A 58,792-nucleotide genomic window follows, 5' to 3' on the forward strand; every position below is an offset into this window, starting at 1 on the left:
AAAAAAAAAAAAAAAAAAAAAAAAAAAAAAAAAAAAAAAAAAAAAAAAAAAAAAACAGACAACTATGATAAATTTATATCTTATATAATATGAAAAGGTTTTCTCCTAACTTTGCATGACATTTGGCAGCGTATATTTTCGACACATGTTCCTATTTCTCAATTATTAAATTCTTTTAATTTATTTTTTTCAAAAGTACATATATTATTTTTCATATTCACTAAATTTAAATGATATTTCTGTACTACAAAATATATTGACATTTATGCAATATACTTTTAGTAATTATATATAAATATCATTTATCAATATTTTATATAATTACCATACCATTATAGTTTTGCAAATAAGAAAGAATTCAATATTAATATCATAAATTTGGAAAAAATAAATTTCCGATAACTAAAGATTTAAAATATTAATATCATATTTTTGGGAAAATATAATGTGATGGTTATTAAATTCTTTACTAATATTGACAAAAGAGTATAATATTTGTTTCACAGTTTTTGTGCCAAAAGATCAAATCAATTTATTCTAAAATAATTTCAACATATAAACCAATATGATATTTTATATTTCTTTAATAGTAATCATTAACACAATTTATTGCATATTAATTCTTTAAAATGTAACTCTCATGATGTTTGAAAAACTTTAAAAAAAAATCTTTCATCATATGAATATACTTTAATGTATTAATTGCAATACAATTAGTGTTTTACAAAAAAAAAAAAAAAAAAAAAAAAAAAAAAAAAAAAAAAAAAAAAAAAAATTTTTNATTCTTTGAAATGTAACTCCCATGATGTTTGAAAAAAAAAACTAAAAAACCTCTCATACTACTACAAATTTATCTATAAATAGCTAGAAAAAGTCTTCATCAAACATCATACTCTACCTCTCACATCATTTTCTAAATTTTGTAATATTTAACTTTTTCCTCTATGTGACATTTGTAGGTTTTGAAATAAATAAGTTGAGTCAAAATTTTGGAGCATATATAGCAGTGAACATGTGAAATGTGGTTATTTATTAGAAAGAGTTAAATCAAGAAGGTCTTAGGCACATAACACATTCTCACCTTGTAAATGTTAGTAAATGTTGTTTCGAATGCCTATTTTGTATATCAATGTTGTAATTTGTTTTTCTTTTGATCCATTTGATAAAATTTTAATATAAAATTTTTAGTTTTTGATCATAATTCATAAACCCTAATAGATTTTATATCCTAGGCATAATATTTATGCTACTTATTATCCATGCTATATTTTATACAAGTGTGTTTGTATGTATTACCCATAAAAATGAGTTTAAGCAAATATTAATTGTTTCGAATAATATTACTTTAAATTTGTTCCTTGACGTACAACTGTGTTTGTATGTATTTATTATCTTTGTTTTCGTTAACCATTTCCACAGTCCTTTATTTTATTTATAGGTTATGACTTCTCATGAGAAAGGTTTTGCGATGGTTTAGGTTTTAGGGTCGAGGAAGATTTGGACGTATAGGTGATATATAACTCATGATATGGGTTTCCAAACCCATGTGATTCTTCCAAATTCAGTTTTTACTTTCTTACACAATTTAATCTGTATTATTTCCTTAAAATATAATTAACATCTAATTTCTTTTCACAACATTATTGTTTGGATTATACTATGTATGCACTTTTTTCTTTTTCCTAGCCATGATCGACTGTTGATGATGTGATGATTGTGCTTACCCGCAAGCAGAGCAAGGCAATGGGATTTGACCATGTGTGCAAGTTTCATCAATACGCATTTAGCAAGACTCACCTCTACCACATGTTTATCAAGTCGAAAGATCCAAAGATCACCCTAAGCTAATCCCAGTTGCATTCTAGAGAGAGGGACATAGGGAACGAGAGAGATAAACAATATCTTGGAGAAGTAGAAAGATTTGAGTTATCTCTTCTTTCATTCATTTCATGATTTTTAGAAATAAAAACATAGAAGAAGGAAAAAAGAATATCTGGTGAACAATTATTTTATGTTCTCTTAAGTCATGCAGTTAACACTAAAAAAAGTAACTCGATAATATAATGGTATGTTATTAATCTTTTTCGTTGGTCATTTTGAGTATAAGACAACATATATAACAGAAAAGTATAACACAAAAAATAGCAAATTTTATTTGATATAATAGTATATCAGTATATATTAATAACATTTTATACTCAATTCTAGACTAAAATTCAGTTTGCATTTAGTATATCCAATAGATATAAAGTACGTGTCAAAAATATAAACAAATAACTTTCTTTTCCAAATCAAGAAACAGAAAGAATTCTACTTCTAGAACACAAAGGCATTTGAAGTCATTTGTATAATTCATTAAGATTAAACTATTTTATTGCTAAAATATTCAAATTATAATAATAAAAGTTTTAGGCATGTGTGAAGCATGCTGGTAATATATAAATATCAAAATTATTTATGCTACCTTTAGTTACCTAATTAATGAAATTAATTACACAAAGAATGAAGGTAGATCATGAGTTTCGGCTCAAGAAGAGGTTATTCGAGAAATTCAAGCTACTGCCTTGTCCTTCTTGGAGGTGTGTGGTTTTAGAAGATATTGATGTTTTATAGCTTATGTTAAAAGCAGACAAACTAACACATAATGTCCATGCTCAATGTTCTTTTTCCAACGTAAATAATGTTTGTACGTCTTGATTGTGCATCAAAACATGAAGAGCTCTATATATTATGGGATACAGACTAAATATTTTAAAGTAGTCTTTCATATTAACAAAAAAATTCAGTTTAATGCTTAACTAATCAATAATCATTCATTTTTAAGTGACCGAGAATACTTATTTAAAAACAAAACAAATAACAAACATAAGATAATTTATCAGAACAGAAAATATAAAAATTTAAATATTTTAATAAATTTAAGATATGTTAAAATTATTATAAACTTATCTCGCGTATCGCACGATTCTACTTCTAGTATATATATAAAGTTAACTATTCTCTCTTTTTTTTCTCCACATCAGCAGCATCCACCTAAACATTATTATATGTATTTTTCATAATAAATATTATTTTAAATATTTACTAATTGCATATTTATTACTTATAATTAATAATAGTTAAAAATAAATAAAAAAACAAATTTAGTAAAATGAATTAAATTTTAAAGTAGTAAAAACAATAATATAATTTTTTTAGTAAATAATAACTATATAAAAATGAATTAAGTAAAATAAATAAAAAATTAAAATAGTAAAAATAATACTATGAATTTTTTTTAGTAATATTGTTATTATTCAAAATTTTATCAAAAAAATGTTTAACGTCAAGTACATCTTCCCTTTTCGAGGGGACAACCCGGATTCGGATTCGTGGTCGAATCCTTCTTCACCATGAGGGACCTGATGCATCGCATCCTTGGTCGTGGGTTGGCCAACGAATACACCTCGGCCCTTTAGTATTTGTTGGGTTTTATCGTTGGTTTTATTTCGATCTTTTAGTTGCGTTTGTGTCAAGAAAGAGATTAACTCAAATCTTCTCCTTTTGCATCGTCGAGTCTTTTTTGTTATTTGACGTTATCGTCTTTGGCTTTGAAGTAGGGTTCATCATCGAGTCTTGTATACATCTTCGATTCAGCATAAATAAAAGAAAAACCAAAAACAAAGCTAGCTTTAGCTACCACCAAGAGCTTGTGTACAAGGCTTGAGAGGAGGACTCTCACAACTTGACTCGTTCGATACCTATCGTTACTCACAAGTCATCCCTTTCACTCCATCTCTTCCCCTGTTGCTTCCGCCTTTGTATCAAGTAGTCTTTAGATATCAAGCTATCAAACTAATAATAAGATAATCAAAGAGTATTCAGTGATAAGAAAACCAAAAATTAATGCAAATAATTTATAAAAATAGTTAAACCATTTGAATGTAAAAGATCTTAAACTATGTTTTATTAGCATGTACCTTCTGCAAAAGAATTGAATCAGACCTCATCGGGCCCATCTGCACCCTCAGCTTTCCATTATCATGTACCTCGCTGTTAGATTGATGGTTCTTGGAAGGCAACATATGTGAATTCAGGCTTGGGTTGGTGGTGCTGCAATGGTGAGGAGTATACCTTATTGTTGGGAGCAAAATGTCTTAGATGGATCCCATCCCCCCTTCATTCGGAGCTAGAAGCCTTGATGTAGGCCATGGAGAGTATTCTTTCTGAAGGGCTCTTTCGTCAGCGTTTTCAGTCGAGTCATGCTGAGCTAGTTGTGAAGGTGCAGTTCCCTGAAGATTGACCGGTGTTTTCCGATATGCTCGATGAGTTCTGTTTTCCGATCTGCTGGATGAGTTCATTTTTTCAAGGATTCATTTCCACTCTTTTCCCTATCTCGGATTCCACTTTTGTCAAGTATAAAAGTGGATTGCCTCGCTCGAACTTCGCGATCACTTATCTCTGAAACTTTCTTTGTAAACTCTTTTCCTCTAGCTTGGACAACCAACCGTAGGAATTCCTTTTAAATTAATGTTTGATTGACAAAAAAAATTAAATCAGATACGAGTTCTTCATTGATTTGTTGGCAAAATTTCTTAAGATGTGTTTTGGCTATGTTTGTAAGAAAAGGAAGACGACGGACATGATGAACACATAAAAAAAAGATGGGAATTGGATCCTTTTATAGAACCAAAATGTTAACCTAGGTGACAAAAATATGGAAACATACAAAACGACGTCGAATATATTTATTTACACGACGTCGATTGATATGTTTTAATGTTGTGTTGTTTTTTTTTTTTTTTTTTATGACAAACTGATTATTCTATTCATTCAAATAGAAGCCATACAAAGAGGAGGATATAAACTCCCAGAATTCAAGACATTACAAGCAGAGACTTTCCCCAAAGTCATAAACATAAACAAAGAGGTATAAAACATCAAGCAAAAATCCATGAGATCTGTGAAACCATGCTAAGAAGCAGCTTGAGACATGTGAGGTCATGGTTGCAAGATTGATCATCGTCGAGGGACTCTATAGATGGCAAGGAGATCACGGTCATAAGACTTTGTGACTCTGATAAAAGAACCAGGGCCAAGGAACTCATCGGAGCGAGGAGCACTAGCAAAAGCAATGCCATGGCAAGGATTCGAGGGGCTTCAGCCCTAGTGATGGTGGTGATGCTGATAGTGGTTTGCTTAAATACGTCAGATGAATACTTTGAAGTACAGGGCAAAAGACCATAGGGAAGCAAGGCTTCACAATCAGCACAAACAAGGGGAGAAAAGACCAAATTGAGCCATGAAGATATAACAAACCGTAGCAGGTGGGTTCTCTCTCATATGGCGCCCTTTGCCAAAGAGATCAAGAAATCCACACGAAGCATGTAGCCGGTTTGACAATGTTAGATGTGATTTAGGCTTGGTATGTTGGGTTGTTGTTAACACCAAAATGGTGCGGTTGATAGGATGTTGTTGAGAACTAGAAACGCTAGTTAGCATAGGGATAAAAGGGATTTGGTTCTTCCAGTTAACAAACAATGTCACAGCTTGAGCAAAGACCAGGGGTCTACTATACACTTTGTTACTACAAATCATTCTTGGTAAGTTTATTCTTAGATGCAGTGTCCAGACACCGAGTTCAACCAAAGAACCTAAGAAATGTTTACTAAATAACATAAGGATAGATAGAGTGGACCTGGGATTTTGGAGGTTAGGCAAGACCATTTGGGATACTAGCAATCCAAGTTCAAGTCCTGAACTCATCCGCAGAGATCCAATAGACTTTGGGGATGGCCAGGGGAGTTGACATGGGTCTGCCAAGCTCATAGTGTGACAGATCTTAGAGACGGGAGTCCAAAAACGGAGATAAGTCTCAACTCTGTAAGATTCCTCGTCAAACATCGACTCAGGTGTCATTGAGGAAGAGGAAACTTCAGGGGCGAAGTACAATCCGGATCAAGGAAAAGAGAAGCACAGAGACTTTGGTACCGTCGACGGTAAGGCTGGGCGAGAATAGGTGAGGATGGGGTTCACCGGATTCCAGATCTTTCTGTAGGGGCACAAGGTCAGGCCTTCGTCTAGATGTAGGATAGATGTCGAGGTTTGGCCGGAAAACAAAAGAAGAAAACAAAAGGAGAAAAAAGATTGTAGGATGAAACTAAAGGAATAAAAGAAGTAGTAAAGGAGCGGAGAGATTGAGAAATCCCGACGCCAGCGAGCCGAAGCTCTACCGGCGTCGGAGAAAGATGGTGATAGCGGCACCTCGATTATAGTGTCTGAGAGAGAAAATTAGGGCGAACTATTAATGTTGTGTTGTCTAGATTGACTAATTCTACAAAAATATATATGGATGACGTATACAAGTTACCTAAAACCAATCTTTTAGTCTAATATTATGATGTTGTCTGCGATATTTCAATATTTGCATTGTATAATGTAATCTTTGGTTCGTAAGAAGTTATCTAATTCACAAATTTTTTGTATCAGTAAATCTAGCGCCAATCAATCTATTTGTAATATTTTTTAAAAAAGTTGCAGCTTCTTTTGTAATAAAAATCCCAAAAAAGAAAATAATTATAAATCAAGAATTGATGTCAAACTTTGATTTTCAAAGTGGGTATTCTTGAAGTGTAAGGATCCTCACAACTTCGACTAGGCATATAATATTTATAAGAAACAATTTTAAATTCTATTATAAGTTATAGTTTCTTTCTCTCTTTTCTATATACATTCTATGTTTAGATGTCTCTAAAGAGCTAATATGCGTTGTATAAATTTTTATTATTGTAAGCATCTCCGATGATCTTCTATCTTTGCCTTTATAATGTAGGAACTCTATAATAGAGCTGAGTTTTACTCCAACCTACCTCTATTCTCACTTCTATAATAGAGATTGCTATTTTTTCTTCTATTTATAGAGGAACCCTATTTTTTTTTACAAAGGTTCCTCTATAAATAAAAGAAAAAATAGCAATCTCTATTTTAGAGGTTAAATAGAGGTAAGAATAGAGGTGGATTGGAGTAAAACTCACCTCTATTATAAAGTTTATCTGTTATAGAGGAAAAAATAGTGAAACCCATTAGAAATAGTTTTGAATAGAGAAAACCATTGGAGATGGTCTTGAAAAAATAAGGAAAACCACTGGAGATGGTCTGGAAAAAATAAGGAAAACCACAGGATAAAAACCAAAATTCTTGTTTATCGTTCATTCATTATCTCATTTAATGTCGAACTAGTAATATACAAAGACGCAACATAAGATTTGTCCGGTAAAATGACTTACACTAGATTCTGCAAAAAGACAAATCATTCACTTTTGTATACTGATCTAATGTCCCTTTTATCTTGTCTTAAGGTAAATTACTAAGTTTATTGGTTTCACTAACTGTATTCACAATTTTTTTTGTATAACTTATAGCTTCCCTTGTTAATAAAATCCCAGAATCAAACAAAATGAAGGAAGATAAAAGAATTACATTATTTCAAAGTGGGTGTTCTTTTAGCGTAAAGATCCTCCGACTAGGCATAAGATTTGGAGGGGAGAAAAAATAAAAATTCTATGATTAGATTTTGTTTTCACATGTCCCCAAGAGCCAATTTGCATTTTATATTGTTATAAGTTTGTATATGTCGTTTTTTTCTTGTTTATCAATCCACTTATCATCTTATTTAATGGCAATTGGTGTTAAGTGGAACTAATATACAAAGACGCAATCATGGGGTTTTATCCTGTAAAACAACTACACAAGATTCTGAAAAAAAAAAAAAAAAAAAAAAAAAAAAANAATCATTCACATTGAAACAATATACTCACCACTGAGAGATATTATATCAACCCCCAAACTGATGTAACACAAACAAAGGCCTCCCCTGTTGTCTCCCTCATAACTCATAAGCCATTGTCATGCATTTGATGCCTCTCTTCTCCTTTCTCCATTCTTCCTCTCAGTCTCTCACTCCAGTTCCTTGAGAAAGTCAATGTTGTCCAATATGATCTATCTCAACACACCAATCTCTTACCGATTTCCAACCATCAGGATCCAGACAAGCGGTGATCTTCGTGCTTATACCTGGTAAGGGACCAGGTTCCCTCGTGATTTTTCCCCCAAAGAGTTTTATAGCTTCTCACATGGTCAACAGCAAAACCAAAGTGACCAAAACCAGCGTCGACGTCATACTTGTCAACTCCATAATCTGTAAACAAACTTATATTGAAAAGGGCAAGCCAACCATCTTTATAAAAGAAGGGCAAGCAAGCCAACAACACTCAGGGTCTTGAGCATAAAAGCGGGAGTGAAACGAGACATATATGACTTACTACAAAGCCGAAAGGCGCAAACTCTTGTGTTCGTGAGAATTCAGATATATGGGCTCAATTTACAAATAGTACATCAGAATCCTTTGATTTTATCCTAATGAGCCTTAACGCAAATAAAAATTTAATAAACAAAAATTATATGAGAAGAACTTTTGTAGCAGAGATACTTGAGCATTTTGGTTAATAAATGAAAACACATAAAGCCATAATCATTTATGATGACAAAAATTGTAAGAAGCAAAGCCTTAGCAAATCAAACAAAGAGTTGTTATGCAAACTACACGACCAAACGCTGCATCTTGATACAGTTTATTTTTTCCTACAAATGTGATCATAACCTTCCAATGATCAACCAAAAAGGTGCAAAACCGAGACAATTTCATCAAACAGTAGCAGCAAGAGCACACACGAATTGATAATTGTCAGGGACTATAAGCACAGGAGCAAGCCACTCAACCTTGCCATAAATCTCTTCACTGTAGGGCCTTTCAAGTGTGATCACTGCACACCAAATCACCTTCTTATTATAGCTACAAGGCAAACCCACGTCCCAAAAAACAGCCATCTTTCCACCATAATCAGCCAATCTAACACTATAATAACCCCATCAATCAAACTCAGGCAGCCCTTCTGACCCCATCAACTCCATCCAGCTTCCAGTCTTAGTGTCATACAATACGATTCCATTTAAATCACAAAAAGAATAAAGTACATTATCTATCACGCAATAAGAGAACCATACCCATCCAAAATCCAAATCCTTCAACGTTTCTATCGCTTCCCATCTATCTATTTTTGGGTTGTAAGCCACATCGTCAATCCCAAACAAGATAGTGTCTTCAACCACTGCACTCTTGCATATACTTCTTCCACGACATCTATCTGCGATAGGGTTAGGGCTCCACACAGGCTCCCAAGTTAGGGTTTTTAGATCGAAAGCTTCCATCCAGTGAGAGGGGTCATCGGACTCTTCTTTGCATCCTCCTGCAACATATATCTTTTGATAACGTAAAACAGAGAAGTGAGAAATAAGAAACAGAGTATTTGAAACAGAGTACTTGATTGATAGATATCGGAAATAACAAATGAAACAACGTTCTCTTAGAAACGCAGTCTCATCATCCCACCTGCAAGAGCCTCGAGAGAGATCTCCAGCAAACGATGAGGAAGGGATAACCCAGAAAGTTCTAGAAAGTTTACAAGTTCAATCTTTGCATAAAAACAAATGAGGAGCTAACAAGTGCTCATATAGGATGCTAACGTAGGCTAACAACCCAGACAGACGCCCGACAAACACCGTTAATGCCCTCTTATTGCATTTCGTGACGTTGACATCCTTAAACCGTTATCTGCACATGCCGCCAACGTACACTTTTATTCCTTCTTCACGCGCCATACGCTCTGCATCTTATCTTTTTAGTCACGTGTGCGTATTCTCCCCAAATACTATATCAAAGCTCCCCCGTTGAAGAACCTTGCCCACAAGGTTCAAAAGCCGGGAACTTACGCTGCAAATCATAGAGAAACTCCCATGTAGCTTCATCCTCTGACTCGTTAGTCCATTGAACCAGTACCTTGGTAGCAGCTCTTCCTTGACGCTTGACCAGTTGACGATCCCATACCTTCACTGGTTCCTTGACAAGTACATCAGACACCACAGTGGGAAGTTGCGAAGTTATGAGAACACTACCTACCACTACCTTGAGTTGTGTCACATGAAAAACCGGGTGGATGAGAGAGCTGTCAGGTAATAAGAACTTGTAAGCAACTGGACCACAACGTTCCACAATCTTGTATGGTCCGTAGTACTTAGGTGCCAACTTCTGGTTAGACCGCAAGACCACTGATCCTTGACGATATGGTTGGAGCTTGACAAATACAGAATCACCAATCTCGAGGCTTCTTTCAGAACGATGCATATCCGCATACTGCTTCATCCGGTGTTGAGCACGTAAAAGATGGAACTTCAGAATTAATAGCATAGCCTCCCTTTCCTGCAGGCTACGAGCAACCACAGCTATTTTAGATTCTCCTGGTAGGTAAGGCAAATGAACCGGTGGAGCTTGACCGTATACCGCCTCATAAGGACTAAGCTGAGTGGCTGTGTGGAAATTCGTATTATAACAAAACTCTGCCAAAGGAAGCCAATTAGCCCATAAATGGGGACGGTCACTGCACATGCACCGCAAGTACGTCTCCAAGCAGCGATTGACCACCTCTGTCTGGCCATCAGTTTGTGGGTGGTAAGCGCTGGAGAACTTCAACTCCACACCCTGTAAAGAGAACAATTCCTGCCATAAAGTGCTAAGAAAGACAGTGTCTCTGTCACTTACAATGGACCTTGGACAGCCATGAAGCTTGAAAACAGTGTCCATAAACGCTTGCGCCACGGTCATTGCTGTGTAGGGATGAGCTAAAGCCATGAAATGGGCTGCTTTAGTCAACCTATCGACCACCACAAAGATAACAGTCTTACCATTGGAAGCAGGTAAGCCATCAATGAAGTCCATAGAGAGGTCGGTCCGTATAGTGTTTGGAATGGGCAGAGGTGGAAGCAACCCTGGATAAGCAGCGGTGTCGTACTTACACTGCTGACAAACTGCACAACTTCGTATGTACGCTTGAATATCCACTGCCATACCTTTCCAAAAGAACAACCCTTTCACCGTTTTGTAGGTCGCATCACGACCCGAATGTCCCCCTGTTCCTGAACAATGCATCCATTGTAATATTGTATTACACAGAGGCACAACCTTAGGCACCACAATCTTGTTTTTCCTTCTTAACACCGATTGAACCCAAGAGTAGTGTTTCTTCGCAGTATGGTTAACATGCAACTCTGCAATTAGCTTGCTCAACTCGGTATCGTGACTGTAGCTCGCCCAGTGGCGGACGCACGTTGACCGTGGGTGTGGCACGTGCCCCACTCTATTTTTTTATTTTCCTTGAATAAATAGTATAATATTTATTTATATACCCTCTAATTTAATTATTAATCTTATTAGTGCCCCATACTAAATATTTGTCTGTATCCGCCCCTGAGCTCGCATGAATGTCTTTTAAGAGATCACACTCCAACACAGACATTGCCATATGCAATACTTCTGCTCCCTCTACTCGAGACAACGCATCTGCATCCACATTATCTTTTCCTTGTCTATATTGAATCTCATAGTCAAATTCAAGGAGTTTAGGTAGCCATTGTTGCTGAATGAGCGTGTTCAAGCGTTGTTCCAACAGGTACTTTAAGCTGCGTTGATCGGTTTTAATCACAAAATGGTTAGGCAACAGGTAATGGCGCCATTTTTGCACTGCGAAGACCACATCAAGCAATTCCTTCTCATAGATGGAAAGGTTCAGTTGTCTTCCCTTCAAGTGGCGACTGATAAACGCCAGTGGGTGACCTTCCTGCATTAAAACAGCCCCTATTCCAGTTCTACATGCGTCGGTTTCCACCAAAAAGGACTTATCAAACATTGGGAGAGCTAGTACCGGAGCTTGGCACAAAGCATTCTAGAAGCCGGCAAAAGCTTTCGTGGCTTCTTCAGACCAAAGAAAAGAGTCTTTCTTGGTAAGAATGGTTAAGCATCTTGCTATAGTACCGAAGTTCTTGACGAAACGACGATAGTACCCAGCTAAGCCCAAAAACCCGCGCAACTGCTTCACATTGGAAGGAGTTGGCCAGTCTGCAACAGCGTTGACCTTGGCAGGGTCTGTAGATACCCCACCAGCAGCGATATAATGCCCCAAATACTCAACTCGATTTGTTGCAAACTCACACTTACTTCCTTAGCAAATAGCTTGTGTTGTCTCATTGTTTGGAAGACAAGTTGGAGATGACTTATGTGGTCGTCGTTGGTGGAACTATATACCAATATGTCATCAAAGAAAACAAGCACGAACTTGCGTAAAAACTCATTGAACACTGCATTTATCAAACTTTGAAATGTTGTTGGAGCATTGGTTAAGCCAAATGGCATCACCAAATACTCAAAGTGACCACTATGGGTCTTGAAGGCAGTTTTGTGGATATCTTCTGGTTCCATTCTTACTTGATGGTAACCAGCTCGCAAGTCTATCTTGGAGAAGATGGTTGATCCTCCCAATTCGTCCAACAAGTCTTCTATCAAAGGGATTGGGAACCGGTTCTTGATGGTGAGTCCATTCAGACCTCTGTAGTCTACACACAACTGCCAACTACCGTCTTTCTTCTTGACTAAGACCACCGGAGAGGAAAAGGGACTTGAGCTAACCCTGATTGTTCCTGCAGCTAGCAGTTCCTTCACTATCTTGTCTATTTCATCCTTCTGATAAGTAGCATACCGGTATGGACGCTGATTCACGGGGTCAGAACTTTCCTTGAGTGTAATCTTGTGATTATTCCCATTTGGAAAAGGAGGGAGTGTAGTAGGTTCCTCAAAAATATCCGAGTAGTCTTTCCTTAACTGCAAAATTGCAGAGTTTTCTGCATTTAGTCGCTGGCTCAGTTCCACTGCACATAACATGGCATCTTCCTGCTGCACAACTTGTTGAGCACAAATCATTGAAATTTGTACCGTGTCCTCCTGGTTTTTGTTGAATTTTGTTGCCTTTATTGTACGAACTGCCCCTTGTTTGATTCCGTGTAGTAGTATCTTATGATTCTTCCACCAGAATCCCATTTCTAACTTTTGTAAATTCCATGTAATGTCTCCTAATGGTGCCAACCATTGTACTCCCAGAACCATGTCACACCCACCCAAAGGAATCAACATAAAGTCGTGTTGAAGCAGAGTGCCTTGGAAGGACCACTGAAACTGCTTAACACGACCTTGCACTCCCAGTTTACTTCCATCTGCAACCGATACTCGAGTAATTCCGGCAGACTGCACATTAACTCCTAACATTTTTGCAGTACTAGGATCCATAAAGTTGTGAGTAGACCCTGAATCCAAAAGGATAAACAACACCTTTTTTTTATGAACTCCTCTGACTTTCATGGTCCTATAATCTGACACCCCTGATAGTGCACTGATAGACACCCGAGGAGTGTCTTTTTCTTCCTCCACCACAGTTTGACTGCTATCATCACTTCCTTCCTCTTCTTCGTCCTCTACTTCAATCATGAACACCTGTGATTTCTTATGTTTCAGATCATGATCAGGAGTGTACTTCTCATCACAGATGAAACACAATCCCTTAGCCCTTCTTTCACTCATTTCCTCCTGGGACAAAAATTTCCTGTTAGCCTGAGCTTGAAATCCTTGCTTAGGCGTGTCAGCTACGTTCTCCTTCTTGGTGACTGCCTGATTCTTCGAGGTTGAGCCGTTATAAGATGTCCTTGATTGGTATCCTCCTCTAGTGCTACCCTTGTAATGGGGGTGAGCTTTCTCATACAAGCGACCCAACACCAAACACTGCCTCACCGACTGAGGTTGAAACATGTGTATGTGCATTTGAGTATCCAACCTAAGGCCTGCCAAGTAAGCACTCACATGGTATTCTTCAGAGAGAGATACTCTAGTCTTAATCAATTCAAACTTCTGGTGATAATCTACTATCCCATCCGTCTCCTGCAACTTTTTCAGGGCTGCAATCGGATCATCCATCACATCTTCAAAACGTTCTTTTAACAAAAGCTTGTAAGAGCCCCAATCACTATAAACGCTCCTACCGAAGGGTGTTTGAACCACAGAGTGGTGCCATGTAGCAGCATGACTATCAAAATGCATTGAAGCCATCCTAACCTTAGACTCACAAGGTGTTCCATCCAACGAGAAAAAATCTTCTACCTTACCCAACCATTCTGTAACACGTTTACCATCAAAACGAGGAAAATCAACCTTACCAAGCCTTGTGACGCCGTGATAGTGACCAGTTACCCCAGATCCACCACTTCGTTGTTGATCAACATATCCTGCAGATCCACCACCTTGTTGATCAGAGTAACCAGAGGATGATCCAGGCGTTGCTGACACGGCCATCGAACCCTTTCCATTATTTTTCTGATCGTTGTTGTACACCGTTTGTTTCGGAATCATCTTAATCATGTCGAACATGTAAGCAATGTTCCGATCTATCTTCTTATTCTGTTCAACGATCGCCAACTCCAACGCCTCCGTACGGCTAAGGATCTGCACCATCTGAGCTTTATCCACCATCTCAGCTTCATAAATTTCCACCGATGAACCATCTTCCATCCTATTCGGCTGAGATCGAGTTCCAACCATCATTCCGAGGATAGCTTAGCTTTGATACCAATGATAACGTAAAATAGAGAAGTGAGAAATAAGAAACAGAGTATTCGAAACAGAGTACTTGATTGATAGATATCGGAAATAACAAATGAAACAATGTTCTCTTAGAAACGCAGTCTCATTATCCCACCTGCAAGAGCCTCGAGAGAGATCTCCAGCAAACGATGAGGAAGGGATAACCCAGAAAGTTCTAGAAAGTCTACAAGTTCAATCTTTGCATAAAAAACAAATGAGGAGCTAACAAGTGCTCATATAGGATGCTAACGTCGGCTAACAACCCAGACAAACGCCCGACAAACACCGTTAACGCCCTCTTATTGTATTTTGTGACGTTGACATCCTTAAACCGTTATCTGCACATGCCGCCAACGTACACTTTTATTCCTTCTTCACGCGCCATACGCTCTGCATCTTATCTTTTTAGTCACGTGCGCGTATTCTCCCCAAATACTATATCATCTTTCCACCAAAGACATTGGCAGCAGGGCGATAACGCTCCACCACCTGAATTAGGTTTTCGGGAGAGAGTGAACCAGTGAGGGTTAGGGTTAGAAGGGGAAAACTTTATGCACACGTAAAGACAAGTCTCGGTGCGGCCTAAAACTGAACGAGTCCCGTAAAGCTCAGGTGAAGCAAGGAGAGGTCATATGCTCTTGGAGACGAGATAGAGAGTCTGGTAGTCCAATCTCGAGACGCGTGCCAAGATACTTATTAGCAAATCATCGGGAAGCTGAGTCAATTGAGGCGTCGGAGGGAGTGAAGGTGAGTCCTTCACCGGTGACGACGACATTGGCGAAATCAAACTGTCGACGGCAGAGTACAAAGAGGAATTTAGGGTTTTTTTTTACTGCTAGACTGTTCTAGCGTAATGGTTTCTGCTTTAATTCTTATTGGGCCTCAAAAACATTAAAATCTGTAAAACTTGAAGAAAAAGAAAACACATTCTACATTAAATGACTTTATTAATAAATTAAATAAAATTGTTGAACGAAAATTAGAAATGTTTTAATTTTTTTTTAACGGCAAATCAATTTTATTATATTATTAAAATGTTACATGATACATTATACATCCATTCAAATACAACCATTGAACCAAATAAAGGAAATTGAATCAATTTCGATGAAGAAGTAGAAGTAACCCTGCTTTCCAAAAGAAAGCCTTACAGGTAACAGATGAAATCTGTAAAGTCTCCTCTTTATATACTCGTTAAGGGCTAACACCTTATAGATGAAACTCCCAGATGCTTTTTGCATAACTTTGATTAAACATAAACACTGATATGTTGCTTGAAGTGGATATTGATCATGTTTTCTGAGATGCCCTACCCTTCTCTGCCGGTTAGTTTCACACGTCACCTTACCTTTCATCGATGTGTTGTTCTTATATAGACTTGACTTTCCAGGATCTCATATTCGCCGACCAAAACACCAATATATTCCTTGAATTTTATGCTTTATATCTTCTTCACAAGAATATTGAAAATATTGGTTATCATGGAGAGTTGACAAAATCTTCACGGAGATCACGGGCTTTACCTGATTAAATCCGGAAGAAGAAATCACATTTACTTGCCAAGCAATAATCGGCTCCACTATCGGAGAAAAACGCCATAAACGATTTCGTTTCAGATCACCATAATAAAAGACTCTAATCGAAGTTGGTTGCATTTGACTAATTGTTGACGCCGTTGGAAACAAATTCAGTCTTGATTGACTCTGAATCTGATCAACCCAATTCATTGGTACAATCACCAACACAACCATCACCACGAAAAAAGAGAAAACAAACTGCAATTAGCCATCGTAGAACACATAAACCTATAATCAAATCAATCGATGTAACCATCTCTAGGAAAAGTGTTTCTGATTTCGGATCTGGCAACAGTTTTGAAAAAAATTGGTAACCGTTTGTCTCAATTGGGAAAACATCACAAACGTCGTTGTCATTCTGAAAAAAAAATTTAATCGGCAAATCCGATGTAATCCCATACTAGTTATTAGTAAATAAGAAAAAATAATAAAAAACTGGATAGGAACCACCGGCAAATGCCGGCTGCCGGGAAAACAAAAAGGAAAAGTGGTTTTGTTTGTTCGCTCGGATATCGCCTCGGGAGAGATGGGAGAGAGAATTCGTAAACAACTTTTTTATCTTTTCTTTTTCTGTAAATAACTTCACTTCACGTCTTTCGATCGAAATGTTTTAATTTTTATAAGTGCATAATCTATCATGAATTTTGGGATTCAGAAAAAGTTTGAGTTTTGTTATTGTTCAAAATTTTTAACCTATACCAAAATGATAGATAAATTAATTAACACAAATAGAGTAAATACACTACTGAATTACCCCATTGTGTTACTTGTGTATCAGAGAATGTTTATTAATAATTTGGAAATACGGATTAGAACCGATGCACGTGATTAGTTTGCACACAAAGGCTGGCGGGCCAAGAAGTTTCCAAAGCTTATCAAATTGATTATATTTTAATTAAACCTCTGCATCGTGCTGATCTCTTAATTTAAAAACCTCTTCTCTGCACAAAGTAAAACCAAAGCCACTCTTTATTAGTTCACTGTAATTTAATACATTATTGATCGATCACTAAATCCTCCGACAGAAAAGTTCAACTTCGTGGTGCCACAGACAAAACTCACAAGCAGAAGAAGTCTTCATGTCGTTATTGTCCTCATTGTATGGACGCCAACCACAGTTCCTTGCTAAGAACATCATGGTTTTACCATCGCACTTGCACTTCTCTCGAAGGTACGCTGTTTTGAGTCGTTCCATCACCGGGTTGGCATGATCCCAAACGAACTCTCTAATCTTTTCAATCTTGTATCGAAGTTCCAGCAGCTCATCTATCGTAGTTGACAACAACGGCTTTGTAACAGAAGACAAGATCTTGAAACCCTTTTGTTTTGTTTGGCCTCCAAGACAGATCAGAATCAGCCCATAGACATATTTAGCCTCTTTGTGTCCTTTTTCTGCAGCTTTAGCTAAATGTTTGAGTCCTTTGTGCTCACGGTTCTGTAGAAAGTAGTAGATGAATCCTTTGCGATACAAAGCTTCGGGGTTTCCATTCTTGCGACATCTTTTGAAAAAATTGGAGAACGTTTCATGGTCGCGATGCCATGGGAACAGAGGGGTTTCTTGGAGCGAAAGTCTGCGGAGAACATATCCATCATCGCAAATATGTCGAAACGGTTTCGAAACTAATCTGAGATTACGAACCTCTGACAAGGAAGAAGCTGCGATACATGACGAAATCTCTACGAGAAGATCTTCCGGTAAAGAATCGAGGCAAATTCTTGTTTTCCAAGATTTCTTTATAGACGAAGAAGACGAGGACAGAGAGGATGATACCATGTTGTTGTTGTTGTTGAGATTCTCAAGAGTACTGTTTCCAATTTGGCCAATTCCCTTTATATATATAGAGAGAGGGCTTGATTCGTTTTCCTTTTTTGATTAGGAGAGACAAAATTGTTCCTTTTCCTTATTAAAAAAGGAAACAAAAATAGATAGATAGATGACTAAAGAAAACAGGAATAAGCAATAGGCTTTAAGATCCTATTCTCAACCCGTCTAGGATTTTAAAACCCGATAGACTCAAGAAGATTGTATGTCCATCGAACAGGATCAAGAACTCACTTTAGCTGGGCGTTTTGGAGATCCTACAACCAAAAAAATAAGGGTTTCATTAGAATCAATAAAGACAATAAACCTAGGCGCGCGTTATAAAACTACTCCATTGTTTTGTCATGAGCAGATAAACAAAAATAGAATAATAACCCCATTGTAATTAAAGAACTTTCTATAGAGATCACAAGATATAGAATCAATCCTAAAATAGATTCTATATATATAATAGCAAGAGAGTCACATATGATGTAGATGATATCTAACAACTGACTAGGTTCAAATCAATACAATCAACTGACAGTCCTTCCCATATCTTCATACCAAAGTAGCATCAAGGACATACTTCACAATACAATCTTCAACTCCGTCTTCTAGACGATGTAAAGACAGAAATTAAACCAAGAGAAAAGTTTCAGCTTTTATTCACTGATTACACAAAAATAGACCCTGGCTTTCTCATCAAGTGCATGGACTACAAACTTTCCGACACGGTATCCAGACAATTACAGCCAACAAAACCAATATTTTAAAAAGAAACCAAAACTTGAAGATACAAACACGAACCAAAGTCTATGACAATCCACTTGCTATTGTATTTGTACCCGTGCACAGAAGGCAGCGTTACATGTTTGACTCCTTTCTGCTTTTGCTTGGCCTGTGAAGAGAAATACAAGAAAACCATTTGATCACTCTTTTAATGTTCCAAAATAACAAATTTCTTAAAACGAGTTCACAAAACAGCTATACTTTTTATCCATCACAAAATTGGCTATACCCAAATAAAATCAACACTACTCTCAACGATAGATATACCTCTTGTGAGAGATATATCTCTCTATCTCTGATTTCTGTTCAGGCTTATAAGCTAACCATCTTTCATGTGGACATAAATCATCAAATGTCCCTAGATCTGCATATTAATTAATAAGATTGAGATTAAATTACCAAACACATTTGCATAAGAAACATAAACAAAACGTTAAGCAAAATTTCAAACCTTGAAGCAAAAATTTTGGTTCTTTCTTCATAGCACTTGAGTTTCCAAAGAACAAGACCATTATCATACAATATGATTGGTTTAGTTCTACTTGCATCACATATACGCGTCTCTGTAAACAGAATTTGTCAGGTTAAAGACAACAACCATTTTTTTTGGGACAATATATTAACATATTGAGTCTTACTTTGAGATGTCATGCCTTTTGCTTCCATCATCTCGTCATGAGCTACTTTAGCATCAGCTCTTATTTGAGACATAATTAAGTTATGTTCCTCGATGGACAATGGAGCTCCATTTTACTCCATAATGGCTTTGGCAACATCATCTTGCATCTTCTGTTTGAGCTTCTTCTCCTATAAAGACAAAACGAGCTTCAGCACAACAAAGAGATTGATATATATATATATATATATATATATATAAATTCATCATCTTACAGATTTTAGAAAATACCTTTTCCTTTGCTGCTGCAAACTTTTCTTGAGCTTCTTTTTTCTGGTTTTCACACTCTTTAATTTGGCTTTTTATGTAATCTCTCATTACCCTGAGAAAATTACACACATGAGGTATCTCAAAACGAAACATATAAAAACTACAAGAAAAAATTGATTCACATACTTTGTGCTAAGTGATTCATCACATAAGAAATTTAGAAGCTTAAGCCTTCTCGATGCATCCATCTTCTCGTATTCAGTAACACCCGCTACAAAAGTTTCAGGAGGGAACTCATCACTCAAAACTTCTGACTGCGATAGGATCTCTCCAATAGCAGTGAACCAACTGCTGTCAGTTGCACTTAGAGTCAAGGTCCTGTAATATAAAATTCAAATGCATCAGAAACATGAGCAAGAAAACAAACTTACGTATACATTTATATAGACTCATACATCTCTCTATGATGTGATATTAAATCCAACAACTGGATCATCATCTGGCTAATAGAGCAGTATTGGTTTCTCCTTGTGTTACGCCCACATACAAAAAGCTCACGGACAACAGTTTCAGCTTGTCCTTCCTTCAAAGAAAGAGCCTATCACAAAAGTTAAAAGCGAATCAGACTAAGAGTAAATCATTACAGACCATACGTTGTTAAAAAGCTAAAGAGAGTAACTATATATCATACGTTTCCAAAGGCTGTGCAAAACTCGAAAAACTGGAATACATTTCCAGCTTCTTCAGTGGGTATATCAATGCCTGATACACAAGTCAAGCTTGTACCCTGAGGAACTACTGGAGCCTCAAAATGAATCTCCTCTTTAAGTTTTTCTCTGGGTTCGGCTCTCTTCCTCTTGCCCACCACTTTCTTCTCCTCCTTGGCAACATCTGTTTCATAAACGTTAAATCATTAGCCTCTTCTTTTATATTAGAAAACTAACAAAAAACACAATTCTAAAATTATAGTCTCACCTAATATTTCCACTTCTGTCCCTGGAACAGTTTCACTATTGCTACTACTACCTTCAATGGAAGCAGCAATCTACATAATTAAACCATGTTGATCAAGTAAGCGTAATTAAAGACAAAAGCTAAAGATCATTAAAAACAGGATTTGTATTTTAGTTACCAGTTTTGGCTTCCTCTGATAAGCAAACTTATCAGGCCCTTCAACTTCAAGAAGCTCAACGACTGAAGCCAACCCACAAGCTCTAGCTTTATGTACCAAAATCCCAGTGGGGTTTAGCCCTCGACTTACCCTGTAAAAATCCACACAAACCATTTTATTTCATTGATAATTATAAAGCTCTAATATATCTCAAAGAGACGTGTAATTTACCTGCACACACTGCAGATGCATATGCCTCTACATTGAGGACATACCCAATCGTCCAACTTTGCTACTTCTTCTGCATTCTCACCATACCTATGATTCAAATCATGAATAACACACATAATAATAAGATGTTATTATTGTGGAAAAAAAAAACAATGAAATAAAAAAAAAACGAACCTGTTTGATAAGCATTTGTAACAAAACTTATTGGGGCATAGCTTGTTAGTATTCATCTTCCTGGCCTTGCAAGGTGCGACGAAGTCCATAGTCTTCTGTCGACACTACACAAACACACAAATGAACCAACATTTTAAATCAAGAAAAAAAAAATTATTATTATCTAACCAAACAAAACTATAAGTCTCACCTGGTGACATGATTTGCCATTTTTCGAATCATAAACTCTTCTGCCAACGACTCTAACGCCAGGATTGCGATTACGTTTGTTCTCCATAACAACAGTAAAACTACGGTGAAAAAGAATCGAATTTTGGGGAATAATAGAGATTCTAAAGAACTAAACCGATGAATAATGGGTTAATTAGAGAGTAAATAAATCAATGGAGAATGAAACTAGAGAAGATGATAATGGAATCTATAAGGTCGTTCATGTTTTTTTTTTTATATAGATTCAAATTTTCAAAAAAAGAAGGAAATAATAAAAATATGTTCAAAAGTGTTTTTTTTTTATCATTAATAGGTGATTTCAGATATTCATCCTTTTATTTAACTATATTCTATTTTATGATAAAGCTCTCACTGGTTTAAATTTTGAAGTTATAGAAACAAAATATTTTATTTCTCTTTTTGGTGAAAAATAGTAAAATGGAGAATTTTTTTTATTTGACTTCTATCATAGGATGGTAGAATAATAAATTAAGAAATAATCTTTAGATTATGCAAATATTCATGTAACCAACTTTTTTTTGTCAAATCAATGTTAATACACTTGGATTCTAATTTCTAAAGATTTTTGAAGACTTCAACAAAATCTAATTTTTAAAAGTGAAAGATTGTTAAAGATTGATAAAGATTTTTGTTGATTAGTTTTCTAAAATCTTGTAAAGTGCTCCAAACAATCTCTATATTTTTGTGATACTTTCCATAACTTTATTCTGTAAAGAAAATGTCTAAAATCGTGAACCAATAACATAATAATTGAATTCATTAACAATCCTAGATTCTTTTATTTTAATTGAATAACACAAAACTTTTAATAACTTTATAAAAGTCTGAATCCAATAACCCAAATTTGTTATGATTTTAAATGACTTTTTACAAATCACAAACTAATAACACTAAACTTTAACAAAGTTCAACAAAATTTTGATTTAATAACAACATATTCTACATAACATTTAAAATCTTTAAAACTCTATTCAAATCTCAAACCAATAACCTCCACTTAATTGAATCTAAAAATCCCAAATTCTATACCAAATTATAGAATGTAGTCAAATAAAAGGAAAAAAATCGGAAAACACCTACTAATGACAAACACACTTTTGAATATATTTTTATTCCCCTTTTTGAATTTTGATTTTATTAGATAAAAAGAGGGAAAATACCTCTCAAATTCCATACTCACTTCAATTTTTTCATTCTCGTTTTCCTTAATTCGATTCTTAAAACATTCATCCTAAATTGTGTAGTTTACTTTCTAACCCAATATTCAAATCCTTGTTCTCTATTATTCCCCAAAGTTTGATATTTTCACTGTAGTTTACTTTTGTTTTAGGTTATATGAAAATTTTCATCAATTTTTAATATATTTTAATATATTTATCTAATAATAAATCTTTAAAATGAATTTCTCAGTAATAGTTTAAAAACTTTTATTAAACTTAAGTACATAAATTAATCATTTGTAATAAGCTAAAGTAAAAATAAATCTAAATAAAAATGTATTAGACTAAGAATTAATACAAATTATAAAAATATTTCTGTGGCCTAACACGGATTTTTATCTAGTTCATATATTAGATATATAAGAAGGACAACCCCTTATACGAGATTATACTCACTTGTACTCTCGAAGATTCTTAGCAGCAGAATACTTTTTCTAAGACTGAATTTTTTTTTGATGAAGGTATAGACCCGCAAATCAAACAAGTTACAGTCAATGTTTGATATCGTCGTTCATGAGGTCTATTCTCTCTTAAGCAGGTTTGAACAAGTAAAGTAGCGTTTGTATTCCAATTCCATCCTCGTCAAAGAAATTAGAACACAAATAGATTTGCGAAGTCGTAATTTTACTAATTAATTATCGATAATTGTATTATTCAATGGCTACAAGGAAATTATAACTCTTAAGTAGTGCTTGTTTTCCATACTTACAAGGAAATGAGGCGACCAGAAAAACGCAATAAACAAGTGCATGGCCATATAACTTTCCTGTTTGAGCGAAGCTACAATCGGGCTTCTACAGTCTTCAAGTTCGACTAAATTCAGTTTATCCAGTTTCACGTTTGTAAATCATATTAGATATGAACATCGGCTATGTTTTTGCTTTTAATATCATCATCATCAGTTCATTAAAACTTTAATTGCTCACTAATATACATACAAACATCAACAATCTCCTTAAACTTGTCAATGAACCTGCTCGTTCTTTTTTCCTTTAGAAGATGTATTGGGTTTAAGAAAACAATCCTCCTAAACCGGAACAGAACCCTCCTGGGATGATGAGTTTGCAGTTTAGCTGTGAAAGGGCGAAGAGTACGTCTATGCCAATTAATCCTCCAGAATATATATGTGAAAATCCACTTTGACGTAGAACTCTAACCATGCACTACTATAACAATATTAGGAAACTCCAAATAGAAACCGAATACGGAATACTAAAACAAATAAAAGATAAGGAAAATAGAATGAAAAACCACACAAGTAGGATGAGATCCAAGCACTTCTTCTTAATATCCTTTGAAGAAGCATCATGGTGAACTAATAGATGATCAAAAATAATCCAAATTAAGTCTGAAACTTGCACTGAAAAATATGACAACGTTCAACAAGATGTCATATAATGTGACACTAATTAAAATCCATTTTAAGAACTTGAAATTAACTCATAAAGGGAGAGACTAAACTTGGAAAAAAAGGAACAAGGAGACTGTCACGAAGAGGAGAACAAGACAAGATGTGATATGTAGAGTTTGGGGGTTGAAATAGGAGGGGCTCCAGGAATTGCTTAAAGAGCATCACCTTGTTACCATTCTTGGAAATTGCCGCAGGGTGGAAGAGTGAAGTCTCATCATGAGGCGTATAGCAAGTGGGGTTAATCTTGTTCAAGTCAATGGAGAACAACTTGTCCATTTTCAATAATGCCCCACCAGTGTTGTGGTTAGTGAGCCTCCAAACGTGTTGCATGCCATCTCCATTTGTCTCTAAAGCCCACACAAGACGACGGTCGTCGTCTATGCTACCGAAGCTCATATCAACAACGGATGATGATAATGTCTCAATAATAGGATTTGGAATGACTTGAAACATGTCCGTGTGAAGATCAAAAGCAATCAATTTGGTCACGTCTAGGTGGAACCAATAAAGCCATCCGTTTGCAAAAGCTGGTGAGTTGGTGTTGTTTAAGCGATGTTCAGGAAGAGGTGGTGGCACCTGCCTCCATCGCTTGACTTCAAAATCGAATATATCGCATGATAAGGTGGTGCTGTACTTGTTAATATTATGTAAACACACTATTTTGTGTGTTCCAGTAACATAGTCTTTTCCAAATCCTGGATCAGGGACCTCTGAGTCATTGTTGTCTTTCTGAAAGTTGGCAAGAGGAAGCTTGTAGGACCATCTCGTGGCTGGGTTTATCACTGTAATTTCTCTTGTGGAGGCATAGAAGCAGACAAGACCATCAATACTATCGGAAGGAATCCCATATTCGTCGCTAGTAGGTATCCCTTTATCATCGCTAATATGATATCCTTCTTCTTCTTCTTCTTCTACTAGACAAGCGGAAGACCACTCCAACCTCATAGTCTTTAGAGCAACTTTCCTATACCAGCTTCTATACCTTGTATAAGAATATAAACACACAACTTGGGTTCCTGGGTTTTCTGATGCAACATGTGTCTTTCCTTAAAAGATGTGGACCTTATCATACCTCTCCAGTGTTTAGACACGGTTTGGAATCTCAACAGGGATTTCACTGGTAGTCGCAACATAACTTGTTCTAACACATCGTGGTTAAGTATCTCATCAGTTCCCTCCCTTCTTCTTTTTCTTTTGCTTTCTCTTTCAATTATTATCTTCCATGATGTTGCATCATCTCTCCTGTCTTCACTTCTTCTCCGATGTAAGTCTTCAGTTTTTCTTTCTCTTCGTGACCACAAAGACCATGAGATTTTGTCTTTTCCGTTGCTCTTCCTCTTCCATGATGATGCACCGTCATATTCATCTCTTCTTCTCCTTCCTCTCCATGAAGACGGTGCAATCTTGCCCTTTTCCATGGATGATAGATCATCTGATCTCCAACTTGTGTCTTCAATTCTTCTTCCTCTCTGTGACAACGAGGACCAAGAGATGTTGTGTTTTCTGCCGCTCTTCCATGATGATGTACCATCGTAGTATTCATCTCATATCTTCATCTTCCTCCAGCTTTGAGACACTGTCTCTTCTTCACTTCTTCTCCTTCCTCTCTCTGAACACGACGCTATCTTTTCACTTTTGTGGCTCTTCCTCCCCTCCATCGATGCTGCTAAAGATTATCGTCCGATGTGTCTTAATGCTTCTTTTTCTACGTACTACTACTTTTTGCTTTCTCTTTCTAACGACAACGTACGAAGACCAAGTAATATTCGCCTTCTTCATGTCTTCAATGGTCTTCTTATGATTTCTCTCTCTGCCTCCAATATATATACATAGACATTGGCTTCTCCTACCGACTCTCGAACTAGGAATTCTTTCTAGTTTCATGTAAATCCAAAAGCCTAGTGGTAACTATTTTCTGAGAAGATAAACTCAAAGAACAAAAAAAGATATAGTTGTAATTTATTTATATATATTTTTAAATTATTAAAGATCTTAATTTTAAGTAAGCATTAAAACCTAAAAAGCCTTATTACATACAATGTTAGATTCCGATACTGAAAACAAAAAGTTAGGTATTTTATAAATCGACTGATTTATCTTAATAAAAGAAATATATTTATACGATAAATCACACTTTACATGTGAATAATCGATGACTAATCTGTGAATTTTTTTGTTAAAGAAGTATCAAATTGATTTTAATATTTGTAACTATGTATAAATATAACTGTTTGACAAGTGTTAGGGATGAGATGTAGGAGATTGGGTTTAACATTATTCTATTAAATCGATTTAAATCAAAGAATAATTAATCCAATCAAGTCGGAAAAGCTCGGCTCAGTAATTAACCGAAACCCGATCAGGGTCTGAATCTTCTCTTGAAAACGATTTTGTACTAGTTCTTTAAACGTTGTGAAAAATGTCTTTGACATCTGATTTATGTTTGAGAGGATACATCCAAGTGTAGTCAGTATAGTGATGCACCAAAACAAGATAGTATTTGTAGTTGTTTATGGAGAGTATGGGAGAAGTCCAAACATCATAGAAGAGGTATTGCAGGGTTTTTGTAGATGTAATCGATGAATTAGCAAAATGCAATTTGTTTGTTTTATTAAATAAGCAATCAGAACAAGAAAACTGTTTGGAGGAGTACGACAAGTTTAACATACAAAAAGATGGGTGACCAAGATAAGCATGCCAAGAAAAGTGTCGTTTTTGGAGTTGGTGATGCGTAAAGAGCCATAATATGAGACGTTGTCACCGGCCACACATACAAGTTGTCTTTAGTATTGCCTTGGAGTAACGAGTCCTTGTGCTGATGATATATCATTGTTTTTAGGTGTTTTTAGCCATGATATAAGTCTTATTTATAGAATCTTTTTGATATTTTTAGAGTCTTTTGAGTCTTTATAGGATTTAGCATGGATGAGAGCGTAATGGAGCTAAATAGGAGGATTTGGAGCACATTCAAGCATTAAGGCTAAGCTGTGAAGTTGGGAGACAAGTTCAGAGACTTGCATCGGTTGATGCAAGTAATGGTGTCGATCGATGCATCATCCAGCAGAAGAATCAGAAGTTTTCTCACCAGTTTTGAAGATTTACAAAGTTGCCCCAAAATCTTCCATATTTGCATCATTAGTCCCTGGACGTTTTTAGGAATATAAATAGGATTTTTTTTGGGTCATTGTTTTAGACCTAAGTTATTTTTCAAGTTTTATTTTTCTGTCACCTTTTGAGAGAGAGACCTTGAGAGCTTTTTGGGAGAGACAAGAACTCAGCCCTGTTGAGAGAAGCTTTTCTAAACTCCTTTGTTCTTCTCTTTTGAATTTAATGATATCTATTTTATCCATGGTTTTTGTTTCATTAATCATGTCTGAGTAGATCTCTTGTTAGGTTCAGGGTTTTTCATAGGGTTTTTATGATTTATTAGATCTATTATTTTTAGGATTCTTTATCTTTCTAGATCTTCATCTTAGGTTGTTCTTCATATTAATTCTTGATTGATCACCTAGAGTTAATACCTAGGAAAATAAATTGATATGAGAATATAATTGATTTTCCTGATAACCTTTTGACGAGCAAAATTACTTTCTGCAAAGAGATTTGATTTAGTGATTTTGTGAACAATCTAAACTTGTTTTTAAAGCTGATTTATTACCTAGAATTTTGCAAAGAGATTTGGATTTTATGATTTTAAATTTAGATAATATTTGCAGTTAGAACTGATTTATTTTACAAAAGAGTTTAGAGTTCTAGATCTGATCTTAATTGCTTGAATCCTAATTTATTGATTGATTTAATATTTCATAAATTCCTGACAAAATCCCTAGGCCTAGCTTTTTAATTCCCTGAGTTTACAACACTTTTTAAATTTTGTTTCTGCATTGTTTTTAAATTAATATTTTGATTTAGCATAATTAAAAGATTATTAAATCTATTGTGTGATCTAGAGTCCTTGTGGATATGATCCCTAAATACTACAATGATCTCTTAATTTGAGAGAGTAGCTCTAGGGTAAATTTGAGCATATCAACCGAGAACAACAAGTCGAGCCTTGTAACGCTCAAGCGTTCCATCAGATCGGTATTTCAAAGTAAACACCCATTTGCAACCAAGAGCTTTCTTCCCTGGAGGCAAAGTTTCAACCGTCCATGTACCTTGNCTGTGATCTAGAATCTCTGTGGATTCGACCCCTAGAATATTACAACTGCAAGGCTGTTAGTACCATTAGGGTATTACAATTTGAGCATATCAGCTGAGATTCTTCCCCTAAAGTGAAGCGGGAAAGAATTATATTGACACACAATTAGTATTGTATGGTTAGTTTTTAAATTATAGTATTTTTTTTTTGTTATAGAGCCCAATTCCCCGTATTAAAATTGTAAAATGAAGAAAATTTAATGTTTCTTTGACTTCTATAATAGGATAGTAGAGTAATAAATTAACAAAGAATCTTTCGATTATGCAAAATCTATTAATTCATGTAACACAAATTTTTGGTCAAATTATGTAACAAACCTAATGGTGTTTTAGATGTTTTCCCTTCTTCTAAAGATTTTTTTTTTATTAATCAACCATCATATTATACAATCCAAACAAATAATTTACACTTTTGTAATTTAACCATCATATTATATAAATTTCTAGCCAAAATTTATTTTTCTATTTTATCATGGCTATTTATTTTAATTACAGAAAAAGTTGTTTCTATAGATCCCAAATTCTTGAACAATAAGATCATTACCATAAAATTGAACAACAAAAGAAATCTGTAAGACTTTTGAATATATGTTTCCCTCTTTTTAAAATTTAAAATTATTGGTAAATAAATTATATTAAATTTTTCATCGAATTATATATATTTTTATAATAATTTTAAAACTTAACAGATTTATCAGGGTTATAATTAAAAAAAAATCTTATCTTTTGGAAGGCACAAGAAAATCTTAAAAATTATATATATATATATATATATATATATATGTTTTAAGAAAAATAAACTGGAAGTAGATCCAAGTTGGATCTGAATATTATGTTTCTCAAAAATAATAATATTTGGATCCATATCCGGAAGTTTCGTATATCATCTTTCTAATCATATTGTGTTAGATCTCGAATAATTTTTCCACCATTACAGATGATCTCGAATTGTTTATCTAATGATTTTTTTTTTATTTGGAAGATGTTTTATATTAAATTTTGATGAATTTATTTATCTTTTCATTGAAAATTCATGAGTCAAAACAAAAACATCAAGCTATCAAACTAATAAGATAAATAGATAATCAAAGAGTATTCAGTAATAAGAAAACCAAAAAGTAATGCAAATAATTTAAAAAAAAAACAGTTAAATCATTTGAATGTAAAAGATCCTAAACTATGTCTTATTAGCACATACCTTCTGCAAAAGAATTGAATCAAATAAGAGGTTTCTTCATTGATGCGTTTGTATAATCCCAAACTTTTTTAAGCTATGTTTTTGCTAAGTTTTTGTAAGCATAAAAATACGGCGGATATGATGAAGACATAAAAAAGATAGTATTGGATCCTTTTATAATAACAAAATGTTAACCTAGATGACAAAACAATGGGAAAATGCAAAACAACGTCGAATATATTTATTTACACAACGTCGTTTGGGATGTTTTAATTTTGTGTTGCTTAGAGCCTTAGATTAATTAGTTCTAAAAAGATCTATACGATGACGTATACAATCCTCTGAAACCAATCTTTTAGTCTTCTAATATACGATGTCGCGATGTTTTAATACTTGCCTTGTTTAAGGTAAGTTTTTGGTTACGTAAAAAGTTATCTAATTCACAAATATATTACTCCAAAACAATGTTTAATGTATGTTTTCTTCTTCTTTTCTTTCTCTTTTTTATATATGTTCTATGTTTACATGTTTCTAAAGAGATAATGTGCGTTGTATAAGTTTTTATTGTTGTAAGTTCGGATAAAAACCAAAATTCTTGTTTATCGTTCACTCATTATCTTATTTAATGACAATTAATAGTTAAGTGGAAACTAGTAATATACAAAGACGCAACATAGGGTTTGTCCGGTAAAATGACTACACTAGATTCTGAAAAAGAACAAATAATTCACTTTTGTATAACATCATTCAATGTCCCTTTTATCTTGTCTTAAGGTAATTTTATTGGTTTCACTAACTGTAATTCACAAATGTTTTGTATAACTAAATCTAGCGCCAGTTAATCTATCCATGAACTTATACAATACATTTTTGTAGCTTCCCTTGTTAATAATATCCCATAATCAAGCAAAATGAAGGAATTACATTTTTTCAAGTGGGTGTTCTTTTAACGTAAGGATCCTTCGACTACGCATAACCGCATAAGATTTGGGGGATAAAAAATTAAAATTCTATGATTAGATTAGTTTTACACGTGCTATGTTTTCACTTTTCACATGTCCCCAAGAGCCAATACGCATTGTGTATTGTTGTAAGTTTGGATAGATCGCTTTTACTTTTTTATCAATCCACTTATCATCTTATTTAATGGCAATTGATGTTAAGTGGAACTAATATACAAAGACGCAATCATGGGGTTTAATCCTGTAAAACAACTACACTAGATTCTGAAGAACAAATCATTCACTTTGAAACAATATACTCACCACTGAGAGATATTATATCAAACCCCAAACTGATGTAACACACAAACAAAGGCCTCCCCTGTTGTCTCCCTCAGAAGCCATTGTCATGCATTTGATGCCTCTGTTCTCCTTTCTCCATTCTTCCTCTCACTCCAGTTCCTTGAGAAAGTCAATGTTGTCCACAAACACCTACAAAGCCGAAAGTCGCAAACTCAAAACGCGAAAATTCAGAGCTCTTTCCATCAAATATGAATCTATCTCAACACACCAATATCTTACCGATTTCCAACCATCAGGATCCAGACACGCGGTGATCTTCGTGCTTATACCTGGTAAGGGACCAGGTTCCCTCGTGATTTTCCCCCCAAAGAGTTTTATAGCTTCTGCAGTTTTGTACACATCATCCGTCCCTATTGCAATCTGACGGTAATAAATTACAGGCAAACAAGTTAAAACTATGGCAACCGTCCAGTTGAAAAGGAATTTACACGAATTGTATGTCAAATGTTTCTCTTACCTGAGCATAAGCATTTCCTTTATCGTATTCTGTAACACCATAGTTATATGTCAGCTCTAGGACAGGAAATTTATCTTCTGGACCATATCCCATCATAGCTATCGTGTACTGTAAATAACCACTTACGGTAAGTGAGTTTTATATAAAAGACTAAATCAAACCGATCGAACAAACACTAGTAGCAGGTTTTGCATGTAGCAACATATAGAGAACGGAAATTTAAGGCCGCGTGGGTAATAAGAATTAGATTTGAGGCAGTGCAAGTTACCTTGTACTCTGGGTTGTCTCTTGTTCGCAGAAGTTCCATTCCAAAAGCCTATAAAGAAAGCATTCACATATAGAGGATAAGTACGCATTCTGATAAAAGAAATAGAAAATCAATCAGATGAAATATATGCTGTTCAGGCTATAAACTATCATATCTCAAAACAATTTCATAGGACAACTCACCTTCTCATAGAACTTTATGGCCCTATCGAGATCACCAACACGGAGCATAACTTGGCAAAGAGGTTCTGGTGTAGGACCTCTTTCCAAGAGTTCAAATTTGTAACCATCAGGATCTTCAATGAATGCGATTACAGTTTTGCCACCTTTGACAGGACCAGGCTCCCGGGATACTTTGCCCCCTTTGGCTTTAACAAGCTCTACAGTTTTCGCCACCTGTTTGCAAAGAAAGCTCACTTCTTAGAAATAAAACCATGTGGTGGAAAGAGCAAAATCCAGACACATCAAAGAAAGGACATAAATTTCGAATAGATTGTAGAAGCTCACATCGTCAACAGCAATACCAAAGTGACCAAAACCAGCCCCGACGTCATACTTGTCAACTCCATAATCTGTAAACAAACTTGCATTAAAAAGGGCAAGCCAAACCATCTTTATATAAAATGCATAGTCTTAGGCTAATTGGAGCTAAATGATCAACATATATGACTTACTATAAGTGAGCTCAATGACGAAGTGTGAATCTTCAGGTCCATAACCAAGGAAAGCATTAGTATATTTTTCTTCAGGTATATCACGCTTGCGTAGAAGCTTCATTCCAAGACATTCAGTGTAGAATCTGCAGCAATATTAGATGATTACATGAATCTTCAGAAAACTTCCCAAAGATTAAAAGATCAAATCCAAAAAAAATTCACAATAAAGTCAAGACTTATGTACTTAATCGTCCTGTCCAAATCGCCAACGCGATAAACAACATGAAGCATTCTTCTCTTGTCATTTTTAACAAAGCTGAGAAGATCATCTTGACTAGTAGCTGTGCTAGCTTGAGCTGCTTTACCAGACTCAGCCACTCCTAAACAGTTTACACTTCTTCTCAAAAGCTTATGAGAATTTAAACCAAAAAGCTGTGATTGAGGTACATCTGCAACAAAATTCAAAAACAAGAATTGATAAACTAATCAATGGATGTTGATTCCGAAACCAGATAATATCAAAAATCAGCCTAATTCAGAACCCTAGCTGGAGAATTCACTAATCAATTGAACAGTGATTGATTGATTGATTCCGGATTCTATCTATATATAACTGGAGATGGAGGGGAGAGATGATTACGGAGAGTGCGAGAGAGATTTCTGGAGAGGTAAGAAACGGGGAAACGAGGAGATGAAGAGGAGAAGCAGCCGAGGGAAGGTCGGATTGAGGACGCCGCCATGGGAATGATCCTCACCGTCTTCTTATTCCTCGAGAGTCAAAGCTCTGTGTGTTTGTTTATGAATCTTCTTCTTCTTCTTCTTCAAGCGGTGGGTACTTTTCCTCCGTCGGAGAGGAAGTGACGACAACGGTAGAGATAAAGCTTTTTTATTATTTTTTTTTTTTTGGAGATTTATAAATAAAATAAAAAGTGATAATAAATAATTTTAAAAAAAATGGACGATCCTCGTAATATTTCGACTTTATTTTAAGGTATTTTGCTTAATTAAATGATGCCTAGAAAAAAAAAACAAATTAGTTAAACTACATATGCTATTTAATTAATCAGTTGGTGTTTGTAATAGGCGATATATTATAATTTTATGAATTTTATTTTGTTATTATCGAATGGAATTGAGAATTTATTTTCCTGATATTTATGTTTCTAAAGCATGTAAATTATAATTCCATTTTTTATTATGCAAGATAATGCGATTTATTCAAGTAGCCGGAAACGAGAAGTTATCTATATTATTTTTATAATAATGAAAAATATTTAATTATTTAAATAATAGTATTTTTAATTTAAGTTTTAATTAACAAAAATAGGAATTTGTGTTGAGAAAAAAAAATGTCATAACATTATATAGTAAGATAAAAACCATTTTTTGTAGTAAGATTGTAGAAATATAACCACAATATGTTTAGAAGTATATTTTACTCAAGTTTTTTAGTATATATAATAATAACAATCGAAATAAATATCAACAATCATTGCGATTTTTTGTCATATATTTTTGTTAAATATTTTTCTTATTTTTATTTTTAAAAAACTGCTACCTTCTATAAGTGAAGTCACAAATCTTTAATAATTTACTTAAATTTGTTATCTCAAATTCTCAATCATAAAACAATTATTAAAAAAAAAGAGAAATACCCTAAAATAGCACTAATTTATGTTTTTCTTCCAAAGTTAGCACACATAAGTTCAAATATTCCAAAACTCGCATTATTATGATTTTTTTTAAAATAATAAAATTAATTATTATTTTGTTACTTACAATTTTGAAAGCTTACATAAAGCTTCCAATGATGCTTGAAGTGAAGCTTCTGATCTTCTTCTTCTTCTTCTTCATGTATCAAATTTGATCTTAGATTTTGAGATTTCTGACGTGATTCTTATGGCTTTTAATTGAAAAATTAGACTAATTTGCAGTCAGTCTGATCTGATGATTATTGGAAGAAGATGAAGAAGAAGAAGCAGAACGAAGATGGAAGAAGAAGCTAAGGAGGAACGACGATGGAAGAAGAAGAAAAAAAAAGAACAAAGATGGAAGAGTTTTGAGGAAAACGAAGATCGGTCGGAGAAGCCACGTCGTTACCATGTAACGGAGATGCGAGGTCCTTGTTACTCTGTTCTCAGCCAGAACCTTCTTTGAGATTCCATAAGAAATTCTTCTACGATATGTACGTTTGATTAAGAGTGGTGGTCTCAGAGCTAAACCAATGTTTGGGTATTGAAATTGTTGGGAACTATTGGATAATGAATGAAATCTTATTATGAGTGGTGGCTTGAATTGTTGGGTATTGGAATCTGAACTGCGAATGAAATGGAAAATCATAAGTAATCTTGAAGCTGAAATGTGTATTTGAGTGCTACTCTCTCCTATGTGGATACCAAAGTTGTTGCATACCAAGTGTTTGATATAATGTCATTGATAACAAAGCAGTTGGTAAAGAGTTCGAAAGTTTGTCTTCGTCTTCGATGTCGATGTCTTCGGCTTCTTCGGCTTCTACTTTGTCGATGATGGAGTTGGCTAGTAGTGTTGATGATGCGGAGTACAGCGGGGGAGGATCTTCTGGTTATGATCATCGTCATTTTTGGGGTTTCTGAATATTTAGGAAAATCTTCCTAAATTTCAAGAACGTCTTCCTAGACATCGTGAAATCGTTCCTAAATATAAATAAATGAGTTTTTGGATCTTTTAATTTATGTTTTGCCATTATGTATCACATATTACTCCATTTGGTGAGTGATATTTGATTTTATTTTGTGCACATCATGATATTTTATCTATATATGAAAGTTTTAAAATTTGATTTTGTGTTTTCCTAATTATTTTATGAAGGCTATCATGAAGTTTAAGGTTTTCTTCCTAAATATTATTGAATCCTTCCTAAAATTTAAATAAATGTGTTTTTCGGTGTTTTGCCTCAATATGTGAAAGATTACTCTATTAGTGAGAGGTAATGATATCATTTAACAATATCCAGACTTTATAGGAAGGTCATCCTTAAGTTCTAATTTTTTTATGAAGGTCATCCTAAAGTTTAATGACGCTTTCCTGAATTTCGTAAAATCCTTCTTAATTTTCGTGGAAAGTGTTGTTGGATGATGGGTTTTCAAGTTGCAAGAAATCAGAAATGATTCTAAAAAATACATAGACTTAAATAAGAAGGAAAAACAAAGTAAAGATCCTTGTTAATAGCACTTAAAACAAATCTAATGCTATGAACATAAGAGATACTAATACTACATAACAATAAGTTGGAGGATTTTCAAAGTCTCCATCATGGTGGTGACTCCAATTTCCTGCTTCCGTTAACATGCATTGGGATGAAGAATATTGACCATTTTCCGTCACGAGTTGAAACTGAAATGGTTCTAATGTTCCAGCAAATTAACAACAATCACTAATTTTACCAACAAGACAATAAAACAGAGAACTTTGAACAGAAGAAACAACAACAACAACAAAATCAAAACTAAATCACATCTGAAAACTATAACATTACAAAACATTAGGTATAAGTTAGGATTTGTATCTATTACAACCTTAATTCAACTAATAATGTCGCTTTTACAATCATAGCAAACATCATTCGCTTTTTATGAAGGTCATCCTGAAGTTCAAGAAATATTTCCTGAATTTCGTGGATTCCTTCCTAAATTTCCGAGGAGTGTTGGACGATGGATGTTGGGTGCTGATTTTTCAAGTTACAAGAACATAAGAAGGGATTATGCGAGCTATCTACAAAACTCAATATGGTGGCGTGTATGCTCCTTCTTTTTGTTTTTTTTTCCTTTTAATGAAAGTCTTCCTTAAATTTAAGAAATCATTTCTAAATTTCTTGTAATCCTTCTTAAATGTTTGATTGAGAACATTTTTATATGCTTACCGATGAAGATGTAGCTACCAATCCAAATATTTAATACAACACCTTCTTGAGTGTGTTTTAAAACAAGTTTTATGGTGAAAACCATCCAAATTAGCTTTATTATCCAAAATCCCAATGAAAACAAACACCATACATCATTTGATATATCTAAAGCCCCCATCTTGACTACTACAACATCACAAGTAAACAAACGCCACACATGGTGTTTATGAACCACCATTGATACATCTAAAACCCACATCTTCTCCAATCTTGTATAAAAAACACACTCACACACTCGTAAATTTTTAACTCATCCCCAAAGAGTTAGAAAAGAGTAGCTTTGTTCAAAAGAACCCATCACAAATTTGAACAATTTCAAAACTAAGAAACACACAAATTGAACGGCCAAAGTTAAAAATTTGGAATCTTTCTGGGAATAGGAAAAGATGAGATATTTATGGTTACCCACATTAAAAAAGAAGGACCTAGAAGAGGATTCTCTTTCATAGTCTGAAAAGCAAATTTCAAACTGCAACAATGGTTTTTCTAGGAAGAAACTTTCTTCCACAAAACTCATCACTTCCTCTCCTCCACCAATGTATTTCTCTTTCACAAAAACCCTTGACCACAACACCCCTGCTGCAGGCGAAACATCACCACCATTGTCTCTTTCTCGAGCCATTAGATTTTGAAGCTCTTCTTTGAATCCCCATCCATTGACACATCTCTCTCACATACCACCATGCCAAAGTTCTCAATCGCAGCTCTCACGGTAGTACACGACTCCATCGTCCGCCGCACGCCACACAACGACGTCATGTAAATCACAACACGATTCTCTCCGTCGTTAAAAAATCTCAGGAATTCCTTCACTATTCGGATTTAATGGTTTCAAAACCTTTTCGTGTCCAGTGATGGATTCGTAGGTGGTGTTCAAATTGAGATCTGGATACGGGATGAATCGTGTTGGTGGAGGCTGAGAAAAAACAAAATAAACTTAAATTTTATTAATAATTTAGGTTTATTCCAAAATTAAGGATATATAAATTTGTACTAGTTTTGGAACATTTGAAAACATATGTTAATTGTGGAAGAAAATCTAAAAATGGTGTTATTTTTGTCAATTGCCCTTAAAAAAAATATGATAATTAATTAAAAGAATCAAAGAATAAATCCATTTATATAAGTACAAAAATTGCTTTACAACCATTTTATAGGTGAGAGGATGATAATAGTAACGTTTCAAAAATCGGTTCAGGCTGAACCGTTCAGCATTATTATGTACACACAAAATCAAAAAATCAAAATTAAACGATTTGAATCCATTCTCCAACACTGGGGACACCATTGTAGACGGCAGAGAGAACATAGTAACCAGGAGGAGCAACGTTTCCACTAGGAGGAGCAACGGCTTCGATCTTGTAGTTATCACCACCAACGTTCTTGACATCTTTTATACCCAACATGAGCAGCCTCATGTTCATTGATACACTATGTGTTGTAAACGGTGGTGCCAACATTGTCAGCATGACATTTTCCTTTGGCACGTTTTGTTGTTTGAGCTCGATGTTGACGTCAAACATTTGTCCATACTTGATCTGTTTTGGTGTTGCGGTGTTGATGATTCTTGGCCTCATAATGGCAAGAGCTGGGTCAAGGTAAGGTGGTGAGAATTTCTCAATGCGGAGCTCGGTTGGGTACTCAACGTTGTATTGGTATCCGTCGTTGGTGTTGCTTCCACCGACAAGAACTTTACCGTCAGGGAGAGCGATTGCGATGGAATGGTACATACGAGGGATAGTGGAAGGCGCGAGCTCTTTGAAACGTTTGCCTAAAGGTTTGTCAGGGGAATACAAGATTGGCGAAAAGTTTGGTTCATTGGCTAAGTTCCAACCGGAGGATCCAAGTTTTGCACCATTAACAATAAAGACTTCTCCATTAGGAAGGAGCACGGTATCACTCATCACTCGTGACATTGGCATCATCTCTGTTTTCCATTCAGGGTTAGCACTATTGATGCTTATCCTTGCACAATCCTTCAACGCCGGATTGTAAATCTTCTTGTTCTGAGAAAGGAAGAAAGCGTCTTGCTTTGCGCCACCACAAATGAGTACATCAGCGGGGATGACAGCCGGGTTTTGGACGTAGAGACGGATGGGGAGAAGAGCCGAGGAGGCAGAGCCAGGGTAGTTACGAGTACCACCAGGGAGTTGAGGGAACTCTTTGAGCACTTTGTTTGTTTTCGGGCTAAGTAGAATGGATCGGTTGTTGGCGAAAATGAAAAGGTTACCATCAGTGTTGAGCCAAACAAATGGGTATAGATTGTTTTCTTCTGGATCATCTGTTTGTCTAAGAAGCTGCGAGTCATAGAGTTTCTTGTTGTGTTGTCCCTCGGGAAGGATATACTCGTAGTTGAGAGCGTCACGGCCCCCAACAACGATGAAAGTACCATCGGGGAGAGTGGCTTGTGTTGAGTACCATCTCCTTGCAGCCAGTGCCTGTGGGTATTCAATCCATACACAGTTTTCACACGTGGAAAGGTACCTTGCCGTGTTTGCTCTCCTCCTTGGAATCCTCCTGTGCTTACCAATGTCCCGTTTACGGTTAAACCTCCAGACGAACACCATGTGTCTGTTGTTAGCTGTCATGTTATAACCATTAAATCCATCAGATCAGATCAGACCAAAACCATGACTAAATATAATCACGCTTATATTTAGACATGTGTACGTATTGTGCAATGTGTCTGAAAAGTGATCACTCTATATATTTCTGTGTGTTTTAGCTAAATATAGTAATGATGTTATACCGCGAGAGGCCTGATGGTTCCGGTGTTGATATCGACGAGGACAGAGTGAGCAAAACAATCAACTTTGTTAGCCTTTTGGTCGAAAACATGGCAAGGTACGCCAGGAGGCAGCTTGACTTGTGAAATTCTCCAAATGGTTGCATCGTAAAACTGGACTTTATTGATCAACGGCATCAAGATCGCGTGCATGGCTGATACACCAGAATTCTTCATGAACAACTCCCATTGTCCAGGCCAATTCATCTCAGGTCCACCCGCCGCGGGTGCTTTATCTTTCTGTTCTCTGCGTTTAGATTTTGATGGGTCTACTTCGATGACTTCACGTTTGGGCGTCGTCATGCCTTCTAATGAGGTACGATCATCGTCAATTGAATCGTTGTCTACCTCTGAGACTACCTTGGAAACGGCTGCCACCAATACAATGATGGATAATACCCATAAGAGCCTCCTTGACTCTAGCATTTTTTCGTAACTTTTTTTTTTGTTTTATTTATTTACAGTTATGTTGGCTTGGGACAGTAAGAAATCATAGATGCTTTATATATATTTGAAAATTTCTAAGTTTGATTTTGACTTGTGTTTATTTTTGACATTTCTTTAATCGGAATGAGTGGTTGGCAGATTATTATTGCCTTTTTTTGCTTTTTCTTTTTGTATGGTGGTTCTGTGAGAAGGAGAAAAAAAATGACAAAGCCATATTTGTTCTCACTTCTCAGTCTAACGTAGAGAAATTTGGCATGGAAACCCAAAAATTAATTATAGAGAAATTTACTATGAATGAAATTCACTTTAGTTTGGATGTATGCTTATATTTTTGTTGTTGTACACTTAAATAAGTTTTTTTTTGTTTTAATTCAGCCTAGTCGATGTGTTTTCGTATATTTAAGCAAATTGAGCCAGAAAAGCAAAGTCAGCCAAGTTCAAACCACTGGTTCAGCCATTCCCATGTTACCATTTTTATATTGAGAAAATTAAGAATAGTTCAAATCTTGACACTGTTGATTCGTTTACGTGAAATTTAATATTTCATACAACTCTACGGAGAACCCAATCTTTATTTGATTATACAACAGACGTAGGGAGTGTGTGAAAATACATTCATGGTTTGGCAAGCAGAGAGATCTCAATCTCTTGAAGTGTTTTGCCTTTGGTTTCAATCACGTTCCGCTTCACGAACATCACCGCCATTAAACAGAACGTAGAGAACATTGAGTATAGTAGCCGAGGACCAAGCTGCTCAAGCAACCTCAGAAAGAGTAAACCCACAAAGAAATTTATCACCTGTCCAACAAGAACCAACAAGGTTAAGCAACCAAAACACAATCCGTGGGATGATACGAATCGACGAGTTTATTATTATTATATTACCCAGTGCACAGACATGCAGAAAGCCATAGCTTTTGCTCTAATTCGACTTGGGAAGATTTCAGGGAGGAGTAAACCTGGTACTGGACCAGCTCCTAAGGCGAATGTTAGCACAAATCTGTATCAAAAATCACAATTGTTTTTAGTTGCAAAAAAAAAATATGGAAAAACATACTTCAGTTTCAACAAACACTTACACAAGAGTGCCACCGACGGATAAACACAACGCCGAAAAATGTGGTAAGTAAGAACTTGTAGCACCAACTTGAAGTGCCATTGCTACTGCCTATACACATCAAAACGATTAATTTGATACACGATTAAATCATATTTGATGAATAAGAAAATTTTGAAAGAACTGTACTACACACCATGCCAATAAAACTCCAAAGAAGAAGAAGCTTTCACTACAACAAATATGTACATTGTTAGTACGAGAGAAACGCTATAATATGTAATTCATAGCTCTTTTACAAACGCTATGTTAGGCCACTGTTATTGTAGGTACCTCACATATGATACCACATAATTCGTATGCTATGGTATAGTATTATACCATAGCAGTTTAGAAATGTTATGTTATCCCGTTTTTTAAATTTTTAAAGATAATGTTATAAGTCATTTTACACGCTATGTTAGGAGTTTTTACTGTAATTATATCATAGCACTAATCGAATGCTATAATATATTTTATTGGATCACAAAATTCATGCTGTTTTATTTATTATTAGAATTTTTTTTTTCAAAATTTATTTAAATATATTTAAATTTTTACATTTCATAAAATAATCAACATACATAACATAAATTACATTAACCAAAATAAGTCTTACATAACAAAGTGTCACCAAGTCTTAAACAAAATAAAACTAACAATAAAACTAACATGACATGTACATGTAACCCAGCCTTTCTTACTTGTTGTAGCAAAGACTCTCTTTTAGCTGCTCACTTAGCGTTTCTTGAAATAGTCCATTGAACAGCTACTAGTTCACTTTGAATGTATGAAAAAGACATGTTAGTTATCCTCTCCATATATATCTGCTCATATGAAACAAAAGAATCGTGAGAAGCCACAATATGCCATTAACCCTATAAGCACATAGCAATCACATAGAGATAAATAAACCATAAATTGTAAGTGTTACCTATACATGAGCGGAAACCTACAAACCTTATTATTCAACGTTACAACATGTTCAAATAGACAACTAACAGATATAGGCAATGTGGGAACCTATACCAAGACATAAACACAAAAACATAATGAAACGGATAAAACAAGCAGAGCAATAAGATATATTCCAAACCTTCACAAGACTACCAAAACTTCCAATAAGATATTCCAACTCACATTATGAACTTGATGTACTCAAATGAAGCATGAGCAACTCCTACTAAGTAGGTCAAGCAATGACTCAGATAAGAAGAAGGAAAAAAATGTTACCATTTACAATTTGTTCCGAGAGAGAGAGAGAGTAAGAGTTGATGTCATGGACAGAGCAAGGTCCTCTGATCCACACTTGCACTGCCTTGCACCATAGCTCTAATTCATCAAAGATACAGAGAGTTAAAAGACAAGAGAGTCATATAAATATAATGAAATATTCTAATGTGTGATTTTTGAAAAAAACCAAGTTCATATTAGAGAGTGAGCAACAAAATACACATAAAAGATCATTGTTACAACAAGAACCTGAACATGAAGAAGAAATGCAGCCAATTCCATTGTCAAAAATGTGAACATCAATGCAAACAGACCAGACCACCTTTCCGGCTAGAACACATAGTGACTCTGTATCTACTGCACGGCTTTCACTGCAACCACCAAAACTTATCGAAATCCTACAGTAGCAATGTCCTATGTGTTTCAAGAAGACGTTGAAGCTGAATTATGGTAAATGAGACGAACAAAAAAACACGATTAGTCAACCAAAACTTATCCATCAATGGCAGAATGCGCCAAAACAAATTGTATTAAGTTCCATAGTTAGAAACGTTACTTTGAGGTTTCCTCTCCTGTAACCTCATTGCCATTCTCAAATACCTTCTATAGTAATACATTGAGAACAAAATTAAACACTCAATTTACCAAACAAAACCAGTAACTAAATAACACAGTCCAACTCAAAACCACAAGTTTACCTTGAATAACTCGTTCGACTTCCTTAGATTACTACTTACTCCAGAATTAGCTTCACCATCTTGTGTTTGTAATTGCTCAGCATCAGCAGCAGCATTGGCGTTTTCATTAGCTTGAATAGAATGCTCAATCTACAAGATCTCTTTCTCCAGATTCGCAAATCTCTCGATTATCGCAGGCGTGTTTACAAATCTACAAAATTAAAGAAACATAATCAGCAACAAGTTCAAAATTGTCTTATCAAGATCTTCTTCCACTCACATACACACCAATAATGCAAACAAAATTGACATAATGAGAATCTGAAATTAGAAATTGTCAACAAAAAAATCGAAGAATCGGGATTCAGGGAATTAAAATTACCGATCAAAAGTGGATTTGGTGAACCAAGGAGAGTGAAAAGAAGGAGGATGAAGAGAGATGGAGTAACCTCCTTTAGAGATCTGATCTCTAGCAAATTGGAGATGAGAGACGAAAGGTTTGAAATTCTAGAAGCTAGCTTATGCTTCTTACTCTCACAGAAGAGCCCAGATCGACTCTTAAAAAACACAATCAAACACAAAATTCAAAACACAATTCAACCACAAAAAGAAGATCAAACAAAGTAAATTGAATCAGAAGTGAGAGAGATAGACCTCGTGCGAGTAGGAGTGAGTTGAAACAAAGCGGAATCGAGTATAGCTCGAGAATCCATGGTGGTGGCTGGCTACGAAGAGAGAAAGGGAGAAACGAGGAAGATGAGGCATAAACCCTAAACTGGAATCGGGCTCCTCACTGAGAGAGCCAATGAGGTGAGAGAGAGACGGGGAAGATGAGGCATAAACCCTAAATCAACCAAAATTTCGATTTAGGGTTTGGGTGAGCTGGGTCGTAGGAATTGGAGATGGATGAGGTGGCTAAGATGGAAGAGGGTGGGAGAGATGGTTCAGCAACAACGGCGGAGTAGATCTGCGAGGAGGATGGAGGGAGAAGAAGATGGTTTCCTCAAGAACTGTTTTTCTTTTGGTCGAAATTTTTCTTTTTTTCATTTTTGTCTCCAAACCAATGTAAAAGAAAGGAAAAATTGTGGCGCTTAAGTTAATATTTTCTAAGTTATGGCGCTTAACTCAATATTTTCGAGCAAATGTTGGCGGAATATGTGATTTGGTTTCTTAGCATTGTTTTAGTGTTATTATAGAACAATCGAAAAAATAATTACTCTATCATAGCAGTTGTGGAAAATGAGCTATCGTCATGTGCTATTAATGTGAATATTTGTTGTAGTGTTTCTCCCTACTTTATCCATCAACACCATTGCGATTACGGATCCTGAAAATCAGAAGAGTGTTACAATCCAAGATCCATATAATTAAAAAGACAAAAGGAAAAATAAAGACAACACTGGAGGAGAAGGTTATTGTACGTACCCAAGAGGTTTGAAACCCCAACAAAGATGTTGCCCAGATCCGATGGTACTCCGGCACTTTTGAAAACGGTAGAAGAGAAATAAAAAACAGCATTTATACCAGATAGCTGTTGCAAAGCAAACAGGGTTGATCCAATAAAAACAACTGCAAAAGGAACAAGTGAATAACAAAGTACTATACAGGAAACAATTAGACGCAACAATCAACATACATGTTTGCAGTTACATTCTTGGAAACAAAAAAAAGTTATATACCTCTTGAATGCCGACCATATAACAGCTCTGAGATGCTCACGACATCTGGTTCATCTGTTCTGTCTAGGTCTAGTTTGTGTAATTCTGACATTGCTGTTTTCACATGAGACCCTCCGAGCAGCCTCTCAAACTCAGCTTCGGCTTCAGCTATCTTCCCTTGCTGCATAAGATGATGAGCCTTTCAATCAACATAGGAAAGAAAAGTGGAGCACTAGTGTAAACGAAAGTGCAGTGTTTAGACTCAACAACGACACAACAGTCGTCTAGAGTCCACAAGTCTACGTGATGATTATAAATAAAGCTGACCTTAAATAGCCACTGGGGAGACTCAGCACAGAGAAACATTCCCAGAGCGAGTACTGCAGCAGGTATCATTGATAGCCAGAAACAGACACGCCACCTGAGTATCATAACAGCTTAGATGATCAAACTTGTTTTGCTTTAGAGAATCGTACAAAAAGTTCTGCTAAGGATAATGATAGATTCTATAAAAGATAATACTTTCTTACCAACCAGGGATGTTATGGACTGGGATCCCTATAAACAGGGCTGCCATCAGTCCTAGACATGTAGCTATTTGTATGAAGCTTCCATATGTTCCCCTAACAAAAGCTGGTGATACCTACTTAAAATTTGGGAAATTTGCATAAGAAGGCAAGTGGCTCCAAACTTGGTACAGAGTAAGATCCATAATCAGCGTGCATTGATATACCTCTGTCACGTAAAGTGCTGCCACAGGTGGCCCAAGACCCATGCCAGTCCCAACCAAGAATCTTCCCAAAAGCATGACAGCTAAACTGTTGCTAACTCCACTGAAAGAAACACATTTTACCATTAGCTACTAAGAAAGAAATCCACTAATGGAAACAACGCCAACTCTTGCGGAAGGATCATAACACTGGAATAAAGGCTACTTTAGAGTATACATGACTAAGTGCCATCAGAATAGATAGAGGAGGCTTGAGAGATGGTAAGAACCCCTGGTTACAAGCCTGATAACATTGCCTTGTCTTGATTAAAATAGCTTTTGCATGACCAATACGCAAGTCTAACTTAAAGAACACTAGCCAGGAATCACAACAAGATCTACCTAGGAGATAAGCTCAAAGTCTGGCAACAGTTTCATAAGAAGAGCTCAGAGGAAATTATGAAGTTACCTAACAAAAGCACCAAAAATCATAGGCAAAGCACAGAGCTGAAAGGCTCTCCGCCTTCCAAGGCCATCAGCAACTCCACCACTGAACAAAGATCCGATAAATGCACCACCAAGACAAACACTAACCACCAATCCTTCACAAATGAAGCAAACATAACTTCTAAAAAAGTAGTAAACGTAGTGATTATTTACCATGTAAATGTTAAAAGTAATGAATACCTTCTGCTAATGTGTCACCACTAAAACCAAGGTCAGACGAAATGCTTTCAAGTGGCTCATTCACAACTCTGTAGCAACATACAATTCTGTAACTAACAATGTTGAACTTCAAGAAGAAGAAAAAAAAGAGTAAAAAACAATCAGAGACGAACCCTAAGTGGTAACCAAATAGAAACGACGAAATCGTAGCTACAAGGACATGCGGGAGAGAACACTTCCATGAAGGATTCGTAGTTTCCAATTCACTGTTCACCTCATTCTCTAACACACCTGAAGAGGCACAGATTCCGAAATTGGATGATTTAGCTAAAAAAACTTCAAAAACCAAACAAGTTGCTAATTTCTACGAAAACGATGCATGTACCTGAACTATCTTCGACGTCAAGCATCGGAGAGTAATCTCTCGACGACGTTCTCTTGTACATCGAGGATGTCTCTCGTTGCAGTCCCCACATACGTCACCTCTAAGACTTAGATCGCCTGATTTCACTGAGTAGGATTCAAATTACAACAAAAATTTCGAAATCGTGGGAGGAACACACATCTCTCAAATCAAAGCTTTAGATGCAGCGAAACTAAACTAAACACGAACGATTGGTGAGAAATCTGGATAGAGGAAGAAGAAGAAGAAGAAAACATACAGATCGGTGAGGGATGAGGAAACAGAGAGATCCGAGAGAAGCTTTTGCTTCTTCTTCTTAGTTCTTCAATCTCATCAATGGATGTGAACAGGTCGGTGGTGGTTGCTAAAGTGAGCCAAGGTGTTCGATAGAGAGAGAGAGAGAGAGAGAGACAAGACGACAAAAAAAATATCATCAAAATCTTGCGACTCAAAATTTCACTTTTTGCGTAGATTTAACGATTGGAATGACCACGTGTCACCTGATTCTGTTGTTTACTACTTTACTCACAAACCGCATAAAAATTTCTTTTGCTTTTTGATTTTTAAATTGAGAATTTTTGTACATTAGTTCTAAAATTTTAACATCAACTTTTTTTTTCTTTTTATCATTCCACTTTATTTTCTCTCTTTTTCTTTTTAATATTTTTATGCTTTACAATAGTTTTATTTAATAAAATTATTTTTTTCCACCAATTTTATTTCATATTTCACTTTATTTATATTTATTTTTTATGATCACATATAATTAATCATAGTTAATATAAAAAAAGTAAAAACTAAATAAATCTTGTTTTTTATTTTTATTTTATAAAATATATAAATTGTTTGCAAATAATAAAAATAAAAAATAGAAATAGCTATTATTAAATCTAGCAGTGTTAAAATTGGTCAAGATTAATGAGTCAACTCAATTCAACTCAATTCACGAACCTTAATGAGTTGAAAATTTTGACCCTAATGAATTATTGGGTAAAATGAGTTGATGATTAAATGAGTTCATGAGTCAAATTAGTTTGGTTATAATGGGTTTATGAGTTAACCAATAACCCATCAATTTTTTCATTATCAACATAATATCATCAACATCATCATACTATCATTATCATCATACTACCAATATCATCATACTATCATCATCCTACCATCATCATATCAACATCATCATCATCATACTACCATCGTGTAACTATCATCATCATCATCATCAACAACATTGTCATACTATCATCATCATCATACCTTCATAATCATATTAACATCACCATCATCATATCAACATATATATCATAGTCAATAGTATGATGTCATCATCATCATCTTATAATTTTCCTGCCAAAATCCAATGTTATGTATTATATATTATATTTGTATCATTTTTCTGCCAAAATTATTTGTATATATATAATACAATGACGTAAACTTCCCATTGAGATCGTGGTACACGTTATCCACCTTAACAATGATGTCAGCGACATTCTTTACCTGACCTTCAAGAATCTGCCGCATCATCAACTTCATCTCATTGTCTCCAGAAGAAGACGTAGAAGTGGTGCTCATAGGAGCTTGAACTGGTGCTTGGTCTTTTCATCATCTTATTTTTTCTCTCAAACTTGCCCAAGTCCTCCTGACACTTCTCTAGGTGAGAAGAGCCTGCACTACGGGTCATATACCTGAAACACCAAAAAGAGAGTAAAAGCAATAGTTAGCAACTGTAATTTTTTAAAAATGCTCTAGACTATAAACTAATCCTAAATCTCTAGGTAACACAATTGGTCCCCGGCAGCGACGCCGACTTGATTGCTCAAGTAATTATCCGATACATTTAATCGTGAGGCAGTATATGCGGAGTCGAATCCACAATGACCAATGGTACACTAAAGATTTGTGAAACTTATAAATACTTAAAGCGAACGAATTTTTGTTTGTTTGGTTTCAGAAATTGTAAATAAAAATGCAATAAATGAAACGGTTTAACTTATGGGATTAATACATTGGACCATAGGATATTTCAGAGATCAATGACTAATGACTAATGAGAAAATGAAATATGGAATTCAATAATTAAGAACCATTCTAGAACATGAACACAATAATAGACTAACCCTCTTTCAAGGCATTAGAAACAAAATTTGACTATTAGTTTGCTAAACTTTCATTTGTAACCTCCTAGCCAATTTCACATTACAATCAAGTTCATTAAGTTCACAATGAGTTCACAATGCGTCCTAACATCAAATTTCATATGCTAAAAATATATTTCTCAATTCATATTAGTTCAGACATTCTATCAAACATTTTTGATGCACAGAAAAACCTAAAATCTAGAATAAGGTGATCAGTCTTATTCTAGCATTAAGAGCATATGAATCAAAGAACCAAAAGATTGAGAACTCCAAATAACAATCAAAACATCAAAGCATTGAATCCGTAATTAAAACCCTAAAACCCAATAAAGAGACTACTCACACATATTAAAATTGAACAACACAAAGAGATGAAGAAGACATAGTAGATTAACGAAATAAACAAGAAAAGGATTTAGAAATCTTCTCCAAATTGTCAAAGAGGATGGATCTCAAGAATCCCAAAATATGTCTCAATAAAAGTCTCAAGTGCAGCAAAAAACTAAGAAAAAACATAATCGTCTCTTTTCTAAAGCATAAAACGCCTACTTATATTTTAAAAATTGCTAGGGACTAATATTGTAAATAGGAGGAACTTTGGGGCAGCTTTTGAATCTTCAGAAATTAAAAAAATCCTTTAAAAAAATTTTGGAACCAAACATCGCTCACTCCTCAGCAATATCGGCTGATGTGAAAACCATCTCGTCTGTTTGAAAACTTTTTGGACACAACTATCGGGCTATCTCGGGATTATTGGCCGATGTAGAAAACTAGCTCTTCTGTTTGAAAATTTTCTGGAAACAAATATTGGGTTATCTCTTGAATATCGGCCGACGTAGAAAATCAGTTCTTATGATTTAGCCTCAACACCAAAAATGTCTCCAATAGATAGAACGCTTGGGTCTGATCTCATATCTCAGGGTCAAACCGGCTACAAGATTTGTGTTGATTTCCTTAACCTCCATGGCCATGAGCTTCATGCGAGAGAGGACCCACCTGCTTTGTTACGGTTTGACACCCATCACCCACGAATCCCAGTTGTAGCTTCTTCTAAAAACATGAGGCTTGATCCTAAAAGTCTAAAGGACTTTGTCCTTATTTTTGTTAGCCCTCTCAAGTTGGCGAGAAGCCTCTTAAGTGTTTCCCCCAAGGAGCATTCTTCTTCAAGCTCGACTGCGTTATCCGCTAGAGCCACTTGTGACCACTCGCTGGTCGAGGATCTTGTGAAGCTTGGCTTCAAAGACGAATCCGTTCTGGCTCCAACAGATTTTTCAAATATTGTTAACCTTGGTAAAGTTGAAAAACTCATGGAGCTCTTATCTGTATTTCCCTTTGCTTATCTTGTACCTTGTTGTATGAACTCACCTCATATGAGGTTTTAATTCAATGGAAACTGTTTGACAAAAAAAATGTCTCCAATAATGCTCCAAAACTCTCTATTAAGCTCCAAATCATCCTAAATTGCATATGACCCTGCAAAGACTCAAAAAGAACCTAAAAGCAAATCAAAAGACTGAAAAATCACACATATATCATGATTAAAAACTATTAAAAAAAAACATTATATATCATTAAGCTTGGCATCACTAGTTCAAACTTTTTACAAGTAATGTAATTTTAACATGATTGATGTTTTTTCTGATTCTATAAAGATTGGGGCCAAAACAGAGACATAAAAAAATATGGGATCCTAATAGATAATTAATAGAAAATATAAGTTAAGATGAACATCTCTCGCTAATCTTGAGAAAAAAGGCAAGCTTATTGGAGATTATTGCATGTTTGGTGTCAAGTTTCATGGGATTACATCAGCTAAACCCAGAACTGCGGAATGTTAGTCACTTGAGGAGCCTCTTCATCACAAAGTCACTTGGATGATGTTAGTTTTCGTCCTTCAATCCTAGAGAGTTTGTCACTGGAAACCGAAAATAGTAAATATTGATTCCAACTATATATTATAAATCATAAACAAAAAAAAGAAATACACACTTAATAAAAAAGCATAACATTTGATCAAGAGAATTAAAAAGTACATTCAACAATGCACCAAAAGACAAAAACTTGCGCCAAATTCAAGCTGCGGATTTTGGATAAAGTTAGATGGAATCATTTAAAGAAAACATGTATACATACATGATCCATCATTATTATGTTTTTAGTGAAAAAATACATATCTTTTTGTTTTGTTTTGGTAGATATAATTCGGATTGGCTTGGTGCAAAACCTGATGACCACCATGGCTTTGCGGATTTTCATGCCTCTGGGCAAACTTGGTGAAGGATAAACGTTATGTGGGAGTTGAATTTATAGTCATTTTATACCACTTATTACTGTTAGCTAATTAAGCTTCTTGGATTTTACAAGGAACTTCTTTTACAAGCCTTATTGTGAGCTAAAAAAGTAGTATGTACCGATGCACTGAATGACTTGAGGTGGGACTATATTGTCAATTTGTAACTTGACTGTGTGTCTTAAGCCAAAAGTCATGTAGATAAATATAAGAATATGACATTGTCGTCACATCTCTTATTTCCATGTGAAGCATTAGAGAATTTAAAGGAAACAGGAGCTTTATTTTTAGATATGTATATCTGATTCGCTTTTTAATTTGTGCTTATTATAAGGAATATTATGATTTGATGCAGTGACACAAAGGATCGAGCCCTTTCATACCATACTATATCAATACTATAAAAGTTTATTATATTAGTTAATAGACCCATTGTATAAAAGGCAAAAGCCTATTATACTTTTTTTTTTCCTTCATGAAGTCGGTTATGCTCCTCCTATAAGAGTAATAGACATAATTTTAAGAAAAAATTGGACAAGATTTTGCAACAAATTATATTAGAAGAAAAACAAAATTCAAAATAGAGGAAAGGAAAAATCAATTTTAGAACATGCGAATCTAAATTGGAAAAGTAAATAAACAAATTCAAATAAAATGAATTAAAAATTGCTCAAACCGCCTTTTTAACGATAGGGATTCAGGGCAGCGAGAGGGATTCAGGGCAGCGAGAGGGATTCAGGGGATGGAGCCTCACGTGGCATGAGCCAACAAGGTCGCAGAGTTGCTTGAAGGTGGAAGTGGGGATATGCAAACTACCGTGGACCCGAATGGCTCTAATATCCTAATATAATACATCGATCCTTCACTCACATCATTATAAAGAGGCAAAGAAAAGAAAAGGAATCTTGTTTCAATGAATATGACAAACCATTCACCAAAATAGAGATGTTTTTGGTTTTTGGTTTATGTTGTCTTTATGTTATCTTTGATTGTTCATTTTATTTTCTTTGTCATCATCTTCAATCACATCACTAATGTTCTCGAAATTAGATGTTGTTATCTTAGTACCAACATCCACCTAACATTTAGTGCATATTTAATAAAAACATCCACCTGACATTTAGTGCATATTTATGTTAATTATAATTAATAGAAAGTTTAAATAAAAAATAATTATGTAAAATAAATAAAATGTTAAAATAAGAAAACAATACTATAAATTTTTATTAGTGGTAATAATATAATTAAAATTTTCTATTAAACTGATCATAATTTAAAATTTAAAATGTATTATTGAGTTTTAGAATGGAAGTAAATTTTAAATTTATGGTAGAATAAAAAAAATTCTGTAATTGTGTATTATTGAGTTTTAGAATAGAAGTAAAAAAAAATTTCTGGTAAAATAATTTTTTTAAATGTAATTGTGTATTATTGAGTTTTAGAATGGAAGTAAAATATAAAATCATGGTAGGATAAAAAAAATTAGGTAATTGTATTTATAAATTTTAAACAGGAAAATAAAATTAAAAGTGAAATATTATTTTATAACATGATCAAAAAGGAAAACAAATTTGATATTTCATAAATTGAATCAAATGCTTCTAATCCAAATTTAAGTATTGGAAGATAGTAATTAAAGAGAAAATAGTTATAATTTGTCTTGAAAATTATTTTATAGTCTAATATGTGTTATATGTGAGCCAATAGAAGGTGGGAAAAATAGATGTCAAAACGAGTGCATCATCAATAATGACGAAAGAATTATAGTTAAAAGTGTTTGAAAATAAATTAGTAAAACTTGAAAAGATAATAATACACAATTAAACATGACTAAATTAAAATCTCTAACATCTCATTAACTGTGTGAAACGAAAGAGTTTGTAGAAAAATAAATGATATACATTATTAAATAGATTATTAGATTCCAAGTCAGGTTTAACAGTTTGGTAATATAATCATGGAAAGTGGGATAAGATAGACACATTCATGAATTGGTCGTTTATGGTACGTTGCAATTACTTCGATGGGTAAAGCAAGCTCGGTAAAGATTTTATAACGATATGATATTATATTTTACCTTTACACTAAGCAATATTCATGAGATTCCGTATATTCAAATTAATACAGAATAATGTTATGTTAGTATCAACATCTAATCGTATATAATATATACAATTAGATAAACAATCAATTAACATCAAAACCTTTAAAAAATGCTTTAATGAAATATGAATAAGAAATAAACTCTTTTAATGATAAAAGATCTTGAAGTAGTCATCAATATCGTTTATTTTTCCTAATAATACCACATGATATATATTTATAAAGATTTACCCTCAAAACTTTGAATGATTATATTCGAGCTCAATAATTTATATTAATATAAAAAGTTTTCAATTAAAATCCCGCGCTTGCGCGGGTACAAATTCTAGTCATATATATATATATATATAGGTACTTGTTCGTCTTTCTTTTGAGTCATACATGATCAAGAAGTTGTGTCTTTTGTAACCATGCAAAAAGATTCTCACTGTGTTGGTTTAATGAAACTGTTAATGATAATTGAGTTTAGGCTTATGCTATTTTATATTATAGTAATAAGTGTGTTGTAAAGTCGAAGGGTTATGTGTTGTTAACCGTGACTTGTTAGATTAGGAAGTTGCAATGGTTGGTTGCTTTCGTGTCTTTAGGAAAACTATATAAAGTTGGATGTGTTCGTATATATTGTAAATAGTTGTCGAAAATAATAGAGAAGTTTCCCACTTTTTTATTCTCTGTATTCTCTACCATGCTCTCTGTATTTGAAGCAGTATATGGCGCTTCAGGTGTAATATATACAAGAGCGAAACTCTAACAGAAACAGTGCAGGTAATAATGGAATGGTTGAGAAGCAGCGGTCATTTGATGCAGACTAAGGTTTAGAAGCAGGGATCAATGGCGCTTCAGCGAGTTGATAGCTCACAAGTATAGCGAGATAGAGAGGCTGCAAGGGCCTTGTGGATTCATCTCAGGTCTTGGACTCTAAAGAAGAATCCTTCTTGAATATTGGTACACCTATTTCAGGAGATTCTCAGAGATAAGCTCTGCAACTTCTCTGAATGTACGTACACAAACAATTGTAATATTGAAGCCTGAATCAATTAGCTTGGATGTTGGATCATCACCTGGAACACTTTCTACAGACAGCAAGGCCATCAAAAATGGGAGATTTGCTTCTCCCATTATTCTCTCAGTAGAATCATATCATAAGACCAAAAATTTGCTGTTGGAAAGAATCCATGCAGTGCTCAACATGATCTTGATCCTGATCCAGATGCATTGTCTTCTAACATGAGTCAAACCTGTTGTTTGTGGAGAAGAGACGGAAGCTAAACCATATAACATAGCAACGATATAAAACGTAATAAAGAATTTATCTACATTAGAATTTAGAAAGATATTACCATAACAATCAAACAAAAACCAAACTCATCCCATAATTTTTCATTTGCTATGGAGGTGTAGATACATAAAAAATGCGATCACAAATTTAGTATTTACATTGTTTTGTTTTTCAACCACATCCCAAGCATTCAAGCTTTTAAGTTAGCCCCAATATGACACTTTACAGACACTACTAACAAGGGCTCTTCCTTGTCTTTTTTCTTTGCAACTCTACAAATCTAAGCTACTCACTCTTGGAAACTTCACAAATCTACATACTAATAATAAACCTTTAAATCCCACAGAGCTCTTCTTGCCTATCTTTTCACTCAAGGCAGTGTAAACAAAGAGTCAAATTCCATATCAGCTATGTCAAACAACCCATCATCATCATCTCCAAGTAATGTCTCTGTTTTTCCAAGCTCAGCCTGCAACGATTCATTCAAGAATCTTCATCAGCTGCACAATTCTAATACTGACTTTCTATTAAATATCCCACATTGGTCACGCATAGCATTATAAATTCACATGAAACATCTCGACTCTAAAGTTCGATTTTCAGGTGGTATCTACCTACTGTACAAGTTTTATTAGGTTTTGGTTAGAGATACTTGAAGTGAATTGAAATGAGACTAAATACTGTCTTAAAATTCACATGGACATTCTTAAACTAGTTTTTAGGTGGTTTTTACTTATAGGTTTTAGTGGGATTAGTATATAGACTTATAATCGGATACGTTCATATCACTTTATCCTAACTTATGAAGAGAAACACTAATAGCAAGTCCACCATGATTACTTATAACTTTTTAGAATCATCTCTTGTAAACAACTGACCTTTGTCTGACAATATCTCTTGAGCACACGGTGGTATTGCTGGCGAGCCTCTGGAGAATTAGCCATCGATAGAACACGAGAGAAAGCCTCGTTTACAGCCCCATCTACTTTCTGCTTACGGAACACCTTGAGAATGTCTTCATCTTCACTGTCCTCTGTAGTTTCTATGTCTGGCCTGAACCCTCTTAGCCCAACTCCTTTTCTTCTCCACCTGAGTACAACCTTATCTAATATTCCTACTGCCCAGCAGATAACTCTGTAATGCTTCCTTATTTGGTGACCTCGCACATGAGCCTGCCAGAAATATAAGAGCATAAAGAGCTGCTCGAGGCGACAAAGCCTAATGGGAAAAAAAAAACTATGTTCACCCCAGTGAAGCTGTTAAAAATACCTGAATCTTTACAACTTTTTGGCGAAGCTCAAGAAACTCTTTTCGACCTTTATAGCCACGATACTTTTTCTGAATAGATAGAGCTGCTGAATGGTAGTTCTTGACCTTTCCAAAAGTACGCTTTGACATGGCTGAGATCCCTTCAATATCTTCACAATAGATTCCGTACTCTTGTAAGCAAGCAGCCATAGCTGCTTCTCTCTGCTTCCGCTTTCTGAATGAATGTGCTCGAAAAGCTGCCTGAATTCTTGTAGCTGCTTGAGCTGCAGTACGTACTGCAGCCAGCGTTTTCTCCAGTGAGAGTTGATCCTCACTACCGGACGGACCTGTTTCTGAGATGGAATTCACAGTTATCTCTGCTTGCACTTGAGCAGAATCTTTAGAAATCTCGGTTTCTTCAAGTGTGAGTGATGAGAGATGGTTTGTTAATGCCACCTCTGATAGATAACCTGCAATACCCTTGTGGCCATACGAGGCAGCTATTGAAGCCGCAGTTTTGCCATTCGGGTCTTGTTGAGTGGGATCAGTCACTGCTCCAGCTGATGCCCCTGATGCTATAAGGGCAGCCACCATTTTTTCACTAGCAAAGACACACAGTATCGGTTATTTACCAAGTGAAAACAATCTTTTACTTATGATGGTAAGACATTAAGACACTACTCACCTCCCAAATCTTGCAGCCCAATGAAGAGCGCTCCATCCGTTAATATCACGAAAATCAACACTGACACCATGATCAAGGATTGGATAGAGTGCCCACTCGAAGCCAAGGCCTGCAATCATATGGATAATACCTTGTTCTTTCTTTGACATTTGGAATCTTGAAGACAGCCACGCATCCAGCTTGTCTTTAAGCAGTTCCTGTAGAAGCCAACCAACTGTTGTTGTTGATGATGAACTGCCATTTATGACCTCTGCTATGACATGTGTCCATTGATCATCATCAGCTTTCAGTTTCTTCAACAGCTTATCATTTCCCAACTCTGAGTTACTCTCTCCTTCTGGTGATCGGTCTGATAGAAGTGTTTGCACAAGCCTTACAAGTATTATAAGTTCATCTGGACTTGTGGACATGTCAGAGCTCTGTGGCCTACTGCACTTAAGGCAACATGTGTCGGGCTTACCGCGATACTCAAATTCCTTTATTTCACTACATGAGAGTCCATCACCAGAGGTAATGCATAAATTTACTTTTCCAGGACTACATGCAGGGGCTTCACACCGAATAACACCTTCTTTAATGATCTTACAAGGAACTTCAGTACTCCCAAACATGCAAGACCACATAGATTCTTCTGGACTACAAAGAAATGATCCAATGATTATCACCTGCATTGTCAAAAATGGAACTTTAAAATTGAAAAATCAAAGCTGATCACCAACATTTGTTCTAAACAGGCAAGAAAATAAACAGGTCTATCAATCATTAGAGTAGATTTATGCACTTCCCCATAAGTCTAAGAGATTAGACCTTGGTAGTTTCATTCGCGAAACCCCACTCTGGTGATATGTCCTGGATAGTAAACTTTTGGTTATATGCACCTGTCAGGCTCATTTCTTGCTCGAAAGGCAGCCCGAGTTCCCCATCATCCATCATCCTACAGTACTCACCATTATTCTCCGGAGCTAACAGTGCAGAATAAGAAGCAGGAACTTTGAAAGAACCAAGATCTTGAGGAAACAACAATGTAGCTGAAAATAAGATAACTATCAGGACCAAGAACTTTAAACAAGTTATGAAGCGTAACAGTATCCTTTAGCAAAGCATATGACATACATTGGTCAACCTGATTGCTGTAACTCCAGTTGGAATCTTCCTGCAATCCAGCTAGCAATCCTTTTGCAGAACTTGGTGTGCTTTCCTGCTTAAGAAACTTTTTACTTATTAGTTTAGAAAATTAATAGCTAGCTCTTAGCGATTAGAAAACCATAACACATTTGGTTCATTAGCCGTGTTCCTCTGTATGAAGTCACCGTTAGGATTCAAGACATTCATTTTAGTTTGATCCACATATTTAATTTACTTATACGAGAGAGTTACCTCAGAGTTAAGAGCACATGCCTCCAACACCTCTTTCCAAGATTCAGACCCTTGATCTCCACTCCCTCCTGTACCACCTGTAAAAAGATTGCTTCTTACTCTTCCTGATAACTATATATATCATTCCACAATTCCGCGGATCGACAAGACAAACAAGGAAGCATGACAAGACTTTAAGGGTTTACTGAAGCTACTTCATATATGATCCAGAGATCGGTCAAAAAGTCTGCTTACCAATGATTTTTTCTCAGACAGACTAGTGAAACTTACTGTGAATGAACATAAATACTTCGCTAATCATCTTTTGAATATTGAGTAGCCTCAACATCATATAGTGAGGACATAGAAAGGAAAGAAACCAATGGTGTATAACTTTGGCGTACCTGAATCATTTTTAACGAGCATGAGATTGCTAGAATGGTATTGGGCTCCAACATACCCTCCATAGCATCTCTCTAGTCTGTTAGAATCATTCTTGGCATGGTATTGAGCTCCAAAATTGCCTCCATAACATCTCTCTAGTCTGTTATTCTCTGGTCTCTGATATACAGTTGTTGGTTGAGCAAAGTGATCCATATCATTACTACACTCCAAAAACTGGAGACTGTCGAGACTTTCCGGCTGAATGTAAGGTTGAACTACAGAATCAACGTGTTCATCTCCGATACTCAGTTGTTCTTTAAGCTTCTTTAAAGCCTGACCTAACTCAGAAGAACTTGCACTGCCTTCCAGGTCAGAGATAACCTCTGCAGTGCCAGGTGAAGTAGATGAATGCTGATTTATGTCAGTAGAATCACCAATGTAGTGATTATAGCTCGCATTCTGAGTTGCAGGAACTGGTGCAAACTGATAAACTTGCCCACTAGTTTGATATCCCTGTAAAATTTAAGCCAACAATGAGGTCATACAACGAAGAAACTCAAGTTCTACTTTAAGTATAATAACAAACGTTTCTTATCGGAAAGTCACCTCTTCTCGGTCGCTTACATCCCTGTAATGGACAAGGACAATATGCTCGTACTCCCTGAACAAAAAAAAAAAGAACAAGAAACTCTTAAGTTCATTTTTGAGAAGAAAAAAAATAGGACTAAATTGTATACACATAGTGTGAGTACATGACACTCACGGATCTAACATCCAGTAGATACGTCTCCGGAAAGTGGGATCATGCTCTCCATGCGCATAATAACAAGTCAAGGCCTCAGCATTACCCACCTGTTCACAAACATATTGATAAAAAAAAGAGAGAGTCATTAGCAACCTTAAAGAAGAACATCTCTAAAGTTGCAAACACACAAAATCTTGGAGACTGGAATAGAGTTAGCAAAGTAACATCTAAGAGTAGGCAGAAACAATGTGAGAAGTCTCTGAGGTCAAAAGTTAAGTATCCCTAAATACCTTAAGACGTTCGTGTGCTTCAGCAATAGCTCTACCATCCCTTTTTTTCCGCCACTGATGACCATCTTTACGGAAGAATTTAAGAACCCTTCTATTGAAAAGAAACAAAGACCCACCTATGAGAGAGAGAGAGAGAGAGACATGTTGAGTTTTACCAAAAAATTGATCAAGTCAACCTCGAATCAAAAACCAAGTCAAAACATACTCGTAGGCCTTTGAGGAGCCACATCTGTAAGCGTCAATCTTTCATGATTCTGCAATATGAATTGAACCTCTGGAGGTTTCAACCAACGACTCTGAGCTTCTTGGTACAGAGTACTAATATCATATTCTGAGAAACCAACAAAAAAAGGTTTAACCTTTAGTCATCAAAATTCACAAAGTTTGATACTTTCGAGAGACAAAAGAGAGAAAACCCCTCAAAAACTAACCGGATTGCATATCGATTGGAGAGGAAACTGAAGTGAATGATTCAATCTAACAACACAAACATGAGAATCAAGTTTGGTCTGAAGAGAGATAAAATATCAGACCTAGAGTCGTTAAACCAAGTAGTACGAGGGACCAAACACAAAAAAAAAAAAAAAAAAAAAAAAAAAAAAAAAAAA

General features: G+C 35.3%; 5 protein-coding genes and 2 pseudogenes across 12 annotated transcripts; all 7 read right to left on the reverse strand.

Annotated features, from left to right (window-relative positions):
* Nucleotides 7,939–32,939, reverse strand: LOC104701329 (probable lactoylglutathione lyase, chloroplastic). 2 transcript variants are annotated; one of them, XM_010416994.1, is made up of 9 exons: nt 32,687–32,939; nt 32,291–32,495; nt 32,065–32,189; nt 31,898–31,962; nt 31,574–31,786; nt 31,392–31,439; nt 31,124–31,231; nt 30,948–31,026; nt 7,939–8,064 (listed from the first exon to the last, which is right to left on the reverse strand). In XM_010416994.1, the coding sequence occupies exons 1-9, from the start codon at nt 32,784–32,786 to the stop codon at nt 7,958–7,960; spliced, it is 1,050 nt and encodes a 349-aa protein (XP_010415296.1). In that variant the 5' UTR covers nt 32,787–32,939; the 3' UTR covers nt 7,939–7,957. The 2 variants fall into 2 exon arrangements, with proteins under 2 accessions (XP_010415296.1, XP_010415297.1); XM_010416995.2 differs by lacking the exon at nt 7,939–8,064 and adding an exon at nt 30,502–30,795 and having other exon boundaries at nt 30,886–31,026; nt 32,687–32,938.
* Nucleotides 17,138–17,993, reverse strand: LOC104704103 (putative F-box protein At1g67623). The gene has a single exon (XM_010420238.1). It carries the CDS (start codon nt 17,900–17,902, stop codon nt 17,138–17,140), a length of 765 nt encoding a protein of 254 aa, XP_010418540.1. The 5' UTR covers nt 17,903–17,993.
* Nucleotides 18,973–21,400, reverse strand: LOC104704104 (annotated as a pseudogene).
* Nucleotides 37,107–39,258, reverse strand: LOC104701330 (annotated as a pseudogene).
* On the reverse strand, nt 39,668–40,500 carry LOC109125638 (probable plastidic glucose transporter 2). The gene is made up of 4 exons (XM_019227671.1): nt 40,472–40,500; nt 40,298–40,386; nt 40,104–40,218; nt 39,668–40,016 (listed from the first exon to the last, which is right to left on the reverse strand). Exons 1-4 carry the CDS (start codon nt 40,472–40,474, stop codon nt 39,834–39,836), a joined length of 390 nt encoding a protein of 129 aa, XP_019083216.1. The 5' UTR covers nt 40,475–40,500; the 3' UTR covers nt 39,668–39,833.
* Nucleotides 40,937–46,102, reverse strand: LOC104701331 (probable plastidic glucose transporter 2). 4 transcript variants are annotated; one of them, XR_002032743.1, is made up of 15 exons: nt 45,920–46,101; nt 45,643–45,767; nt 45,431–45,548; nt 45,279–45,346; nt 45,061–45,193; nt 44,616–44,715; nt 44,413–44,525; nt 44,210–44,303; nt 43,904–44,063; nt 43,650–43,793; nt 43,442–43,551; nt 42,246–42,435; nt 42,104–42,150; nt 41,797–41,987; nt 40,937–41,646 (listed from the first exon to the last, which is right to left on the reverse strand). XR_002032743.1 is itself a non-coding variant. In XM_019227664.1 (11 exons), exons 2-11 carry the CDS (start codon nt 45,731–45,733, stop codon nt 43,521–43,523), a joined length of 1,014 nt encoding a protein of 337 aa, XP_019083209.1. In that variant the 5' UTR covers nt 45,734–45,767; nt 45,920–46,102; the 3' UTR covers nt 43,344–43,520. The 4 variants fall into 4 exon arrangements, 3 of the variants coding, with proteins under 3 accessions (XP_019083209.1, XP_019083208.1, XP_019083207.1); XM_019227664.1 differs by lacking the exons at nt 40,937–41,646; nt 41,797–41,987; nt 42,104–42,150; nt 42,246–42,435 and having other exon boundaries at nt 43,344–43,551; nt 43,650–43,755; nt 45,920–46,102; XM_019227663.1 differs by lacking the exons at nt 40,937–41,646; nt 41,797–41,987; nt 42,104–42,150; nt 42,246–42,435 and having other exon boundaries at nt 43,347–43,551; nt 45,643–45,758.
* On the reverse strand, nt 53,553–58,769 carry LOC104701334 (calmodulin-binding transcription activator 4-like). Of its 4 annotated transcripts, none has more exons than XM_010417000.2 (13): nt 58,616–58,769; nt 58,390–58,515; nt 58,185–58,300; nt 57,913–58,001; nt 57,756–57,810; nt 57,170–57,662; nt 56,787–56,863; nt 56,523–56,607; nt 56,217–56,437; nt 55,410–56,074; nt 54,746–55,325; nt 54,355–54,648; nt 53,553–53,945 (listed from the first exon to the last, which is right to left on the reverse strand). In XM_010417000.2, the coding sequence occupies exons 1-13, from the start codon at nt 58,623–58,625 to the stop codon at nt 53,847–53,849; spliced, it is 2,910 nt and encodes a 969-aa protein (XP_010415302.1). In that variant the 5' UTR covers nt 58,626–58,769; the 3' UTR covers nt 53,553–53,846. The 4 variants fall into 4 exon arrangements, with proteins under 4 accessions (XP_010415302.1, XP_010415300.1, XP_010415303.1 ...); XM_010416998.2 differs by having other exon boundaries at nt 56,523–56,610; XM_010417001.2 differs by having other exon boundaries at nt 56,523–56,610; nt 58,185–58,275; nt 58,361–58,515.

The sequence above is a fragment of the Camelina sativa genome, chromosome 7 (genome assembly GCF_000633955.1).
Source record: "Camelina sativa cultivar DH55 chromosome 7, Cs, whole genome shotgun sequence".
Taxonomy (NCBI): domain Eukaryota; kingdom Viridiplantae; phylum Streptophyta; class Magnoliopsida; order Brassicales; family Brassicaceae; genus Camelina; species Camelina sativa.

Excerpts from the sequence above, each read along its gene's own strand:
- LOC104701334 (XM_010416998.2), bottom strand. Across the intron at positions 55,326-55,409 it reads TGGGCTGCAAGATTTGGGAG|TGAAAAAATGGTGGCTGCCC; the intron begins GTGAGTAGTGTC and ends TGTCTTTGCTAG. Across the intron at positions 53,946-54,354 it reads AGAGATATTGTCAGACAAAG|GCTGAGCTTGGAAAAACAGA; the intron begins GTCAGTTGTTTA and ends GAATCGTTGCAG.
- LOC109125638 (XM_019227671.1), bottom strand. Across the intron at positions 40,219-40,297 it reads TCCGTCGGTGGCACTCTTGT|ATTTGTGCTAACATTCGCCT; the intron begins GTAAGTGTTTGT and ends TTTTTGATACAG. Across the intron at positions 40,017-40,103 it reads TCTGCATGTCTGTGCACTGG|GTGATAAATTTCTTTGTGGG; the intron begins GTAATATAATAA and ends CTTGTTGGACAG.
- LOC104701329 (XM_010416994.1), bottom strand. The coding sequence starts at position 32,786 with ATGGCGGCGTCCTCAATCCGACCTTCCCTCGGCTGCTTCTCCTCTTCA. Across the intron at positions 32,190-32,290 it reads GATTTGGACAGGACGATTAA|ATTCTACACTGAATGTCTTG; the intron begins GTACATAAGTCT and ends ATATTGCTGCAG. Across the intron at positions 31,963-32,064 it reads CGTCATTGAGCTCACTTATA|ATTATGGAGTTGACAAGTAT; the intron begins GTAAGTCATATA and ends GTTTGTTTACAG.
- LOC104704103 (XM_010420238.1), bottom strand. The coding sequence starts at position 17,902 with ATGGTATCATCCTCTCTGTCCTCGTCTTCTTCGTCTATAAAGAAATCT.
- LOC104701331 (XM_019227663.1), bottom strand. The coding sequence starts at position 45,733 with ATGTGGGGACTGCAACGAGAGACATCCTCGATGTACAAGAGAACGTCG. Across the intron at positions 44,526-44,615 it reads CAGCACTTTACGTGACAGAG|GTATCACCAGCTTTTGTTAG; the intron begins GTATATCAATGC and ends AATTTTAAGTAG. Across the intron at positions 43,552-43,649 it reads TGGGGTTTCAAACCTCTTGG|GATCCGTAATCGCAATGGTG; the intron begins GTACGTACAATA and ends TCTGATTTTCAG.